At 38.3% G+C, this 72,089-nt stretch overlaps 1 protein-coding gene across 1 annotated transcript; it reads left to right on the top strand.

The window, feature by feature from the left end:
• The first annotated feature begins 29,882 nt into the window (after nucleotides 1–29,882).
• LOC149793765 (riboflavin kinase-like) lies at nucleotides 29,883–43,445 on the top strand. Its single transcript, XM_089967752.1, has 4 exons — nucleotides 29,883–30,086; nucleotides 33,365–33,516; nucleotides 37,246–37,348; nucleotides 40,839–43,445. Exons 1-4 carry the CDS (start codon nucleotides 30,002–30,004, stop codon nucleotides 40,958–40,960), a joined length of 462 nt encoding a protein of 153 aa, XP_089823878.1. The 5' UTR covers nucleotides 29,883–30,001; the 3' UTR covers nucleotides 40,961–43,445.
• Nucleotides 43,446–72,089: the final 28,644 nt, after the last annotated feature.

Here is a 72,089-nt window from a genome sequence, read left to right as displayed (position 1 = left end):
TCATGATGTTCTCTTTTGGTAGTCGTAGCAAAGTTCCCGTGATGTGATACTGAATCCCTAAGGTCACAGCGTTTGGCGTCCCTGCAATAGCAAGACACAGCATCGCACTATACTTGAATGATACATGTTTAAAAGTATTCATCTTTCTCTCTTGGTCTTTGTAGTTACAATGAACTATTGGTCTTTGACGTTGTCCCATTTTATATGTAAGGTGAACTGGGAAGCCGCACTCGCTTCTGGTACAAAATTTTACAGACTTTTTCTAACGGCCGACTGACAATTTGTCCAGACTGCAAAGCACGACAAAATTCACCACTTCATTGGTGCGATAATTCGGAGTCAATCCTTTCACTTTACACTCCGTGTGCGCATTTCTCTGTTTGCCTGGTATTCGTAGTCCTACTTTTTGGAACCACCACTAGCAAAACTTAGAATCTTGTCGTTGGGGTGATTGTCCGTCCAAGCTTCTAAACGGTCTCCTTCGATTTTAGGGTAACAGTGACCCAGGCGATCGATGTAAATAAAAATATCCGTGTCAAAATACATCACACGATCTCCTAACATGTCTAAAACTTCGTACAATTTTGAGCAGGCATGGGCTGTCAAGTAAGCCACAATGATGACATTTCCAAATTCATCGGTTTCTATAAAGTCCAGTTTTACTTAGTAACTGACTAAGATTAGGTTCTCACGAAAGACGCCTACGTGTTTCATGCATTTTGTTTTGTCGTGAATCATCTGGAAGTAGCGGGAAGGGTCTATCAAATTCTCCGCCTTCGGGAAACATGGTTTCTTTGGTTGTGCCATTTTGCACCGCAAACAATTTAACATCACTTTGCCAAACGATCGTCTTCCTTCGTTTCTCTCGGTAGGGTCCAAAGTGATGCCTTCCTGGTCCCAGTATTTCTCTTGAATTTATTTTGGTATTCGGGAGTGTGGCAATTTGCTGTGTGTCAGAAATAAAATAATTGTCCGTGTGTTCGCTGTATCCTTACTTGTGCAAATGTTGTCACTTTCGCACAGGGCACCCGCAATTTTTGTCGCAACACATCGACTTGGATAACATTCGACAATCCAAAGGATTTATTAAATTTAAAGTCTTGCCTCCCTTTGACCTACACCATCCTGATTTACCTCATCATTGCCACCAAAAGCTGGTGTTTCCCTTTTGCCGTACTTGTGCTGAAACGTGCAGTCAAATCTAGCCTTGTCAACACACCCAGGAAGAACTCACCTCGACGGGAACGGGGGCACCGTGGAATTGTTTAAAGCTCTGGACATGGGATACCAACTGTTAGAAGTTTACGAAATTTACCCTTTTCCCAAGACAAAAATACAATAAGGGCGACGAGACTCACAAAGGCATTTTCGCAGACTACGTGGATGCCTTTTTGAAACTGAAACAAGAAGCCAGTGGTTATCCTTCCTGGTGTCACACTTCCGAAGATGAAAAGACATTCAAAGAGAACTACTGGGAACAAGAAGGCATCACTTTAGACCACATCGAGAAAAACGAAGGCAGGAGATCGTTTGCCAAAGTGATGTTAAATTGTTTGTGGGGTAAATTGGTACAACGACTGTGTTTACCAAGACGAGGTATTTGACAGAACCTTCCCGCTACTTCCAGATGATTCACTACGAAACCAAATACACGAAACTCGTGGACGTCGTTCACAGGGATTTGATATTAGTCAATTACGAAGAAGATTTGAACTTTGTACAAGCCGTCGAATTTGGAAATGTTATCATTGCGGCTTACGAAGCCTTACGTGACAGCCCATGCACGCTTAAAATTGTACGAAACTTTAGAACTTTTAGGGGATCGCGTCCTGTACTTTGACACGGACAGTTGCATCTATCATCATCGCCCGGGTCAACATCACCCTGACATCGAAGGAGACCGTTTAGGAGCCTGGACAGACGAACACACCGACGAGAAAATTTTAAGCTTTGCTAGTAGCGGACCTAAACATTACGGCTACGAATACCGGGACAAACAAGGAGAAGTGCACGCCGAGTGTAAAGTGAAAGGATTGACTCTCAATTATCGCACCAATCAAGTGGTGAACTTTGCAGTATTGAAAGAAGCCTTGCAGTCTAAAGAGGATGGAAACTTTAAAGTGAATAGTTACCAACCGAACAAGATTGTACGTTTACCCACTCACCAAATCGTATGTCGACCCTTGAAAAAGCTGTATCAAATCGTGTACCAGAAGCAAGTGCTTCACTTTGCCGTATGGTCACGACGATATTGGTCAGCATATAAAAAGGACAACGTCCAAGACCAATAGTTTATTGTCACTACCAAGACCAATCGAGAAAAATGAATCCTTTCAGTCAGCATGTATAGAGCGTAAGACTCAAATCCGACGAGAAACTCGGGTGTGATTCTATGCCTCACGATCACATCACCAATGCCGTACCACATCTTAGTTGTGTATGTACTAACGCCATGACAAACTACGTGCAATGAGTGAAACTTCCAGACCACAAAACGTTACCTTATGGACATGCTGATGTCACCCATTATAAAAGGGACGACATCCAAGAACGACACTTCATTGCGAGGACAAGCGACGAGAAAGGTGAATGACTCTACGCAGATGCTTGAAGTGGAGGAACAAATATCATTGACCTCCTTCACCACCATACAGTCATAGCAAAGTGCGTCCAAGTAGGAAAAGGATTCAGTAGACCTAAAGGAGTATTTTACCATGTAAATGACTCAGACAGCGACCTCGAGAAAATTTAGAACGACAACGTACACCTTACACGGTGAAATTTAAAGACTTTGAGTCTGACGTTCTAGCCAAGGAAGTAACAGGGTTCGTTACGGACCTACTTGACTCACTGTTAGAGGAACTCAAATGGCATTGCCAAGTTAAAGATCGATGTCGTTTGAGCCTATCTATGTATCACGACAATTTGAACACTGTATGTCTTGTGTTTAGCACTCCTGCAGAACTAACTTCTTCCAAACTTTTGAGGGCTATAAAAGACGTGCAGACGATGAGAGAAAAATTTGACTTCACCGATGGAAAAGTGACCATTCATATGGCATACGTTGTACCTCCATGGGAAGAAGACGATGACTGCACTTGATCTGCTTACCGATAGGTGTACCTAGCACGATGGACATAACAGCATATTTACGAAAGAAAGGGAGTACGTGATGAGAAATATTTACGCTGGGACACAAATGGTAGCTGACCAGAATTTTAACGTGTGAGACAGATATAGAGAGAAATATGAACTTTGTCCTATTTGATTGATTGTTACTTGCTTTATTTTAGCTTTCTCTTATAAATGAACATTAAATGTAAACACGTTGCATATGAAGTGATTTTAGAAAGGAGTGAACTTTAATTTTAAACAGTAGTTTACTAGAGCCAAGAACTAAATAACTTGCAAATATGTTTGTTTAATGTCCAAATGTTTATGTATTAAATGGATATTACTTATACCAAAGCACATGACAGAGAACCCATGTATATACTTGAATAAATGTTTTGAACCTTAGCTTTTTCTTATAAATGAAAATTAAATGTAAATACGTTGCATATGAAGTGATTATAGAAAGGAGTGAACATTAATTTTAAACAGTAGTTTACTAGAGCCAAGAACTAAATAACTTGTAAATATGTTTGTTTAATGTCCAAATGTTTATGTATTAAATGGATAGTGCTTAGACCAAAGCAAAGCACAGGCCAGAGAGCCCATGTCTATACTTGAATAAATGTTTTGCTGTTGTTGTTGGGTTTAACGCAATTTTTCAGCACACGATCGGCTATGCATGGCGCCCAGTATTAATGGTGGAGGAAGAACCCAGGAAAACACCGGGAAGAACCACCGACCCACGAGAAACTCCTGGCAAGCTTTCTCACATAATAACATTGGCCGATTCCTGGACTCGAGCCCACGCAGACAGAGGTGAGATGGCAGTGATCCGTAACGGAGAGCGCTTTAGACCACTCGGCCACTCGTGGCCCCGTCCTCGGCCACTCTAATGTTTTGAACCGATACAAGAGACTTTTCTTTTTCGAGTCTCTATTCTATCTGTGAGTCTTTCTTTTGAACATTTCTGTCCTCTTTTATGTGTGTTCTGATGTGTATTTGTTTTTTCTGTGTGTCTATGTTTGTCCCTATCAACCATTTGTCGATACAAATACATAACAAGTGTTGACTCTATAAATAACATGACGTCACCAATGTTCCATTCCCACTGATCTCCAGGTGACATTCCCATGTTAAATTCCTATTGTCGCCAAAGTGCAAAGTCACATTCCCATGTTAAATTCCAATTGCCGACAATTTTGATATACCCATTTTTTTACCTTAAAGTCCAATTCTCGCTAAAGCGGCCCCATATACTACTCTCCTCGAATCTTTAAACTGCATGTCACGTTATAAGTAAGGAACAATAGCCAGATTGCAACATGCATATGCTAGACGCAGAGGCTAATTATTCGCTTCATAAATGTAGAGGACCTCAAAAAGATGGATAGGACGCCAGTTGTGAATAACATGGCCATAGGAACTTGTTACTGGCGCCTTATTCGGCGGCGTGCGATTCACAGGAAAGTGGCATAATTTGCCGGTTTGGGCTCAAAAGAACATTAAGTGAGGGTCGTAAATCCATCCTTGACAGACTGCCGGGGAGGGGACAATGTCTGCTAATTATGTAGACCACGGGTGAATCGACATCCACTCGGAATTGAACAAGGCGTGGCCACCATTGGAATCGAAAGTTGAAATCTGGTGTCTTTAGACTAAACGTCAGTAGTCGCTAAACCATCTTGCGGGAATTACATAAGGAATTTCTTAGCTACTCCGTCATTCGAAATTGGCGGGAAACATTGTTATTCTGGGAATTACAAAGGAGCTTCGGAAAGGAAGCTTTTAGGGACTTGAGGAACTCCAGGAATCGTGCTGCAGTAAGTGCTATGACTAAAGATAGGCTCTTTGATGCACTTCACGCACGCTAGATGAGCACCGCAGAAATTGGGAATGTGAATGTCGGTCACTTACATACTTTCGAAATCGAAAAATAATAAAATTGCCTTTCTTCTGGTTATAGCCTTCCTCTTGATGCTTGGTTTGGTATTTTTTAATGTAGTATTCGTGTACCCTGGTACAGTTGGTCCCAAGTCTCTGGGAGACGAGAAAAGGAGAGAACGGAAGTGGAGGAAGTGATGGGTGACGGACGTGGCTGTTGTACTGAAGGTGTACGGTGTACCAGTCAAGAAATTCTACAGATCATGACATGAGTAGAAACAAAGGACAGGAGGAAAATCTATTACACTAAGTCAGATGATGAAATGGGCCGTCACTTAGTCGGGTGAAAGACGAGTGATAGGGTTTTGAATATCGAATTTCATTTGAGGAACGATTAGCTGTAATTGAATGGCACTAAATTTGTTGTTTATTTGAATTTAACCTTCTGTGTATTCAGTAATTTAACTGTCGGCATCGCTGACTTGGGGCTCGGATCTTTGTATCTCTATCACTACTTCAATTTCTAACAAAAACGAGCCAGGGTGGGTCTTCTGTAATAATTATAGATAATCCTGGGAGCACCACGTCCCAACCTAAGGCAGTCAACGAGAGCCCCTTTACACTGCACTTGTCCCACTTGCATGGAACTGATTTTGGCTCCGTTCAATGTCACTTTCAGATGTTCGGTACTTTGTTCCGTATAATATGTGAGAAGAAATTGTCCGTCGTATCCAGAGAAGTTGTGAGCCATCGCCGTGGCATGAGGATGACAATCTCCGTAACTTTCGATGTCCTCTTGGCTCCACGTCTCGTCAATGGGATCTAAGAGCCATTGGGCGAAATCAGCCGACGTGTTAGGTCCTGGAAAGATATGTTCACGTCCTCCAGGAATCTTGCTGCATTAAGTGCTATGACTAAAGATAGGCTCTTTGATGCACTTCACGCACGCTAGATGAGCACCGCAGAAATTGGGAATGTGAATGTCGGTCACTTACATACTTTTGAAATCAAAAAATAATAAAATTGCCTTTCTTCTGGTCATCGCCTTCCTCTTGATGCTTGGTTTGGTATTTTTTAATGTAGTATTCGTGTTCCAAGTCCACGATTTGGCGACAAATATGACATCGTTTCTTTCCTCGACAAACGTGTAACTTGGCACTATTGGTACGTATGCCTTGTCCATAAGTAGGACACAATCAGAGGAGTTCTCAAGCACTTATTAGTATGTTTCCTGTTAAATAGCCCAGAGCTTTTGTGTTATTTAACCAGTGTCGTTTGTTTTGTGTTTGTTGTTGTTTTTTATAAGGGGGAGGGGCATTAGTAGGGGTAAATTTGTTTCAAACATATTTTTAGATACATACGGTAGCTAGAGACTAAGTGTCAATGGAAAGATTCTGGAATTCTCAAGATCTTCAACTATATCTGCTAACATCCAGATATTGACAAGTCCACAGTAGTTCTTCTCATAATCAGCAAGGATATTCTAGACAAAGTTGCCCTCAAAGGAAAAAATTAACATCGCTTCTTGTATTCCATCGTCAAAGGGAAGCAAATGCTTTAAAACTCTTAACATATGGCTGGAGTGGTCTTTTCTTTGAGACAAGAACGTTGAACCAAGCAGCAGAGAGACTGAGCCCACCAACTGTTTCGTCAAACAGAACCTTCTATAGAAAACACTCTTGATAGAAGATTTGTCTTCACAAAATAAACCCTTCTAGTCAGAAAAAACAGATAAATAGGCTTTCTCCGCTGACCAGAAGGGTTATCTCATGAAAAATATCTACCTATATAACTACTTCTCGATACAAGGGTCTACTAGACGAAACATTCGGTGTTGTTTCAGTCTCTCTGCTGCTCAAAATACAAAGTATTTCTAATCCTAAAGTATTTCTGTGAATTAAAAAATTCTAAAATCAGTAATAATGGCAAATATCGGAGAAGCATATAGTGTTAGATTAGCGCGAGAGCGATTAGAAGCAATTAAAAAATTTCTTCCTGTCCGCGATCGTTTTAGAGAAAAACTTCAACAACGACAGCAAGAACAAGTTGAATTTGCTGCGGGTACAGAACAGTTATTTAAACCTGTTACAACAGCTACTGAAAAGGCTGCGGCGGTCACTGAAAGAGTTTTACTGGGAGATATTACGGAAGAGGAATGAAAAAAAGGTATTCTTCCAACGCTAAAACAAACCGCTGAGCAAATTGAAAAAATTGCAAGGAGAACTAAACAAACAAAAAAGATTTTACAAAAACTTCCTACTGATATAGCTGCAGCTCATCCTCCTGTTGGTGAAGAAATACTTAAAGGGGTCAGTGAAATTCGTACTGAAGTAGCTGGAGTAAAAGAAAAACTTACACCTAAACCAATAAAAGAAAATGTTGAAATGATTAAAAAATTTAGAGAAGGGTTTGTCGAAGATATTAGAAATACTAAAAGTGAAAAACTACCTGAAAAAAACATTAATTAGTATATTTAATAAATCCAGTATCTTAAAGCCTGGCTTTGAAAAAATAAACGATGACAGTCTTATCAAATGGATATATCGTATATATAAAAATAAACAGCAAGCCAGAGATGATGATTTAGAATTCAAAGGGTTTTTTAAAGAAGTAGCTCTCTACTTTATAATGAGAAAGTGAAACAAGCAAAACAACAACTATCCACTCAGTCACCTCCGCCATCAGTAGAAAGACAGCTACCGCCTTCACTTCAACGTATTCCATCCCTGCGGCCTTTACATCAGCTTGATACACCTCTACCGTCTTCATATCAACTTACTACCCCTCGGCCACCATTAGAAAAACGACGGCGGGAGTTAGCTAAGGAATTTGAAGAAGGGGGACCTCCCGGTGCTACTGGTAGTGGTCTTGGTAGTCACATTACTTGTCCTGATAGTGTTCTCAATGATGTATCACGATTAGAAGTTCTCATCGGAGGCAGACGAGCTGGTAATAACTCACCAGAAATAATTAATGAAGCAGCTGGTATTTGTCAGCGATTATTTCAGGGTGGTATCATGGATGTTCACGCGTATCGAGAACTTATCGATGAAATCATTGACTGAAATCATCGAGTTAGATAAAAAAATAAATAATAATGATCATACATAACGCTCACCGTGGACCCGTCGTGGTCAAGGTAATAAATTCACGACTACCTGTTTATAGAGCAATTTACGGAGATGGACTAGGTGATGTTATTCAAGGTTTATTCAGAAGACTAGCACCCAAGGCAGCGCCGATTGCAAAACAACTATCAATGAAAGCTATTGATGTTATTAAAGATAAAGCTCCTGGTGCTATCGGTAATATTGCCAGCAAGGCATTTACTGCAATCAAAGAAAGATTAGCGCGATTACGCAGACCAGTCAAATTACCAGGCACCGCAGAGATGCCTGCAGATGTCAGTAAAATAATAAATCAAGCTGCAAATAAAAAACTAGCAGAGATATTGGATCAACCAATAAATACAAATATGATATCAGGAAGTGGTTTTCGTTTTAGATGACTATGATTTACTATAAAATGTTTAAACGCGTGTCTGATCCAGCTTTCGATATGGATGCACCAGTACTCAAGGATGAGTCTGTGCGCGATTATCAGTACTATTCTTATGAAGCACGAGAACCAAATCAGCGGGGCAGAATTAAATTACAAGTGCAGGATACAAGTAGATATTTCTTGCCCGCGGAAGCATTTATTGAAGTTACAGGTGAAATCGTAACAAATGTTATCGCTAATACACCATATGAAGCTGATGTCCAAGTTGGCTTTGTAAATAATGGCATCATGGCACTATTTTCCAGCGCCAGATATCTCATAGACGGCAAAGAAATTGAGACAATTCAAGATAATGCTGATGTTGCTACGACAATTATTGGGCTGGCAAGATATTCAGATGATTACACTAGATCAGCTGGCCCAACTATGATGTTCGCCAAAGACAATTCTAACTTTCCTGATGGAAGACCTAGCATCGTAAGGCGACCACAAAACAATGCCAAAAATGCTAAAGCCGATGTGGAAAATTTACCCTTTTCCAACACTGAATACAGCTTAGGGTTTGGAATACGAAAATCAATGTTGAAAGGTAATAATAGAGAATTTTCATGTGCGATTCCACTGTCTCACATCTTTGGATTTTGTAGAAATGTCAGAAAGGCCATTTTTGGAGCCAAACACACAGTTGTACTTGTGAGAAAAGGTGATGACAATGATGCTATCTGGCGAGCAGCTGGCGTTGCTGACGTAAAGGAAATATAAAAAGACTTGCTCTGTGGATGCCGGTGATGACTCCGTCACTCGCTGAAGAACAGCGGTTAATTTCTTTCATGGATCAAGGTGGTAAATCAATACTGTCGTGGCTAACAACAACCACTGACGTTAATCAAAATTATGTTGATGGGCTATTCACGTGGCATATATCATCACAGCAAGGTGTTGCGGCACCAAGATATGTCTTTGTTGCGTTTCGACTTAATTTACGATTAAGCAATCAAGAACGTTCTCATATGATATTTGATCAACTTGGTATCACTGCAGTATCCTTGCGAATAAACGGACATCAAGAACCATCCGAGGATATAATATTGAATTTTGGCACTAATAATGTAGCACGTGTATATCACCGTTTAATGACATTTATGGGACGTGATCAAAATATTGATACTGGTTTGCAATTATCACAGTTGGATTTTACGAGTATGTATCCCATTTATTACTTTTCGCTGGAGCATCTTGATTTAGCTAAACAATCTGTTGTTGATTTACACCTCAGAGCTAACGTAAACTCAGGTAACCCTTACAGAGCAATCGCGGTCATACTCTCTGATAAAACAATGCTACTTGAAGGTGCTGGTGGACGAATGAGAGTCCTTTATGCCCCAGTGGAAAATATGTAACATTGCTAAAAGCAATATGTAAACAATTAGATCAATCTCGTATTAAATAAAATGTCATACAGTCATGTTAATGTCACTCTGACTCCTGGTCAGGTGAAGAAATTACAATCGAAGAACGCGAGCACATGTGGGACAAAAATAACACTAAAATACGATCAGCTAATGGGCGGTCCAAACAAACTGTCATTAACTAAAACCCAACTAAAACATTTCAATAAAGCAAAGCAAGCAACGACTGGAACTCAACTTGATGTCTCTCCTGCAGCTGTCAAAGATATGGTTAAAACCGGCGGTATATTTCCTCTTCTCGCAGCCATACCAGCACTGATAGCTGCTGCTGCTCCCGCAGTCGCAAAAGCAGCCGCGTTAGGTGCTGTTGGAACCGCTGCTGGAATGGCTCTAAAGAAAGCAACAGGAAATGGATACAAAAAAAGGGACGCGGGTTAAGACTTCCAGGAACTCCACCCTCATGGTACCCAAAACGGTTCTGAAAACCGCTGGTTTTCTACCGATGTTGAAGCTTCCAGCTTCTAATTTTGACTTGCTTGATGTGGTTAAACAATTAAATATAAAGAACTTCAGAGGCGTCTTTATGCGAGATCAATTACCAGCACGACCGAATAATCCAGAAACCGGAATTATTAATCTTGATAACAGTGATGGTCCAGGAACTCACTGGGTTGCTTACGCGATCGATCCACGTGGAATTATCTATTTTGATTCGTACGGGCTAGCACCGCCAATTGAGTTTCTTCGATATACAAAAAACATCCCCCTGACAGGGAAAGTTTGGTATTCAACGTTACCAACACAAACACTGACCGATCCTCCGATATGTGGCCGTGAAGTATTAAATGTTCTTGATGCAATCTCGAAATCAAAGATTTCTCCTCACAAAGTCGTGCATGAATACACGTTGAAATCACAGATATGATTTCCAAATTTAAACAACCACATAACTAATAATGGTTGATATTTACGGAAGATCGAGCAGAACAAAGGAAGAAAAAAAAAATATCGATTTATCGAAGTATGCGACCAAAGATGAAATTGATTATCTTTTAAATCTGACCGGGATAGACCCAGATGAGATTGTAATTTTTCAAGATCGACATGGCAAGCTAAAAACCAGTAACATTAAGTGGAATGACATAATTCGCAGGGTCCTTGGAGCTACCACGGACAACATCGTTGTATTCACTGACAGCGGCAGAATCAGAGATTCATCGATATCAATCACGGTGCTTCGAGATAATGCAAGAAAAGTCGCAGGGGAACGTGTAGCGAAAACCGGTGATACAATGACAGGTGAACTCAATCTCGGCAACAACAAAATAACCGCGTTAGCGATTCCAACCTCGCCGGAAGATGCCGCAAACAAACAATATGTAGACACGAGTGTCCACACAAGCACTAGCGCCGTTGACAGTAAACTAACTACGTTGCGGGCAGAGTAAGATGTTCACGTGGGCGCGTTTACAAGACTTCGAAGAAACTTCGCAAAAACTGATGAGGCGGTGGATGAGTTCTTTGGGGCTCCTCCAGTCATCGACATGAAACTTTCTGAAATCATACCAAATCTTACTAATAACGCCAACGATATCAACAAGATTAATACCCGGTTAGGTGTAGTACGAACAGATAGAAGTTTTTCAGATCAAATCGCGTTGATACAAAATAGCATTGACACGATCAAACAAACACAGCAAGATATCGTATCGGGAATTCCTGAGATCGTTAGCAAAACCAGTCTGATTAAAGTCCCCACTGGAGTTACTTCTGGGCATATCACCAACATCGTATATACAGTATCATCGGGATTCGCAACATGGTCCCGACAAAATAATACTATCAAATATACAGCAACAGCCACTGGTGTGTATAGACTGTCTGTATTCAGTGCCGCTAAATTTGAGATCTTCACAACATATCCCTGGAGACATTCCACCGATAAATATTCCGGGGTTGTGACTATCATATTAAACAAGGAAACCGAAGAAACATTTATACTGGAAGCCGCAGACAAGAAATTAACCGCAACATCCTACTGGTGGTGTTTGGAATTTGTAGCTGAAACGCCTCAATTGGTTACCGCGTAAAATAATAAAATGGCATCAACGACAACACTAATGACAGAGTCATTAAGTGCGCAGCAATATAGATATGATCAAGTACGCGAATGGCAGTCAGAGTTAAAAAACACAATTGACAAATGCACAACAAGATTAAAAAATACAAACGGCGTGTAACTGTATTAGACACATTAGTATATTCGGTATCCGCGGTAGTTGCATCTACTGGGGTGTTATTATCAGCGCTGACACCAGTGACAACTGCAATTACAACTGCAGTTGTGATTACAATTACAGTTTCAACATCAACGACAATTGCAGGAGTTGCTAATATAATTGCGAAAAAAATATCCTCGTGTGCGCTAACAAAATTGCACGAGTATGAAAAGTTAAACAGCGCGGCCACGAGCACCTACTCGAAATTGTCCTCGTTGATATCATCCAGCCTTGACGATACAGTTATATCCGATTCCAAATTCATGTTAATGTCCAGCGCATACAACGATTACATTCAAAGTACAAAGAACTTTGATTTGAAAACGATGAAGATAAATAATGACGGAATTACTTCAGCAGATAGCCGCAAATACAGCTCCGGTAAAAACATCAATGATAACAATATCTTCGACGCAACCAGAGTTTAATATTAATTTTCCAACTGCAATTCCAGCAAAAGAAATCGCACTGGCACAATTACGAGTATATCACAGTTGGCCCAACATCAGGTCGACATCATTTCACGGACAGTTGCCAGATAATTCATTTGTATTTTCGTATAAGAATAACCCCGACGGTACTCCAGATTGGGACGTCATTCATTTACAAACAGGGTCTTATCAGATAGAAGAAATCAACAAAGAAATACAGCGTCAAATAAAGCGTATCACGGGAAAAGAAGCAAAAATATCAATAAGTGCACACGAGCCAACGTTCTCAACGATCATCGAAGTCGCTTCACCGGGTTACGCCGTAGACATTTATAACAGTTCAATCAGAACAGTATTAGGATGGCCTGAAAATCCACCACCGACACCACCGATACCACCTGAACCTAAAAAGTCTGATTATATCACCGATAAACAATCATATCACGGAATTACACCGTCATACAAAGAACGACTGGATAAAGTAAAAGGTACAACGTCGTTTAGCTGGATTTCCCCCCCCCCCCATAGATGATGGCAGCGATACTGAGTGGCGTTTTACTCTTATGATACTCAAGGAGGGGGAAAAAGTTGGAATTCGTGTTAGTCTAAGCGAAATTACTGAACATTTTAAAATTGTTAATGTGTCGCATAGAGCACAACTAGTGCATCTACGGCAACGCTTCCAAGAACATATTTCCGATGTAACAGGTTCACGTGAAGAAATTATTAAACGAATTGAGATATTAAATCAGATTGCCGCAGATATGGAATATTATAACCAGCGAATGATTCAGGTAGTAATTGACAGTAAACCCAGCGATAAACAGTTATTTTTGGATAAGTTCTCGCTGAAAGAAGCTGAACTACCGAATTATAAATTTCCAGGATACGTTTCCCCGGTCATCTTGAAAAAATTTGTTACTGATATCGTCGATGATTACTTCGATGACATACTTGACCAGCACAAAAAAATACTGCCACCGCCAAATACCCTCAGACATGACAATTCCACAGCCAGTGATGGCAGACATATTTCTCAGGGAATCGTAAATATCACTGAAGTGGTCGCGGTCAATCTTGTGTGTGACGCAATTGATGGCAGTTACAACATAGACACAACAGTATCAAATCAAGCCCAGCAAGGGTTTATACTATACTCATTTACTCCTGAAGAACCACCTGGGTTTTTGATTGTACAAGAGCCAATTAATCCAGTATTTCTACAGTGTTTAAATCCAACGCTGACAAGGATGAATTTTAAAGTCACTGACCAACAGGGTAGACTTTTGGACCTGAGAAATAAAACTATTAGTATTAATTTGCTGGTAAAATCGTGAAAAGATTTTCAATTAATAATGTCATATTATAATAATGTCCAAAAAATCTTCGATTTTCAAGTCAAAGACTTCCAATAAAAAAATATGATGATGATGAAAATGTCTGACATTTGCACCGACAGTGATCTCTCTGACAGTGATTTTATTGTTAGTGACAGTAATGAAAATGTCTCTGACATTTCCACTGACAGTGACGACACCGACAGTGATGTCGGCAACAATAACAGTGCCATCACCATTAAAATAAATTATATTAAATGATAAAAAAATATAGCATGTATCAGAACGTGAAATGTTTCATACATGACAAACAAGTACTTGAAGAATATATCAAAAAAGTATTCAGCAGAACGTCGTTGATAGGTGAAGTTAAAATAGTTATTCATAAATACGGTAATGATGATTTTTTAATGACAGAATCACGGTTGAAACAACTACAAGAGAATCATATCACAATGATCATGTGTTTTCCAGACCAAATCATGAATTATGCTCACTAGTGTATTTCACTGGATCATCTTAATAAGATATTGCAGTGAAAATCCTTTATTCTGGGGTATTTACTAGTAAATCGGACGGTAAAAAAAAGTAATATATTTTTTTACTTTCGATTTCACTTCCAAGTATTTGACGAAGTCAATGACGAAATCAAGGTGAGGTATTTACTTCCTCGTCAGTTTTTTTATTGGAAGTCTTTGACTTGAAAATCGAGTGTGTATACAGATGGATGTAAAAAAAAATACCGCACTGGATAAATGAGCTCCTAAACTGTCAAATAACAGTCTAGAAAGCCCAGAGGGTGTGTTTGCGAACGACGAGACATTCCCCATTTGTGAACCATTTGATATGCTAGCAAGGTTCATATAACTTATAACATATAACTTATCCTAGTACTTAATTCTAACTTATCCTAGTACTTAATTCTAACTTATCCTAGGGACGGTACAAACATATAGTATTTACAATATTTACAGCAGTTGTATTTACAATATTTACAATTGCATATATAACTTATCCTATAACATTAACATATAACTTAATTCTAACTTATCCTAGGACGGTACAAACATGTAGACAACACAGACAGATGCGGGGTTATATTCTACGTCCAACAAAGTTGCACCCCCATCCCCAAAATCAATCCCGATGGGTGGTAAAAGACCACCCCTGACGGGACGATAACGGAGAAAGTTGTGCAACTTCGTTGGGTTTCGAAACCCCGTATATTATTCGGACGATATTGTATATAAACCGACTGATACCTGGAAGTTCAGAAATAGCTCAGCGTGACTTGTTTAAAATGTTTTTTCTTAAATATGATCGTGTGGAAAATACAGATGAAACATAAACCCGAACAAGTGTAATAAAATAGTGATATTGTCTGTAAGAAAAAGATTAATACGCGTTTGTCCCTTGATTTCATCAAGGACTTTGTCATTCTTGACGCTGTCACCTTGATAAAATCAAGGGTGATAAAATGAAGGGAAGTTATTTGCTTCCTTGTACACAGAAAACCGTCTGCTTCTTATGTTACCTGTAAAATAATATACCTCTGTAGTGGTAACAGACAGTTAACAAATTCTGAATTGAATTTTAAACACTGAATTTAAGCTCTAATTTATGAAAATACTGACAAACGCGAGACTGTGACGCAGTGTGTATACAGTTGGATGTAAAAAAAAATACCGCACTGGATAAATTTACCTGTCAAGGAGTGTTGCGCAACACTTCCTGACAAGGGGAAATAATTGTATCATTGACTTTCACGCAGTCGCTGTAGAGTTATCTCCGTTTGGAAAATCCTCGGATTATAGTAAATTACCTAACAATAATGAAAAACAATTTTCTGCTTATTATATGTTTTTGACAACGCGGATTTATATATTTTTTCTGCGACTTTTCGTACTGAAGCAACACGAACATCAAAATGCTTACTGGTTGCATTCATCGAATGAAATATTGTTTCTTCATTTGTATCTAAATTTATGGATACAACTGCCATAGACTCTCTCTTCCCCCCCAGCATTCCCAGCCCTACAATTTTCGCTCTGCGTCACAGCTCTCAGATTTCATAAATTATTATTAAGTTTTTGACCATCAATGTGATCAATTACAAGACCGTCTTTGATCTTTCCAAAGAAACACTCGTACACGACCCTGTGATTATAATAGTTTTTACCTCCAGAAACCCCAAAATGGAGATAACCAGCATTATTAACAACACCAACTGTTTTTTTTCCGCCTACAGCGTCTCACTATTCCCTCGCGAGATGCTTCGTAATTCTTAATGGTTGGATGTCGAACAAATTCTTGATTCATTTATATAATAATATATTTGTCTAATTTATAATTTGTCTGAGAACTTAGTTATATAATCACTCTCGGATTTCAGCGCATCTCCATTATTTTTTTATTGAAGTATCGCTTGAGTTCACGGTATCACTTTCCTCCGCATCCCGCACATAACTGTCTTTTACTCCTGACCCCAATGCCACATCGAAGACACGGTATGGGTCCTGTGCTTCCTCGTTTGATGCTTTGTATGTGTTCACCGCAGAATTCCTTACTGCAGGGCTTATTACAGACTGTTACAGATCCAACTTTTAACCACTTGCAGCTATTCATTTGTATATATAATATTTCTTATTTAAATATTTGTCTTAAATATAATATGAAGGAGTTATTTGGCGCCGGGAGATTCGATCTTGACAGACTAAATAGAGACTCACGACGACGGAATCTAACTGATCTATTTAATATTATCAGGGATGCCAAAAAAGAATTCCGCGACGACGGTGCTTCTCATGTATGGTCGTCATTTAAAATTATCCGCGATATTCACGAAATCATCGATGACAGCATTGATGTTGACGAAGTCATCGATGCTACAATGACTGATGCCCGAGCAAAAACAATTATTGATTACCTCGCTGATGGATATCAAAGTGATGAACATCAACGCGGTAAGAAATATTTTTTCAGAATAAAATTTATTGTGCAAACAGATTCCGATATGTGGATTATCCGTGACAAACTCGACCCTGTTCCTGCTAACGGAAAGACCATTCTGTTAAGTAAAGATTCCAAACCAGGAATGCTGACCGGGATTGATAAACCATATTACGCTCGAGCGTATCCTGCGACCGCAGTCGTTTATGGAATCTATCTGGTAAAATAAAACAAAAATTGATAAACTCACCCCGATGAAAACGTCATCAATGTCGGCGTTAAATTGTGTAGCCGAGCGAGTAATGGAACATTTTAAAAACGCAAAACGAGGAAACGGTTTAACCGATCTGCGACGTGAAAAAATAGCAGCATGGGCTGAGCAAGTCAAGGATACTGGGGCATCAATAAATGATGTTGCTGTGCTATCAAGTAAATTAAAATTTTCAATAACAGTAAAAACACTAACCGGGGAAATATTATATAATTCGAAGCATTATAAAAAGTCAGGATCACAGATTGAAATTATTGATCATAACTCTCATGCCTGGACTGATGCGGTTACAATATTTCCACGAGATCGTGTTGTAAAATTTTCCTCGGAAAACATATTTGATGTTATTTACACGCTGAGTAAGACCGACCCTGTGTCATTGTGGTTATTTAAGAGTTCCGAAGATGGCGAATATGATCAATTTGTAAAACCCAACGGTGAATTATACCGGACGGAGTCGTTGCAACAAAAAATGAAAAAAACTCGCAGAGAAATATGTGAAAAAAAACCACTGAGCAATTATTGGTTAATTGTTTTACAGTTCCAAGTGTTGCCGCTCAAGCCGCAAGAGAAAGAAATTCGTGGAGACCAACCCGAAGTCAGTTTCTTTCGGATATACAATTAAGTTGTGTCGAGTATGGACATAGCGGGTTGTGGAATACCCGGTAAGACTGCCGGGATATGATTTCCGTGGATATGATTGCTTGCTACCCAGGAAGCTTTCTCGGGATGGGCGAGTGTCGCGAATACTTTAAGCGATTTGGACATCCCACGAACTCGATGACACGAGTTGCTATAAACGGTCCTTTACCCGACTTTGATTTGACAGGATTTGCTCGTGTGACTTCGTTTGAATTCGCCGCGAGGCTTCATCCGTGCTGTTATGTTTGGTTTGGCAGACACTTCAGTGAAAAGCGCTGGGTACCAATAGTGTTATTGCGATATATGCTTGACAGCCGAATACTGGTATCGTTGACTGTCAGTGAAGCAATCATATCATATCAACCGCAGACCTCAGTTTGGTTGCCAACACCGAAGCGTGTCAGTGTAGATGAAGTTATTAGCGAGTATGCACGAGAGAGTCCAAATGCCCCGATGGATGTCATTATTAAAAAAGCTCCTAAAGTTCTCAAGATCAAACATAGCAATAGTGAAAAAATAGCAAAAGATCTTGGACGAAGAATAATCGGTAAATTTACTCAAGGTGCTGCATATGATCACAAACTACATCACTCGCGACTGATTATCGATGATGCTGAATTGGATTTTATAATTGCTGACGCTGTTGCGAGAAATATATTTTGTAATCGGGAGGAAGTGTTCTTGTCCGACGGGAAAAAGTTTGGCACAATTGTAAGTTATATCGACGGATAATCGCCTCAAAACACACATCTAAGATCTTCAATGCTGGCTTATATTTCTATAAATTTGCTATCAATGATAAATCGATTTCCTGACACCGCAGTTAGAGTTGCAACGGATTCATTTTATATCAATAAAAAAATATTCAGAATCACTGGCTTTTACAATGAAATCCGCAGGATTTTCGGATGAATGGATTTCGTGGAGAATAAAAGCGGAGATGTTACACGAATATTGTGAATCCGCTGATGTTGCAATTAAGGATGATTATTGTAAATCAGAAATGTCAGAAATGTCGAACGCACCATCTGTGTATGATCCAATCACTAGACACAAAACCGTTTATTTCACTTCCCCCATAAGTGCCTCGTGATCCCATGAGATGACGCTGGTCACGTGGTTGGTCAGAGAACAACGGTTGCATGAAGAGTACAGTTTGGGAGCAAATTAAAGAAGAAAACACCAAAAATTAACAGCGTAATATACGACTGCGGGAGAAAATTTTGGCAGTCATCAGGTTTGTGCATTCCGAAGCACTAATTTCCGCAAACTGGGTTGCACCTTTGCAGAGGCAAAGTGTTGCAGATAGTTTCCCAACTTTTGCGAGTTTTCAGTGAACTTCACTGTCAAGAAAATGGAGGGTGCGGACCACCCAAGGCAGTTCCCAGAGGGGACAGGCTTAATGAGTGAAATACTCAAAAATTGTCGCAAACGCAAAGGAAACGTCACAGATGATGTGAGTACGGTTTCCGGTACGGGTCTGATGGGGAAACGAATGCATTCGCCATCAGCAACTGCCACCATAGGTATGAGGTCTAGTGGGGCACATGCTGGGCAGCTGGGGAAAGCTACATTAAGTCGACCATTCCGACAAGAAGACATGACGTCATTGTCTGATACTGGCGCAAGTCACGTGATTTCCGCCCAAACAATCAATATGGCTACCCTGGATAAAGAATTGGCCATGCAATGTCAGTTGTGGACACAAAATGCGGATGTTGTGTCCAAAATGCATGCGCGCATGACAAAAATGGAACAGATCTTGGCGAGTGTTTCTAATCAAACCCAAATGCCAAACACATCAACTGCGGTTTCTGCAGGATCGGCACACCTAGGGCAGTTTGGAAAGGATTTGGACACTGTGCACGATAAAGGGGACGTCGACTCGGATGTGGATGTTGCAGGTTTAATTATGCCAGATGCAGATTCAGAGGTCAGTGCAAATGATGATGATGATTTGTTTACGGACTTGGAAAGTTTTGTCCTGGAACATCAAAAAGCTGGTCCAAATGTGGATGACAAATTAGCGGAAGTCCTCAATAAAGGACTACGTTCTGTGTTAACCTCCGACAAGCTAAAACCCTTGCAGGAGAAGTATCCCAGACCAGGCAATTGTGACAATTTAAAGGTGCCAAGAGTCAATATTGAGGTCTGGAATGCAATGTCAAAACAGGCAAAGAGTGTGGATATACTACTGCAAAAGTTGCAAACTCAGGGCAAATTTTGGTCCCTACCTTAAGGGCATTGGAATTGTTCAAAAAGCATAGAAACAATCTTCGAGAATTGCCGTTAGATTCAGTTAGGGACCTTGTCATGGATACTTTTAAAATGTCATCGTTTTTGTTCAGCGACTTCAGTTTTAAGCGTCGTGACTTAATAAAACCTGAGCTAACCGACATGTATCAGCCCATCTGTGCTGCATCGAATCCCATCACAGACTGGCTTTTTGGAGATAACCTGAATGGGCAGGTAACTAAGCTAAATGAATCCCAGAAGGCTGGGACTCAGCTGCTGGGAAAATAGCAACAAGAAGCAGCAAAACGTCAGGTGGCATCAAATTTTAAAAGCAATGTACCTTTTTAAGGACGTTCTTATTCACGGACCGGACACCTCCGGCACCGAAATTATCAGGGGCAGCAAAATCATCGCTGGAGACAGGGTTTCAAAAAAGTCCAGAAACAAGGAACTGGATTTCTCAAACATCGGAAGGATCAGTAAGATCTTCCCAGGCTATTTGTATGCAGCCTCATGTAAGTACATATGTTTCTTGTATGATCAATACACCTGACAATTTTGTTGCTGGGAAAATTTCAGCATGGTTTGATGCATGGCAGAATATTACTTCAGATCCTTGGATTCTGAATACTGTGAAAGGCTATGAAATAGAGTTTGAACAGCAACCTGTGCAAACGTGTATACCTAACCAACTTAAAGTCTCAATAACTGAAGAGAAACTGATAAATGCTGAAATTAATAATTTTCTTGCAAAAGGTATTATTCGTAAAGTTTATTCAAAACCTGGACAGTATTTTTCAAACATTTTCATTAGACCTAAAAAAGATGGGTCTATGAGACTTATTTTGAATTTAAAACAATTCAATACAAATGTTGAGAAGATACATTTTAAAATGGAAACTTTGAAAACAGCTGTTAATGCCATGAGAAAAAATTGTTTCTTTGCATCTGTTGATTTGAAGGATGCCTACTATTCTGTTCCTGTGGCTCAGATACATAGGAAATATTTGCGTTTTCAGTGGTTTGGGAATATATATGAATTTACCTGTTTGCCAAATGGTTTGGCATCTGCACCACGCGTTTTCACCAAGCTACTGAAGCCAGTTTTTGCATCATTGAGACAAAAAGGGTTCACAAATGTGGCATACATTGACGATAGTTGTTTGTTAGGGGCATCTTATGATCAGTGTAGGCAAAATGTTAAGGAAACAGTTCGTACATTTGATGGCTTGGGCTTAACCGTTCACCCCAGAAAATCTGTGTTTGAACCCACCCAAAAAATAGTATTTGTTGGATTTTTGCTAGACTCTGTCACAATGACTGTCCGACTAACTCAAGATAAAGCAGACAGTATCGTTGCTCATTGGTCTGACATATTGCGGAAACGGAACATCACTATTCGTGAATTAGCTCAACTTGTGGGAATGCTTGTTGCTTGCGAACCAGGAGTAGAGTATGCACCTTTATATTATAAAGATCTAGAACATGAAAAAGATAAATACTTAAAGATACATAAAGGTAATTTCGATGCTTATTTGTCTCTTTCGGAAGAGAGCCGACAGTGTATATCTTGGTGAATATCTAATGTGTCCGCCAGTTATAAAGTGGTTTCACATGGTGAACCACAAGTTGTCTTGACCAGTGACAGCTCCCTTGTTGGTTGGGGGGGGAGTAAATCATACAACCAAAGCTGAAACAGGTGGTCATTGGGATCAAGAGGAACAACTGTATCATATTAATTTCTTGGAACTGAAAGCATGTTTTTTGACATTACAATCTTTTTGTTCCAAAGTGACGAACACACATGTGCGCATCTACATGGATAACTCTGTAGCAGTTTCATATGTGAAAAAAATGGGGGGCCGCATTTCTAAACTGCATAAATTATCACGTGATATCTGGCTGTGGTGTACAGTTAGGGGTATCTGGTTAAGTGTTTCTCATTTGCCGGGAACACTAAATTGTGATGCAGATAGATTGTCTAGAAACATAAATGATGATTCTGAATGGAAGTTAAGTGCTACAGTCTTCAATGCAATCATTAAAGTGTATGGGCACATAGATGTGGATTTATTTGCTTCCAGGCTAAATCACCAAGTTCCGAGTTATGTTTCATACCGACCTGACCCAAAAGCTATAGCAGTTGATGCTTTTTCTTTAAAATGGAATTACAATCGTCATTATTGTTTTCCACCTTTCAGTATGTTGGGAGCAGTGCTGCAAAAAATGGCCCAAGACGAAGCAGATGTTATTTTGGTGGCACCACTATGGACAACGCAACCCTGGTTTCCGAGTCTCCTGCATGCTGTAGTCGGTCCTTGTTTTCTACTGCCACGTCCACAAGACATTCTACACTTGGCACACAATCCACAACGACGACACCCCCTCCAAAAATTGAAGATGGGTGTTTTTCACTTATCAGGACAGCACTCAGAAGTCAAGGATTATCAGAGAGGGCTGCCTGCCTCATCATCAATTCATGGAGGACATCAACTAAAAAACAGTATTGGGGTCATCTCCAAAAGTGGATGCTATTTTCAAATCAGCGACAGATTAATCCATTTGACCCACCTGTGACTATTGTTATAGAGTTTTTAACAGAATTAGTAGATAGAGGTTTAGGTTATAGTTCTGTAAATACAGCTAGATCTGCAATTTCATCATTAGTTAGTCTTACTTCTAAATCCAGACTCGGCAAGAATGTTTTACTTAAGAGATTTATGAGAGGAGTGTTCATTGCAAAGCCTTCATTTCCAAAATACACTTTTGTGTGGGATGTGCGGCTTGTGTTTAACTATTTTCTCTCTTTACAAGGCAATGACCAATTGTCGTTACAGGAACTTACTATGAAGTTAGTCATGCTGCTTGCTTTGTTGACAGGACAGAGGTGTCAGACACTTCACCTTATGCAGACAAATGGCATTAAATTTGGTGTAAACAGTGTACAAATACACATTTCTTCATTGCTGAAACAATCCAAACCAGGTAAACACCTGGAACCTTTTGTTTTTGAATCGTATCCTTTTGACAAAAAATTGTGTGTTGTTTCTTGTTTACAGTGTTATTTGCAACGGACTAAGCTTTTGAGAAATTCTGAAACACAGTTATTTATCAGCACACAATCGCCACATAAAAAAGTTGCCAAAAGCACAATATCAAACTGGATAAAGACTGTTATGAGAAAGTCTGGTATTGATACCGCAGTTTTCCAGGCTCATAGCACAAGGTCTGCATCTGTTTCTGCAGCCTGTGCAAAAGGGGTACCATTGGGTACAATTTTGAAGGCAGATGGCTGGGCTGGTGCCTGTACTTTCAGGAAATTTTATAAGAAACCTGTTACAGACCAGACTGAATTCAGTACAAAGGTTTTGTCTGCATCCAGAATTGTATAATGGTAATGAAATGTACATCTTAATTTTGGGTTGTCTGGTTTGATATCAACATATAAAATTTCTTCTTTTTCGGGTTTTAGTTGTTGTTAATCAATTCCATAAATGGAAGCCTCGCTCTGAAATCTCATGGGATCACGAGGCACTTATGGGGGAAGTGAAATTGATAAATTAAACAAGACTTACCAAGTCGAAGTTTGATTGTAATTTCATGAACCCCATAAGTGCCTTAGTGATCACATGCCCACCCTTAATACTTCCCACCCAATAACACATTGAGGCTTCCATTTCTTTTGCTCTCAAGACTGACCAACCACGTGACCAGAGTCATCTCATGTGATCACTAAGGCACTTATGGGGTTCATGAAATTACAATCAAACTTCGACTTGGTAAGTCTTGTTTAATTTATCAATTTGAACGGGCCGGGTGGGTCTGGTAAGACAACTCGAGCGATTGAATTATTTGGAAAATCGGATATGATTGTGCTAACACCTACACACAGGCTTGCCAGGGAGACGAAACAACGAGGAGTCAATTCTTGTGCTTATCACAGCTTTTTCAAATACAGCGGCGGTGTGTGGACGTCAGATCGAATGGGAACAAAATATATTCCCGAGAAAATAATTTGGGATGAGATATGTACGGTGCCCTTGGAAACATTAAAAACATTTCTTGATTGGCTGCTAACGAAAAATACTGCAGTGATTATGTGCGGCGATCACGGTCAACCACCTCCGTTTGTCGGCGCATCTCCACATGATTGGTTAAAAGATTCTGTTGATTATTACGAAGAAGTGTCTGATGATCATAGAGCACTTGATGCAACGTTGAAAGAATTTCAAACATTAATCAGATTACAACCGAATAAAATTCAATGTGAAATTATGCGCGAGATGATTCCTGAAACTTCGATGAGCGACTTTTGGGGTGTGTGGAAACCAGACGATTTGATAGTGGCAAGTAGAAAGATAGTCAGAGACACACTTCAACAGCAGTTATTTCAATTACAACAGGAAAGGTTTCCAATGCTGCCATTGCCGTTATGTTATAGACCAGCTGATACGCGGTTACAGAATATAGATGTTGATATACCAGGGCGCCTGACTGCGTCAGGGACCTTGACAGAGTCAAGGAAACAGAATTTAGTAATGAATGATATTGTGTTAGTTGATATTAATGCTGTCAAAGATGCACTAAAAATGAATAAATCCCCGTGGACGCTAGGATACGCAATGACAATTCATTCATCTCAAGGACTAACTATCAGTGATACAACTGTCTGGATTGTTGATGATCGAATCGAATGGTCGAACTTAGTTTACTTAGCTGTATCCAGAGTCAGAAGAATATCTCAACTGCGAAGAATTGTCTTGGAAGATTCAATAGCTGATAAAATTAATAATGAAAACAACAGCATCACCGATGGTGATGTAATAAGAAAAAAAACTCACCGGTTACAAACAGAGTGACAAAAAAAATAATCGCGACTTTGATCTTGATGTTGAATTTATTATTGAGTTAAAACAACAGCAGAATAATCACTGCGCGAGCTGTAATTGTATAATGCTATGGCAGTATTCGAATAAAAATTCAAGACAATTTACCGTAGACAGAAAAGATAACAATCGCGGTCATACACGTGATAATATCATGTTGACCTGTCTTGAATGTAATCGACGTCGTGGTGCTAGTTAAGTGATTTGGGTGGTAATTGTGTGTCCTTAGGAATTACTTGTAATTGCTCACGTGTGAATCCACGTTGAGGAGCAGTTGAATCCAGCCTGTAGATTGCTGGTCTACCAGTGGATCTTGTTATGTCAGATATCTTGTGTGTGGTAACACTCCAAATGGGATCAGTCGCTCTTCGTTTACCACCTTCAAGTTCACCCGGTTCATATAAATATCTAAATGTAACATTACCCAGTATTGGCTGCGCTGAAGAATCACGTCGTACGGGTATATGTTTTTTTGTGATCGCGATGGCAGGTTTCGTGTTGGTTGTTCGTGTAATCTCATTATTTAGCGCAGCTATCACGCTTGGTAATCTTGCAACCCATTCGCGCGATCTCGTATCCTGAATGAATTCCTTCGCGTATTGATATCCAAATAACCGCTCAGCAAGTGTTCGATTAAATCGCTCAACAATTGCCTGATCGCGATGAATTTCAGTATGTCCTCGTCTGATGGTGACGTTATGTTGTTTCATCAGTGATGATACTGCACCTTGAAATTCTTTGCAAGGATCAACTTGTAATAGATTTGGCCAACGTAGACCACGTTGATAAATTCGTTCAAACGCAGAAGCAACCTCAGATGCTGTTTTAGTCGTTAACGGTTCCGCATCTTTGTATTTACTTGCAACATCAACTACAGTTAACGCGTACTTGCATGTACGTCTTCGAATAGTATCATGTGGCAGAAATAATATATCAGCCTGATGAACCTCATTTGGCACACTAACATCAAAATGTGCAAAGTGAATTTGTTTAGGGCGCGGTAGATAAATTTGCCATATTGCCTGTCGAGATAACCAATTTTTAGCAGTAACTTTTGCTGCTTCAGCGAGTTTACTAATTGCTGCGCTACCTCTCCAATATCCGCTTGGGGAATAATAAATCGACTCCATTATATACCAGTACCTAGCGCTAATTTACCTTTCATTGCGGATTTTATCAACCAGGATGCTAACTTTTCTTTGAAAGATTTATCAGTGATGGCATTTAACGCATGAATTAATTTCACGTCCGCGAGATGGCGCTGTTGCAAATCCTTACTTCGGTAAGCTACATCATGAGCATGACACGCCTTATCAATAGCATTTATCGGATACTCACCTGGATTTGGCTGATCCTGAGCATCAAGTCTGATATCAAGTCGGGTTCCAGGACCACAGTAATTATATCCTGGAAGATGTTTTTCTCCTGGGTATTTAGCCCACGGTGTTCCTGGTAACTTGGCTAACTTGGCTGCAATATCACCTCCTTTTTTTTAAAATAAATTTAAACTTTTTTGTGCCACATCGTTCACACTTGCCTGTAAGCGCTTGTCGATTATTTTTTGTTGTAATTGTTGTCATATCCGCAGTTGGGGTACGTGCTCGGCATTTCACACAATATAAATCCATATTATTTTTATGATATATCTAATGGAGATTACTGACTTTTCTGCTACAAAACGACGAGAGCCAATCAAACATAACTCAGTGCTACCAAATTCAATTCGAATGATTATTATAGGTCCATCTGGGTCGGGTAAGAAACAGTTGTTACTTAATTTAATAATGAAGTGGATGAAGTGGGATAAGTTGTATTTGATAGCACCATCTGTGGACGATCAGCGATGCTACAGCGTGTTAAAAGATTTTAACGAAAGTGCAAAATCGATAAGTGAAGATGTTGTTGATTTTATAACTGATATTGATGAAGCACCGAGTATCGATCATATTGATGGGAGTATTAACAATTTAGTCGTGTATGACGATATCATGTTGGACAAACAATCAAACCCTGCCAGGATATTTTCACGCGGCAGGCATAAAAACGTAGATGTGATTTATGTAACTCAACGGTATACACAAATACCAAATTTGATCAGAGATAACTGTAACATTCTCGCGGTATTTAACGGCGTTGACGCACACACGTTACGAAATATTCATCAGACTTGGTGCAGCGGTGACATGGACATAAATAAATTCAGAAATTTCTTTAGTCGTGCTCAGGCAAAACCACACGGATTTGTAACGATAAATTTACATGATCCTCGGACACGGTATCGAATTGGGTTAGATACAATTTTTAGTTAGAAATACTTTGTATTAAAAATGCAAGCATTTTGAGCAGCAGAGAGACTGAAACAACACCGAATGTTTCGTCTAGTAGACCCTTGTATCGAGAAGTAGTTATATAGGTAGATATTTTTCATGAGATAACCCTTCTGGTCAGCGTAGAAAGCCTATTTATCAGTGTTTTCTGACTAGAAGGGTTTATTTTGTGAAGACAAATCTTCTATCAAGAGTGTTTTCGATAGAAGGTTCTGTTTGACGAAATAGTTGGTGGGCTCAGTCTCTCTGCTGCTAACCAGATTATGCTCTGCCTTTCCCGTGAAAAAAAAAACAGACTTCATGGAAAAGGCTACGAGCTCTAACACTGATGTAAACTTCCTCAGTTCCAATGTTTTTCTAAACCGATCACTTCTAGTAAGGGTTTTTGGGATTGCCGTCTCCTAGTTAATATTGTACCCTTACCGTCTCCTATATGCTTCTCTTAATTGAATAAAGAAAAGCGTAGTTGGGACGGCCAGAATCATGATTTACTAACCTCCTAAATTGGAAAGCTTGAAGAAAGAAAGAAAGAAAGAAAGAAAGAAAGAAAGAAAGAAAGAAAGAAAAAACACGCACGCACCCCCGACGCATGGGATTTTTACTAAGAAAGTGCTGCAATGATCATGGGCGACTTCATGTTTTGCAAAATCATGTTTAACACATTTGTATGAATTCCTTATACAACTGGTGACTTTTATAATGAACCAACACTTCCACCAACCCCTCTTTTTACATTTACTTTTAACAGCAAAGAGCTATTTTAAATATTTTCCTCTGACAAGGAGGCGGGGCTCCGAGAGGCCGAGTGGTCTAAAGCGCTCTATGTTACGGATCACTGCCATCTCACCTCTTTCTGCGTGGGTTCGAGTCTCGAATTCGGCCAGTGTGGGTATGTGAGAAAGCTTGCCAGTAGCTTCTCGTGGATCGGTGGTTCTTTCTGGGGGTTTCCCAGGTTCTTCCTCCACCATTAATACTGGCTGCCATGTATAGCCTCTCGTGTGCTGAAAAATGGCGTTAAACCCCACAACAACAACTGACAATGCGGCCAAAAAGAATGAGTATGTATATTATGCATAAATAAAGTTCACTAGTACTATAACAAATTAGCATACTTTTCATCACCCCTCAACCATCTCGACTTCGAGATATTTACCCCTGTAGCAACACAGGGGCTCGTATCGTTGCTTACAATGGACGTGTCATGCATGTACTGTATAATAACTCCAATTACTACTATAACAGTTATTATATAGTACATGTATGACAGTTCCATTGTAAGCAACGATTCGAGTCCCTGTGTATAGCAGATACGTAAGCTAGGTTGGATGTTCATTTGCAGCCCAAGTTACGCATTTGATTTCCAAAGCTAGCCTGACTGTGACATGCAGTCAGAAAAAACAAACCTATCCATTTTCAAATCTGACTCAAAGTAAATCTAAACCATATTACAGATTTAGCTTCTGTGTAAATTTGCAAGTGGCAGGCTTATGATGAGTATGTGTCAAAATAGGAAAATATTCATTGAGACCTAATTTTTAAGGTAGAAGGCATGAACCTAATTATGATAAGCCTAGCACTTATAAATTCACACAAAAGCTAAATCTGTAATGTCGTTTTGATTTACTTTGAGTTAGGCTTGAAAATGGGCTGGCTTGTTTGGTGACTGCCAGTCAGTTAGACTAGCACTGGAGATCGAATGCGTAACTGTGGCTGCAAATGAACAGCCATCTTGGCTTACGTATCAACGAATGTCCTACAGAGGTAAATACATAAAAAGTCGAGATGGTTGAGGGGTGATGAAAAGTGTGCTAATTTGTTATATTACTAGTGAACTTTATTCATGCATAAGGCACATAATGATTCTTTTAGCTGCCTTGCCACAGGAAAATATTCAAAATATCTCTTTGCTGTCAAAAATGAATGTAAAAAAGAGGGGTTGGTGTCAGTGTTGGTTCGGTATAAAAGCCACCAGTTATATAAGGAATTAACCTGAATGCCGCAGTAAAAATCTCACATGCATACTTTCTACAAAAATCATTAGTTTGTTTCTATTTGTATCTTCAGTGTAAAATTATTCTCATTTCTCTGCAATAGGTCATTGTCGGATGAAAATTCACCAGTTAAATTGTTGGGGCCCGTGTGGCCGAGTGGTCTAAAGCACTCACCGTTACGGAGCACTGCCATCTCACCTCTGTCTGCGTGGGTTCGAGTCTCGGATTCGGCTAATGAGGTCATGTGAGAAAGCTTGCCAGTAGCTTATCGTGGCTCGGTGGTTCTTCCTCCACCATTAATACTGGCCGCCATGTATAGCCTATATTGTGCTGAAAAACTGCGTTAAACCCAACAACAACAACAACAGTTAAACTGTCTCAAGAATTGCGCCAACATAAATCCATAGATATTTGTGTCTCCCAGAAAAAAGCCGAAATTTTCCGAATGCTTCTTTACCTCTTAGTCTGGTTCATTGTTTGTCTCTTAACCATTAACTCGCCATTGTAACAAAGAGTAACAGAGAGAGAGATTGGTCTCTCAGGGAACATGACTATACACCCTTGTGTTTACTTATAGCAGTCTATGGAAAAGGCCGAAGATATTCCGATTGCTTCTGGTTTCACAGAAAAAGCCGAGGTTGCTCTAATTGAAGATATTGACCTAAACTTGACCGTTTCAACGCTACCATATATTTCATGCGGTCTAGAAGAAAACAGTGAAAAGAGTTAAACGTTTCGTAACATTGCCATGTATAATAAATTACCACATTTTGCTGAAGGAAGGGTTGTTAAAGGCTTCGGAAGAGGGAGTAAAGAGCTAGGAATTCCAACAGGTAATAAGAACTGTTTTAAACGGGGTTGCCAACAGAAAATTCGCAATGATAATCTTATTATTGCAGCATCATGGAATGTTCCCGATTTCGACCCGGAACTCGCTGTCATGTATTTTTGTGGTTGTAACTCAAAATGGAATGTATTATAGCTTTAAAAAAAAATATTTTAAAGAAACTGAGTTGATGATTGATCTCTGAAATTTAGTGTTAGTGATCTATAATGTATGTAGGGAGAATAGTCCTACAATGTAGCCTCGTAGGACTATAATAGGTGGAAAGACTGGTTTAACTTAATGCACGGTAATCGGATATAATAGAAGAACCCATCGGTCATTGACTCTTGTCAGTCAGTCAACTTAACGTGTGTTCTGCATAGATTTTAATCTTTAAACAATTTTCAAATGGTTCTGTATTCATTTCAGAGGTATTACCTTTTAGGCAGACCATTTACTGTCAGTGCTTAAAAGTACCGATAGCCCAACGCCCAGGGACCCGCTAATTTCAGACCAGGTCCCTCCTCAGCTCTGTCTTCTGAGTGAGGTGCCCGTCAGTCATGTCGAAAAAAAAACATTAAATTGCTCGGGAAATCTCGTTGATCTTGACCAGCCAGAACACGGCATGTCATGCTAAAATTTCAATTTTCACTCCCAAAACCGATTTTCAGTATTCTTTAAGAAGAGAATCGAAAACATAATTTCAGTACATGTACATTGCCTATAGTATGTATTCATGTTTGGAGCTTATGAAAACTAGCCTTTGGGCAGCTTAAAGAACGGCCAAGAGGTCAAGTATACACCAACATTTCATGTATTACTTAACTAGTTGACATAGCTATTGTGATATGTTTCAGTGGCATGTATAAATGGTAAACAGTCATGGTTGGAGCTGATGCAAAACTTTCATTTGGGCAGTTTAAACAGAGGCTAAGAGGTCAGGTATAAACCACCATTTTCACATATTACTTCACTGGCTGACAATACAATAGCTAGTGTGATGTGTTTGAAAACTGATTTTTGGACCCATTGTGCTAATTGTCCTAGTTTGTATAGGTTATGTAATCACAAGTGGAACAACCCAGTATCAGTAGTTAAATGAAAGAGATTCTAAATGTGTGTGGGAGAAAAAGTTTTTCTGTAGCATTGCCTTGAATAAGAATGTTTAAGCCATCTTCATTAAAGACTATTGACAAGTTGGTGAACAGCAGCAATGTTACTCTGAATATGGACTCTATTTCATATATAAAAGAGAAAGCATGATCATTTCAGCTGTCGGAATAATGTTCAGGTAATTAATTTTTTAAGGCTATATTGGAAACAAAACCCAGCAAAATTAAATTCAAAACTCTTGATTGATGGACTTTTACTTTGTGAAGCACACCAGCAAAAAGAAGTGGGGTGGTGCCATTTAACTCTTTGCACATACAGCAAGCCACATATTGACATACTTCATTCCTGTGTACCAAGCCTATAGAAATAGGAGCACCACCTGCATGTAAGACATTTGACATGCTGAATTGAACATTCTGATTAGTCTCATTATTATTTATTATCTTGTTAAAATGCTATTTAGCCATGAAACTAATTGTTAGACAATAATAAGCACATGCTTGTGTTTACACAGGTGATTTATGTTGATAAATCATTAGCACCCATACTGGACAAAAGCGTTTTTTTACTGCTGTATTACCAGTAAAGCCCTCCATTAAAGAACATATTATGATCCCCTCCCTCAATGAAATGGTCAGTCCCAGAAGTGTTGTATATTCATTTTTCAACAAAGACACGCATATCTCGTGATCAGACATCATGAGTTACAGTTTTGACAATGCTGAATTTAAGGTCATCTAGAACAACTCGGTGATCATGATTCATGCAGAGAATCCTGCAGAAAAGTTTAAATACCTCTACCATCCAGTCTGTAGCGAATGCAGTGATGAACACTAATGACAACTCATTACCTACTGAACCCTGTATATTTGAAGTGTAGCAAGCACAATTTTGTGTGACAAATATTTAAAAAGGGGACATTTTGAGAATATGGAAATTGTTGTCAAGTCTTCAGTGATTTGAGTCAGGGCTTGGATTTTTTAAAGTCACCTGCCCATAGCCTGTTTCCTAAATTTTTTATTCTTATAGCACTGATTTACTGCAGTGACAGATTTATCAACTTTAATTACAGTTTTACTTTAAAAAATAAACAAAAAATACTGACTATATTTAAAGCAAAACAAACCATCTCCACAGAAAACACATGTTTGGCCAACATTATTTTGCTAATTGACCCTTTTTAGGCCAATGTACAGGGGTCAGAAAATCTGATATCCTGGCACCCTTGGCCCCTCTAATTTCACCTGATCACAGTCTAGTATATTTCACATGCATATGTTTTCGTGCCTGCAGAATACATGTATTGCCAAAATATGTTAGACTGAAAATGTAGCTGCTGCACTGCTTGAATCTAGTTTTTCTTACTGAACTTATTTTGATGCATCATTTTTTACCAAAGTAAATCCTGTCAGTCAATCGGCTGACTGTCATTTCGTTTGGCTGAAGAACAACAATAATCAAATAATACTTGAGCCAGATAACCAAAGGTTTATTTCTTGTACTAAAAAAATCAGTCAAATCACACGATCATGCCTGCAGAATATTGCCAAAATATGTTAAACTGAATATGGACAACTTTACCATTAATAAAAAGAGAAATAAGTAAAGAATTAAGTATATTATGGCCAAGTATAAAAAAGTGTCATTCTGACCCTACTTTTTCCTGCTGAACCTAAGAAATAAGAAAACAATAAGGAGAAAAGATATTAACAAAGGGATGTAACTGCAATCATTCATTACATGTTTTGCGTTGTACACAAAATTTACAGCTTTTGATAGAAGTATGGTAAGTTGATGATCTTCATAAAGTTAGTTCACATGGAGATAAATATCAATAATTTACTTCTTTTAACAACATGAAATTAAAATTCTGCATTTGGTCACAGCTATCTGTTTTAATAGGCAAACAAGATTTTTTTTTACAAGCCATATGGGCACTCATCTTTGAATACAGGAGGGGGCTCAATCTGAAATTAGATGTCCCGTGAATCAGATCAATTAAGTACCATGTTATTATGTTCTTTGTAGCTTTGAAATGTTACATGTCACATAAATATGGAGGACAGGGGGACACACATCCCCTGCCCTTGGGGATCCTAGGTGTAACTCTGCCATAAGGGAAAGAACTCTGTTTTTTTTTATTTTTTATTATTCATTACCTTTTCTTTTCAGCAAACTTCCCACAGGATGTTGTAGACAAGTTACCAGAAGAAATAGGAGAAGGGGTATATTTTGGCTGGGCCAGAGTCGACAATAAACCAATCTATAAAATGGTTATGTCAATTGGTTGGAATCCATACTACAAGAACAAGAAAAAATCAATGGTAACATTGCATTGTTGATGATACAGATATGTTTCTGTGTTAGGTTTCAGAAAGATATACCATAAACAATACACATGGTGAGAGCTGGTTTAGCAAGAAAAATGTTATCATGTATGTTTGTATTCTTGGAAAAAATGAAACTTCTTTATAAATTTTCATGCCTTCTGGACTTTGTTCTGTAAGATATGTACAGTAGGTAAATTCCTAGTAAAAAGAATACTCTCTCTCTTTCTGCAGTTTTTCTGTCTCTAACTTCTTGTAAAAATACCAACATGTTTAATAATTACAGAACCTTTGATATGATGTTAATGTGGACCAAAGAACTGTGATAGCTGCAATCTCACACTGTTATCAAAAGAGTGAGATTGCAGTTAACAAAATTGTATTCCAATTTTACATATTCATGTGAAAGTTTGTCATTTACAATATAAATTAATGGGATTTTCAAGAGCCCTTTCTTTTATTTAGTTTTAAAGGGGAGATAATTGTGGTGTATTTGTTAAAATGGATTATTTCCCACTGTGTTTTAACAGTTAAATAAAACTTAATAAAATATATATATAAATCAGGATGATTCATGTTGATTGTCTTTCTTCTTTGTGAAATAATTCTCCATCTCTCTTTATACAGATGAGCTTTAAATAGGCCAACATCCTATAATGAACCACAGTGACAAATTCCCTTTTCGGCTGTATTTTATATCAGGGCTTTGAAAATCTGAAGGTCTTCTTCAACCCTTCAGTTCAGACTTTTATAAAATGGATACATGACCATCTTTTATATCTAATATGTTTTTAGTTGTCCAACATGTGATCTGCCCAGCTGACTTTATAACTTTAGACACACAGCCTGACAAGACAACAGAAGAGCAAATTGAACAAAGATCATTTTACTTTGAATATTTACTGCCATTGTACAATTATATAATGCCATGACAGTAATCAATTGAAAATAAATAACATAGTCCCTGATCTGCAATCACATTATGCGACAGCAGATTATGGTCTATGTTGTTAGCAGTTGGACTTATAAGCCAATATACATGGGTAATATGATAATTGCTTATGGAATGACTGTATGATTTTCTTATTTCTCATTTCCTGTTGTGAAATCTCATATATGAAAGTCTTTTTCTTCTTGTATTAAAATGGTGAAGTTGATTTTTTAGGTACTGACAAATTGAAATGTTTATAAAGAATAGTTGTTGTAGGGTTTAACACCATGTTTCAACACAAGATAGTATATACATGGCAGCTAGTATAACAGGTGGAGGAAGAACCCAGGAAAAGCATGGGAAGAACCACTGACCCATGAGAAGCTACTGACAGGCTTTCTCACATACCCACGTAAGCCGAGCCTGAGACTCAAAACCCAGACAGATAGAGGTGAGATGGCAGTGATCCGTAACAGTGAGTGCTTTAGACCACTCAGGGCCCATGCAGGGAATGAAAAATCAACTAATCTAGAGCCAGACATTATGCCCTTAAAACTAACAGGGATTTGTATTGGGTAAATGTGAATGGGACTTCCGTATGGGAGAAAATAAGACCTATTGTAGAGGAAAAAGTTTAAGCAGCAAATTACTGAAATGTGGTATTCTGCACAGGTTTTATTATTATATTGGAACCACAGTGGCTCATTTGGTAGGGCATCAGACTCATAATTCAGTGATCTCGGTTTTCATTCAGGCCCAACATGGTCAATTGCCTAATTGTGACTTTGGGAAAGACATTTAGCTTAATGTAGCCAATAATGTGTTAAATGTGCCATAAAATCCTTTTAAGAATGTATCAACACCCCCAGAGGACCCCAGGTTAGTTGTGATTGATAAACCATGAAAATAAATGGACTTTAAATTAGAAAATTACTTTTTTTATTATGTGCATGCTGTTTATCTGGGTATGTTTATGAGTATCTGCATTTGGTCATTTTCTTTCTGTACCTATATTTATTCTTAGTCACTGAAGTAAAAGCCAGACATGATTTTTCTCAGTTTCAAAGCACTCCTGACATGAGCCAGCTTTTTCTTTATATAGTCTGTTTTTTTAAATCATCTCCAATCCAGATTGTTTTTTAAATAGTCTGTCTGCACCCATTCCACAACAACCCTTGTAAATTAATCGTACCATATATTAGTTAGCACATGGCTCTCGTAAAGAGTATTCTGATTGGTCAAAAGTTTAAATTCACCCAATGAATCTTCTTGTAATAAATAATGATGGCAATGGAAAGAAGAAGCATGCTTGCAAAACATGGCATCCTGAGTTGTTGAGAGAGACCACGACACAGAAAGTTTAGATCAAGGTTTTAAAAAAACATATGGAATGAGAATGGCTGGAGCGAATTTTTGATGGAAATTTAGTCAGTTTATAAGAAAACTGAACACTAGAGGATTGTCATTTTGTGACCTAGGCTCTACGGTAATAGTGGTTGGAAGAGTTTGGAACAGCACCAACAGGAGAAGCTGCATATGGAAAAATTAAAGCTCAGAAGGCATCTGGGAAAAGTGCAATTACTATAAGAAGAATGATTTCTTGCATGAGGGAACAGATGTAGCCCTCTGTCAGAATATGCACACTACATGTTGCCAATACATGCACCAACTTGAAAGGAAAAAGGCTGTCATTGAGAAGGAAAAGAAACAATTGCACATTGAGCCAAAAGAAGTCAATGGTGACAAAAAGGAAGGCTGAATAAATCTTTGCCAAAGCCACAAAATGAGAATGACTGCAATATCAACAGGTTCTGTCCATTGGAGAAAAAGACAAGTGAATGTATGGGATTATTTGTATATAGTTTATGTACTTGGGTGTTTATTTTACAGATTTGTTATGAAAAGAGAGAAGTATAATATATTTTCTGCAAAAATTGAGACATTATTGTAACTTAATTATGATGTGAGCGCTGACATGCACATGAAATAACTTCAGCATCAATAGCATTGAGAACAAATTCATGTGACTATAAATATTGTGAAGTCAAGTTGAACATTTTTGGTAAGTTTATTAGTTTTTCAAATTATTTTTGTTTATTTTATGATCATAACTTGCACCAGGAGCAGGTTTTATGAGTGTAAAATGCGTTTTTGGCTGGGGGCCATCTGCCCCTTGGATCCCCAGATCAACGGCGCTGCCCCTCTAGACCAAGTTGGGGAAGGACTCCCAAATCCCCCTTTAAATTTTTTCAGCTTTCTTTATGAAATACCAAAATCATGTCTGAAAAGCCAATCTTACTCACACTCCCTGTTCCAAACTCCCACCTGCTAGGAAAAAATTCCTCAATTTTCCATGTATCTGATATTGGTGATGTTTGTCATTCCTTTGATTTTCTATGTTGCATTACAATTAGGAAATAACTTAGGATCTGTGATACAGTTGTTCTTAATTTCCAGAGTTCATTTTTTCTCAACTACTAATCAGGCCACAAGACGATTCCATTCAAATTTAATTTATTGGATCAAAATATATCAAAACTTCATATTATTTATTTTTTGTGCAATTTGTTGTTTTTTTTTGTAAATCTGTTTTCCAGTGGTGACTTCAGATTATACTTATTCTTGCCCAGGCAAGATTATATACAATTACCCATAATTATTGGGTTATTTAATTCATGTAATTGTTTATCCTATTTGTTCAAATACATTTTCATCTAATTTGTGCTGAATAATTATTCTGCACATGTTACTTCATGTTCACTTTTAACACACATCATATGCATTTAATTTTCCAGGAAACACACATAATTAATGAATTTAAAGAAGATTTTTATGGCTCCGAATTGAAAGTTGTGATGTTAGGATATATACGATCTATGAGAGATTTTAAATCCTTAGGTAAGTAGACTTGTAGGTATTTTTGCTTGTTATTTTTTTTGTTTGTTTGTTACTGCTTATTTTCTTTTTTTAAATCACCCCGCCATATGTCTCTATGAGTTTATGGTAAAGTCCTTTGTTGTGCATTGGTAGTTGTGCATCATTCAGTGCTGTTTGCAACTTCTCAATAACTGTGTGACCAGTTTGCACATTGCTTGGTTAGATATTTTACTAACAACATAAAACCTTTCAGTTACTTCTTACCAAAAATAATGTTGAACATTGCCAAGTTTGGCAGCATCCTGGTATAGATGGGTTTCAAGCTTGTACAAATGATGCCAGTCTGCCATCAAATAAAAACTGAAAACTTACTTCTCAAAAACTTCCTGACATGATTTGATAGCATCTTGGCATATAATGTCAATAAATTTTATGACATACAGTATATCCTGTCTTGTGAGACCACTGCTATGAAAGAACACCTGTCTTGAGAGACCAGGTTCTCCTTGCACAGATATACTGGTTATATAGAGTTATGACCTGTCATGAGAGACCATTATATTTGACAGAAATGGTGGATTTCAAGACAATTTCTACTGTACTTTTGATATACATCAAGCTGATATGCAGTACGCACAGATTGGTGTACCAGTAAAGTTGTAGTCAATCCCATGTTTAAGGTCCATTGTCAAAATGCCTGCTTGACAACTGAATAAGTATGTGAACATCAGAAGAAATTAAGCTCACCCTCCACCAGATGTAACAGTGATGTCAGTACCTTTCATGTTTTGTAAACAGCTAGATAATCTGTCACATCTTATAACATTGTATGATAATCTGTCACATCTTGTGACATTGTATCAGAGGACCATTCATTCCTCATGAGTTGACAGAATGCTAACTTGGCCAATTAGCAAGTAGAGTTATTGCAAATGCTGTTTTATCCTTTTGATTTCACAATGTTATGGTATTTAGACTTATGTCATTGTAAGCATTTGTGGGTGATTTGTTTGTATTTTTCAAAAATGCATTACCTAATGATACTACATTAGGAGTACAACCACATATCCAAACCTTACAATTCGATTTATGCAGCAAAAGTTCTTAAAGTCATCATTGATGGAAGTCAGATTAGAGGGATTGTCCCATAGAAGAATCAGTGCCAAATCTTGACCATACATGTGTACATCAGTTACTACTTCTACTTGAGTTAGGAAATATATTTTTTAAAGACCTCACACAATTTAATTTACTTGTGCCTCAACATTTGAGTGATTCTGTAGAGTTTTCTCACAACAGGTAAATATACTCCAGCTATATTTCTTCCCGTTCCTTTCTTTGCTTGTGTAATAGATGAAGGATTCTCACTTTATTTCTCTATCTTCATCTTCCAATATTCATGTCAGCTGCATTCCAATTACCTGGCCTGATGTCTAAGAGTCCTTCAGTTCATTTCAGTACTCAACCTGGTACATGGATTATGTCAGGTAGTTGTTTTTCATTCATCTTATCAGATTATTTATGTAATTAATTTAGGTCATTGTGTTTTTCATTAGCATCTCTACTTATCACAGTAAATTAGCATGATGCTTGACTGATTTCACCTGTTTGCTCTCTTTAATTACAAGTGAGCCGGACTTGGTACATGGAGTGCAAGTATATTAGTTTGTGGAATTTAGCAAGCAGACCTATCTTCATTTTAAGATATGCAATTCAAACTATGCTTGCAACAGTGCACTAGTAAAAAAAAATGTATTAGCTCAGTAAATTCATCTTGTAAGCAAAGATGGAGTGGACACCACAGCTGAATCAGTTAGCAGCTTCCTTCAGAACACTGACTGTGTAAACCATATTGGTCCAGAAGAAATTTAAATAGCCTGATCATCATGGGTTTTACTTGGAGTGCCACCACCATTCTTGTTATAACCAGAACATGATTTCAAAGCTGTACTACATTTTGTTTTGCATTACTATCATGGTAACTTATTTTTTGGCTAGTGCTGGACATGCCACAATACCTTAGTTATGGTGGTCTTTTCTAGGATAGCCAGTAGTGGACTTTGGCATCAGATATTAATTGGCTGCAGACAGCACCAGCTTCAGTGAAAAGCTAGCTTTGTTGGTTGATCTGATCTATATGTAGTTCCAGCATCATGGCTTGGTTTCACTTTTGACAGTTATGTTTTTGATTCTAAGAACAGGCTCCTGCTTTGAACTGGTTCAGAAAGCAAACTTTTGAAAAAGGAGATGGGGGGGTATAACACTGGAAGCAAATTTGATTTTACACTCAGCATATAGAGTACTAACCCCAAACCAAATGAGTAACATTATCAAATACATGAGAGGGCAGAGATGATTTTCTCAGGCTTTTGTTTCAGAGACCTTTCATCCCCAGGCTCAGTTTCATCAGTAGGGGCAAATAGCAGCAGTGCAACAGTCTACCTTCCTTAGTTACTCAGCAGCTCCTCGCTATTCCTCCAAGGATTTGCATGAGAGATATTTTTATACAAGTCATGTCCAGGCATCCAAGCTTGTATCTCTCATAAGATTTTAAGCTGCTTTATATAACCAATGATTGAACCTTCACCAGGGTAAGAGGATGTTACTCTGCCTTATGCCTATTCTCTTGATGTATTATGATCAGGTGATGTATTTGTAGAAGAAATCAATTTTTTCAGTACAGTATGTTTATTCAATAATACAGGATCACAGTATGGGCACAGCCTCCAATTCTCCCCATGGTTTATTAAACCCTGATATAGTGTGTATACCTGCTTCATTAGTAAATGATGTTTGGTTGGGGGATTTGGCACCAATCCCCATATCACAGGGAGGTAACTCTTGTCTGATTTCCAGCTAGGTAGCCAAATGACTTTAATCACTTTTGTATTTAAAACTTAAGGTTGTGAGGGTTGGATTTAGAAGGTAATGGCTGTCCTAATGTATTATGATAAAGTAAGAACTATAGAACAAAACCGTTTAGTAAACTCAAAAAATTGTTTTTATGTATGATCCATACTATCACAATTGTATGTTCAACCTTGAAAATGTTTGTATATTGGATGATTGTTATAATTGGTTTTCACAAACCAAGTCTGTATCAGTGTTCATTTCTGTGTTTTTGATACGTACTTTAACAGAAATTAAGATCTCTTGATCTTGTAATTATATAAGCAGGTTCACCAGATATATTTAGGGAAGTAATTATGGTGGAGTGGTGTAATTACTGTTGTCTAATATTAAGAAATGAAATCTTAATGCCATTAGCTATAAATTAAAATGCCAGGGATGGTAACTTAAATTTATGCTGGTCTATGAAGGTTGTTTTCCAGGTAACATTACAGGCTGCATAAATAGCATCAGTTTCCAAATGGTAATGTTCTGTGAAAGCTAATACAGAGAGGCTCTCAATCATTTTGATCATGGAAACTATTAACTGTTACGAGACCAGGTTTAGAAAAAACAGACTGAATGCATATAATATTGAATTATATTGAATTCTTTATTTCAGATGAATTAATCAAAGCCATTCAAGCAGACATCAAAGAAGCAGAGGAAAAACTAGAACTACCAGAATATAAGGAATTCAGGGACAACAACTTTTTCAGGGAGTCTTCACCACAAAATAGTTGATGACCCTTGTTTATTTAGATAATCATCCAGTCCTGTTTTTTTTTTTTTTTTTTTACTTGCACTGACCCTCAAAATGACAGTCCCCATGATATTGAATTATATTTGTCCATACAGTGTACCCCATTACAAGGCAATCTTGCTTATCATGGTACATTTCTATAGCTTCCCTGAACAGTGTTATAGTGAGGGATCTCTGTACTGTGTATATTGTACCCCAGTATAAGGTCACCTTGAATATACCATGGTACATTGTCATGGTTCCATTTAACAGCATTATAGTGAGAGATCTTTATACAATGTATAATGTACCCCAGTATAAGGTGACCATTTCTATATCATGGTACACTTTTCTTGGTTCCATTGTACAGCATTATAGTGAGGGATCCAATTACTGTGTATAATGTACCCCACTATAATGTGACTATGTCTATGTCAAGATACATTTTCTTGGCTCCATTAAATAGCATTATAGTAAGGGATCTCTGTACTATTTGTGATGTATCCAGTATAAGGTGACCATTTCTATATCATGGTACACTTTTCTTGGTTCCATTATACAGCATTATGTTGAGGGATTCCTGTAGTATGTATAATGTACCTCTGTATAAGGTGACCTTGTCTATATCACAGTACACTTTCATGGCTTCCCTGCACACCATTATAGTAAGGACCACAGATTTTACACAATATTTTGGTTTTATAAAATGTATTTATGTACTATTGAGTTTATTATTTGACAGTTCTGCATTATTTGTAACTTTAGTTGTGCATGACTTTTGGGGTCACCTTCAGAATTACAAAACTTCAGTGTGATTTTATCTGTATATGGCACAATGGATCACATATATATATGCCTATATGCCTAACTAGACTGCTCATTTTATTCCTTGGCCGGCATTATGATGCATTCACACATTTGTTACAGTAGTTTCAATTATACATTAAGTGGTTTATCACTGCATGATTTGTGTCTTTGCTGTCCACGTAAAGACGTTCTTGTGTAGCTTTTAGCACAGAACAATCAAAGGTACCAAGAAAACAGTTGTAAACACTAGAGACTCAATTGGCAAGTCTTGCAACACAAAAAAACCCACAAATGTTCAGTTTATGACAGAGTAAGACTCAAGATAACATCTTTCAGCCAAAATTAATTGCATATATATATATATATATATATATATATATATATATATATATATATATATAGCAAACTGACTGTATGTGTCATTTATAATAATCAAATATGACTATCATATGTCACCTGTGCTATCCATGGTACTGAAAATTATTAATGACCATGGCAGATTTATATGCCATATCAAACTAATTCTTATCACAAGCCTGGAACAAAACAAAAACAAAACAAAAAAAACTTTTTCATTGTATTATTTTTCAACAGTAAGCATAAGATTATAATATAATGCTAACTATAAAAGTTCAAGTACCATTGCTTATAAGTCAAGTACCATTGCTTCTAAGTCAAGTCCAACTGCAAACTGCACAGCAACAGGTCTGCTGTTGCGTTTGGATCTGCAGTTTGTTCGGAGTATTCAGTACAACAAACATATACCCTGGTCTGCATACACATTGTGCTATGGCAGAACACAATTATTGTTGTTTGCTGTATAACTCGACTTATAAAAGAGTATGTACAGTATTTAGCAAGGTCAAAATTTGAGGGACATGAGACAAAAGAATCTTGGAAACTACAATGCTCGAATTGCAACAGTGTGACCACAGTTCATATTTTTAGTGGACAATACTTGACGCATCATTCTTTAGTGAACATCAAAAATGAAACTGTTTTATATATTTCTCTACAGATTTTTTGAAACTGTTTCACAATTTAAGTTTGAAATACATACATATTGCAGAACAACATAAGATAATGTTTATTTAAACTAAGATGATGCCCACTTCATTAGGTGTAGATCCATTTGTGAAAGCAGCAGTGTCATATCATATTCTATTTTTTGTCAATCTTTTGTGTTATTTGCACATGCTAGCAATATACAAGTATTTATTTTTCAACTGTTCTGTATTCTTGTTAAGTCCTGCTATAATCTTTAATTTTTTTTTTGTTTCAGATAAAACTGGTACACAGTCCAGAAATTTTTTTATTACTTTGTTATGAAATAGTCGGGACAAGTTATATTTACAGTAATATATTCATCTGTCCATCATACAGAATGTTTTACAAAATTCCATTAACAGCAACTATATTTTTTTGTCAATACTTCTGGTACACATCTTTGTTTTAAAAGAGTGTTTTCAGATCAAATTTCTTTGTGAACATTAGTTTTAAGGTACTTTATATCCCAGAAAAAGAAATACATGTATTTGTTTAAGGTAGCAAATGCATGAAGGAAATATTTTTTTCTTTACAGTAATTTATAACCTGGTATTCATGTAATTTTGTATACATGAGTGATAGTATTTATTTTTGATGATGTGATTTTATGAATAAATAGATGATACAAGAAAAGCACGAGTTAGTCATTAATTTCCCTTAATCGGAACATGTGTCTGCGGATTGTTACACATACATACACTAAAATCACATAGGAATTTGCTTGTCAGGCTACACGAAAAAAAATGAGGTAGCTAAAGTTCAGTCATTGTCCCCAGAAACATTGTTAAACTGTAAGACCTTTCTATTTTCTGAGTAATTATGAATCATTCTATTGTTGAAGCAGTTTTATAGTTGCTTGGGGGGGGGGGGCGAGATGTAGAACATGTCATTATGCCATTTGTTAGTCTGGATTCAACTGCCTGTAGCCTATAGCAAACATTCTGGTAGTTCCAAGTATCAGGGTACAGAATTTTTCAAACACTGCTGTACCTGTAGGTTTCTTGTGTACATATGCTAATACCATGTCCATCGGGGGCCCTAGTGGTCTAAAGCACTCACCGTTCCGGATCACTGCCATCTCACCTCTGTCTTTGTCGGTTCGAATCCAAGGCTCAGCTATCATGGGTACATGGGGAAAGCCAGCCAGTAGCTTCTCATGGGTCGATGGTTCTTCCCTGGGTTTTCCAGGGTTCTTCATCCACCAGTTATACTGGCCACCATGTATAGCCTATCTTGTGCTGAAAAATGGCGTTAAACCCTAGAACAACAACAACCATGTCCATCCACCATGTTACATATGTATATAAATACACAGCAGCAGAATCATTAAGGGCAAGATCGACATTAAAAAAATATGTGTATGAGAATAACAGATTATTATAGAGCATACATTTCGTGTGTTCCAAAAACAGTAAAATAGTAAAGAACGGGTAGGTAACTGTGAACTACAGTTGTGATATTGTGCATACAAACTAATGGAAAATCAATACTCTTGGAGGAAGTAGAACCATGTGCACAAAACATGATTGGAAGTGTGTGTGTGTGTTATTTGGATTTTTAACGTAGCTTTAAAAATTTTCAGTCATATTGCTACGATGTCTGCAGTGTGACAGTTAGCAGCAGGGGGGGCGAATCCGACATTTTGTCCAATCGTCATTTGGCTTAATTGATACCTTCTGCACTCAGCGGATCCGGTGTCGTCAGCGCCCGGTAAAAAAAAAGACGACGTCGTCGTCGAGGGGATCGTCCGGACGTCATTTGGTTTAATTAATACCTTCTGCGCGTCGATCCCAGCGTCGTCAGCGTCCGGTAAACACAGCGACGACCGCGTCGATGTCATCGCCCCCCCCCCCCCCCCGCTGCTATGATCTTACAAACAGAGTGATCACTAACTCCTCCTCTTGTAGGTCAATTAGGTTATTTGACTGATCGGTAATTCTAAAATTAATTCTCGTTAAAAACCGATCATGGCATCGCATATAGACCGGATTAATTGGACTCTCAACGATTAAAAATCCCGGGGGGGCTGTTGGTGAAAATGAATAAAGGATATACCCCTGTTGAGCCTGATTTGATTGCTTGGTATCCACCTGGTAACTCCCTTCGATAACATCGCACACTAGATTAATCGCTATCACCGATGCGATATTTACGTTGTATGGAGCAATATGCCTACCACCATCTCCGTTATCGTGTCTGAGGATATAAGTTGATGGACCGAGAAAATCATTAAGAGACTTTCTTAGTTCTGTCGCGTTGTATCCTGGAAACTTGAAATCGGGTAAATCGGCTTCTGTGATATTATACTCGGTTAGGAATTTTTGTTTACTACCATCGCTGTTATCGGATATCATTTTAACGATTCGTTCATTGACATATTCCATGTCTGATATAAGTTGATTTAACACCTCAACGTGTTTTCGTTCTTTTGTTTCCCGTAGCTGTTCTAGTTGCAATTGGTAATAATGATTAATCTCGACAAAAGTATCAGTGATATCACTTAAAATAAATGTTAATATGGCGACCGATTCAGTAGTTTCCTTATGCTGAAAATACCACTGCATGATATTCCTGTCTTGAAATAAAAACCAACTGGGTGATAACGTGCTTTTTATAATAGATAATTTATCTAGATACCGGGGGGTAATTTCATGATACGATTGCGCATTCGTGTGCAAGTCCTCGGGGGGTTTCACGAGGTGGATTCTCGGGCCATCCTAGTATGGTTCTTATTGAACTGTTATAAATATCAACCATATACCCCGGTGTGCTTATTTCAATCGTCGACGATAACGTCGGTTCATGAACCGTAATAGCGATTTTTGATTCCTTTCCTGTGATCGATTTTATCCTGCGCTGAAATTCTTTATTGATTTGTTCTATTTGGTATGACCCAGTTGGTATTGTAACCTCCTCCCAGTCTGGGGTCCCATCGGGTTTATTTGTCCGTGCAAAAACCAGCGAGTTATTAGGCTGTTGTCCGTTAAATGCGTCCGCTCGAATATTAGGCCAACTGTGATATATTCGCAATTTTGCCAGCGCTATTTCCTTCACTGGAACCGGCGATGGGAAGTTCACACTGAATTCGGGTTTCGTTGACGTTATCGATATCATATTTGTTTGTACCGGAGCGGTGTTCTCCGCGATCCGTTGAAGCAACTGAAACCCCTCGGGGTTCAGCGACATTATTATTATTCGTTGTTTTTAGTGTCTAATTTCAACAACCAGGTGGTTCCGGCTTCCAGTTGAAAATCCTCGATTTTTGACATCGCGGAGCTATACAACTGGACCATCGTGGAGAATTCAACATCGGATATGAACAAATTATCAATCGATAACGAGATCAACCCGGATAATTTCGAGTACGCGTCGGATGCTATTTGATGTTTTACTGTATACTCGTCGAGTTTTTTCTGAAAACACGATGATATCTTTTTAGTGATTGCGTTGGCGACTCCAGCAATTGTTGTCATCGCGGAGATAGCGATTGGAACAGCGATCGGGGCTATCGTGGTCACCGTGGATAAAATAACACCGGTACCGGCTACTATACCCGACACCGAGTACACGACCGCGTCGATGGTGGTTATTTTTCTGCGGTATTTTTTTATTTTTGCACGGTATTGTTCGGAAAGAGTTTTCAAGTTCGCGGAGAACTCTTTTGCGGTATCGAATCGATATTGATGTGACGTCGGTGATACCTCTGATTCAATTACCCTGGTGGTCATTTTTATTTTAAAAGAGCTAGTGTTTTTAATTAATTAGATTCGCTACAAATTCCACATACCATGTGATGTTTGCCCCGGCTAAATTTCCATCAACGGCATAAATTGCAAACTGTTCAGTTGCGTTCCTGTCTATAATTGTTGATATTGTATTGTTAAACCCGGATGAACTCGACGATAATATATTAAACTGCATCATTGAAACCAGTGTCAATCGATAAATGCCCTTAACAGTTGCGGTAATATTTACTGTATTCTGTGTGGGAGTCCAATCGAATGATCCATGCCGAATTGTGTATACTGTGTTGATGATGTTTTCATGAGGGGTTTTTATTTTTTCGAATTGCTCTGCTACTCTCGGTAGGCCGTCTTTAATCGCTTCAACATCAGTTCTAATTATTTCCATTCTCAGCAAATTCGCGTCCATATTATTCTTGCTCGCTGCAACATTAGTTTTGATTGTTTCTATTTCCCGTGTATTCTCGGTTATACTTTTTTTGTTCGCTGCAACATCAAGTTTGATTGTTCCTATTTCATATGTATGCACGTCTATACCTTTTTTGTTCGCTGCAACATCAGTTTTGATTATTCCTATTCCCCGCCAATACGCGTCTATATTTTTTTTGTTCGCTTCAATATCAGTTTTGATTGTTCCTATTTCCTGTGTATGCGCGTCTACACCCTTTTTGTTCGCTTCAATATCAGTTTTGAATGTTCTTATTTCCTGTGTATGCGAGTCTACATTATTTATGATCGTTGTAACATCAGTTTTAATTGTTTCTATTTTCCGTCCATGCGAGTCTACATTATTTATGATCGTTGCAACATTAGCGCCGATTATTTCTATTTCCCGTTCATGCACGTCTACACCATTTCTGTTCGTTGCAACATCAAGTTTGATTGTTTCTATTTCCTGTCCATACGCAGTGATATCATTTATAGTTGTTGTGATTTCATCCAGCTTGGTATTTTTTTTTTACCAAAAAATTTATCAAAGTTGTCATCGATCCTGTTAACATTTTTTCGTAACGTGTAAAATTGGCCCGACAGCGTTGCAAAATCCAAAATAGTATTCCTTATTGTTGTAATATTCGGTTCGGTTACCGTCGGGGTCCCGAAAAAACTAGCGGTAGTGAGCTGTATATCGGTGATAGATTTTTTCACCTCGGTGGCAGATTTTTTCACCTGCGCGTCAAGTTCGGACACCGATCTATCCAACCTTATAAAACCGTCTTTGACTAATGTTATCGTCGATAGATGTTCACCCGGTTTGAGTCGTCCGTCGCTGGTATACAACGCGATAGCGTCCTCGGCGGCATCACGCTGTCGTATTAAAATGTCATCCAGCGACACATTACTGGATTTCAATTTACCCTGGCGGTCTTGAAATACAACTATTTCACCTGGGTCAACACTTGTTAAATTCAACGTATCAGCGATTTCATCCTCAATTAGTTTTTTTATGTCATCGGTGGCGAGCGTTTCCGTGGATTCTTTCAGCGCCGAAACCGGTCGTCCCCAAATATCAATCATCGTTATTGTAAAAAAAAACGGCGTTTCTAATTAACCCGCCGGGCCTCTACGACCCCACTAGTGTATTCGTTTACAACCACATGAGGTGGTTTTCGCGATGATGAAATCTCCGCGAGTACGTTCAATACCTCACGGCCACATATCGGTGGGTCGCTTAATCGCTGTGTTGGCAGCGTGGAATAAAAAACCCGGGCCGAACACGCCCGGATATACCGCATGAACTCGTTCGGCGGGGCTAACCCGTATGAATCAAAATAGACGATCGCACGCGGATCAATCGCGTACGCAACCCAATGAGTTCCCGCTCCGGAGGACCCATCGAGGTTAATTATACCGGTTTCAATATTCCTTGGTGCCGCCGGTAATTGATCCCTCATAAAAACACCTCTGAAGTTTTTTATCGCTAACGCGTTTGCGGCGTCTATTAAATCAAAATTAGACATTGGAGTCATAGACTCTTGAGTTAATAAACGGTTCCCGGTAGTCTTAGACCCTTTCCCGAGTACCATGAATACGGGGTTCCCGGTAGTCTTAGACCCCTTCCGGCTACGGGTCGTTTTTTTTTATAGCCTTTCCCGGTTGCCTTTTTCAATGCCATTCCCGCCGCGGTACCAACGGCCCCCAACGCCGCCGCCTTAGCCACTGCTGGGGCCGCCGCGGCAATCAACGCTGGAATCGCAGCTAACAGCGGAAATATCCCACCGGTCTTTTCCATGTTTTTAATCGCTGCGGCTGAAAAATCTATTTGAACACCCTTTTTATTCTTCATCGCATTATTGAAATGTTTTATTTGACGCGCCGTCAACGATATCTTATGATTACCACCCGCCATCTGCGACGGCTTCAGCGTTATTGTGGTCCCTCATTGTTTAGCCGACTTTGATCGTAATTTCCTGACTTGACCATCAATCAACTCTACACTGACGACACTATACGACATTTTATTGTAAACGTGTTTGTGCTTTCAATTACATGTTTTCCACTGGCGCATCAACGATTCTCATTCGTCCGCCAACACCTTCCAGCAGCATTGATTTATCGCTGAGAATGACAGCAACCGCTCTGTAATTAACACCACCCGGGGCTATACGAGCTCGGAAGTGTATATCAACGACGGATTGTCTCGTTAAATCAAGATGCTCCAACGAAAAATAATAAATCGGATACAGGTTTTTAAAATCAAGTTGCGATATTTGCAAACCAGTGTCGACGTTTTGATCACGGCCCATGTATGACAGCAATCGATGATACACACGTGCGATATGGTTGTCGCCGTAATTAAGCTGTATATCCTCGGATGGTTCCTGTTGTCCGTTTATTCTCAGCGAAACATCCCTGACTCCTAATTGATCAAATATCATATGGCTGCGTTCTTGACTGCCCAATCGTTCCCTATTCTGTAGCGCTATGAATATATGACGCGGGGCTGAAACACCCTGTTTTGATGCCAGGTGCCATGTAAACGTATCGGCGACGTTATCCTCTTTAGCATCAGTTGTTACCGCTAGCCAACTCAACAACGATTTCCCTCCCTGTTCCATAAATGATAACAATCGTGCTTCCGTGGTAACTGATGGAGTCAGCACCGGCATCCACAATGCCATTTTAGTTAAAATGACTTTACCGGCAGCGACGCCAGCAGCATGCCATATTGCATTGTTAGTGGTATCCTTTGCAAACATCATAGATGGGCCCGCCGATCTTGTATAATCATCCGAGTATCTCGCTAACCCAATTATCGTTGTTGCAACATCAACCTCGCGTTCTATTGATTCAATTTCTCGCCCGTCAATAAGATATCTGGCGCTCTCAAATAACGCCATGATACCGTTCTTAACGAAGCCAACTCGAACACGATCGTCATCTGCGTATGGTGCATTATCGGCAGCATTTGTCACGAGTTCTCCCTCAATTTCGATAAACGCTTCACACGGCAGAAAATATTTACTGGTATCCTGGACTTGAAGTTCAATTCGCGATCGTAGGTCAGGTTGTGCTGCATAATAAGAATAATATTGATAATCACGGACAGAATCATCCCTGCGCACTGGGGCGTCCATATCAAACGCGGGATCAGCGGTACGCGCAAACATTTCTATTATTATTCATGTCGGTGTTTTCAATTGCGATTTTTTCGTCGTAGACCACTTCCCGCTATCGCGTTCATGAGCGCGTTGGTTGCCGCATCGGTGGATGGCGAAGTCGCCATTGGCGGAGTCGTCGCCGCCAACGACTCTAGTTTTTCTTCCACGGCGTTATTTATTACTTTACTGACATTTGCAGGCATCACTGTCGTTGATGGCATCACCGGTGGTTTTTGTTTTTTTCTTCTCACCAACGACATTAGTTTGTACCGCGCGGCTGAAAGCGCCTTTCCGGCAACATCTCCAATAGCACTAATACCCTTATCACGAATAACATCAATAGCCTTCATTCCTAATTGTTTGGCTAACGGCGCTACTTTTGGAGCCATTCTTGTAAATAAACCCGCAATGGTGCTACCGAGACCATCTCCATAGTACGCGCGGTAAACAGGCAATCGCGAGTTTACCACGTAGACGAGTACTGGTTTATCGTGGTTGTAGTGTATGATCATCTTTATTATAAAAACACCGGTTTTTCAATTAGTGATTGTGATCACCAGTGATTGTGATCACCAGTGATTGTGATCACCAGTGATTGATCACCCCCCCCCCCCTTTCCCACCGCCGTGTGGAAAACCGGAATAAATTTTATCAAAATTTCCTGGGGTTTTTGCCCTCGATAAAAATCCGGTTTTTTTCCGGTTTTTTCTTGATTTTTGGTCATTTTTTGTTGCCTATAGTCGTTTTTTTTCGATTTTTCAGCAAAAACATCGATTTTCTCTAAATGATTTCCTGGGGTTTTTGCCCTCAAAAACCAACCAAAAACGACCAAAATTGACGCGGATTTACAATATTATATAATTTTGCAAACGGTTGACATGTGTGGCGGGTTAGTTTTGTAAAACATTTTTTACTCTGACCAGTTTCCATCGATGGGGGAACTGTCATAGTTCTTATGAATAATTATTCTGACATTTCCTCCTGTGGAAAACCGGAATAAATTTTATCAAAATTTCCTTGGGTTTTTGCCCTCGATAAAAATCCGGTTTTTTTCCGGTTTTTTCTTGATTTTTGGTCATTTTTGGTCATTTTTTGTTGCCTATAGTCGTTTTTTTTCGATTTTTCAGCAAAAACATCGATTTTCTCTAAATGATTTCCTGGGGTTTTTGCCCTCGAAAAACGGTCAAAAACGGTCAAAAAAACGACCAAAAACGGTCAGAATTAACAAAAACGATAATTTTTTTAATCATCCACGAGTTCGTCTATGAGCGTTCGATACGCACTAACGTCCATGATACCGCCCGTAAATAACCGCTTGCAAATATCAGCGGCCTCATTGATTATTTCCGGAGAGTTATTTCCGGCTCGTTTTCCTCCGATTAGTACCTCTAGCCGTGATATATCACTGAGAACACTGTTAGGACAGGTAACGCCGTAGGATTCTTTGCCAACAGAGTATCCTTTTCCTTTTTTTTTGTTTTACCCTTTTTTCAACTTCCTTGTGGAATGCGTCGTAATCGGGGCCATCACCACGTAGTAATGTATTCTTGTATTCACTCGCTAAATACACTATTCTTGTCCAATCCTTTAACGACTTTATATTTTTCTCGTAACCGCTATTGATATGCTCCTTATCTCGTATGCTCTTAGCAAAATTGTTGGCGGTAAAATCAATTAATTCTTCCCTGCTGCTGCTGAGGTCTCTAATTTGATCTATTGTGCTCTTCTTGAGTATATTACTGGGTATATTCCCCCTTTTCTCTTTTTCTTCCGGTGTTTCTTCCGGTGTTTCTTCCGGTATTTCTTCTTCTGGTTCTCTTGCGGTGGCGCCTGGTTCTTCCTCGTCGGCCATTGTAACATAAGGTTCTTGTGGTTCGGTTATAGCGAGTGGTGGTGGCCTCCGTGTTGTAGCAGCCGCTATTTTTGCAGGGAGTGTTTCTAAAGACCTTTTTGTTTGTTCGGTTTGAGCCGCTATCTTTTCAAGCGCATCGAGGACGGGCACAGTTGCCGCCGTAACATCCTTAGTCGCTTTAGTTACCGGGGCAAAGAGTTGTTCGCTTCCAACAGTAAAATCGGTTTGTAGTTGCTGCCGCGTTTGAAGTTGTTCTCGGACCCTGTCTCGTAACGGTATGAACTTTTTAAGCGCCGCTAGCCGCTCTCTGGCTAGCCGAGTAGTAAGTGATTCGCCTACCATTATTGCAATTGCGAAGCAATTTCTAATTTCTCGCCGGAGTTTTCGTCTATAATCCTTCTAATGTTTTTGATCTTACTAGAAATCTCCCGGCGTCGTTCATAAACACGTCCGAGTTTTTTTCGTATTATTTTAACGGCAGTGAATAGTCCAATGAATGCATTTGCGTCATTGTGGTACAAGTTTTCATTGATCGTATGTTGTAATCGTTTTATAAAAAAGTACTCGCGGGCCAGGGTAAAACGTCCCCGTTTTGATTGCTCGTTAATAATTTCATAATCGGATAATATTTTTTCACTGTCGAGACCATCAGATAATTCAATTCCTTGATTTTTTAATTTTGAAATCTCGGCTAATATATTATTGATGTCTTCGATATTCATTATTCTTATAAAACATCTTGTTTTTAAATAAAAAAAAATGAACCCCGTGTATCAATCCCGAGGTGTTCAACAATACTGAATACTTTGTTTTCTTCCGGAACAGACATGACCTCGTCAGCGCCATAGGCGCCGGTGACTTCGTCACTCGCTGATTTCTGTTACATATGAAAATCGAATTCTGTGGCCCGTCCTTTTTGAGATCGCTGTTTGATATACTCGTTCTGCTACTTTTCGTATTGAGGCTCTACAAATATCGAAATATTTTCCCGCCTCGTTCATCGACTGAAATATTTTTTCTTCGTGAGTTGTTGTATCAAACGATTTAACACCCCTTGCTTGCTTTGAAAACTTACCAGTTTGGCCTTTTTTATTGTTTTCACTCTGAGAGATGGCTTGCAGGTTTGCAAGAGAATTATTTAGACAATCAGAATCAATGTGATCAATAACGAAACCATCCTCGATTGGCCCCTTAAACGCTTCATATACCACCCTGTGAACAAGATACTTCTTCTTTCCGGCACCAAACATTAAATACCCGTGATTGTTTTTCCATCCAACCGGCTTCTTCAGTTTGCGGTTTCTAACAATGCCGTCGCGAGATGCCTCGTAATTGACGAGCAAGGGGTGAGGTCTGAACTCTTGGTCCATTTATATAATAATACTACTTGTCTAATTTATTATTTGGTTTAATTATGAATCTTTCAACGTAGTCTTGGGGGGTTTTGATGACGAAGTCAGCGGTGGGTTCAATGACGGCGTTTTTTATTCGTTTGTCATAATAGCGTTTTAGTTCCCTGTATCGCTTTCCGCCACAATTAATACACAACTGCGATTTTCCTCTTACACCGACGTGGCAAACCAAGCACGGGAGGGGGCCAAGAGAACCATTACGAACGCTTTGTAAATGGTACCCGCAGAATTCACCTCTACATGATTTATTGCACGGGGTTGTCGACCCAATCATCAACCATTTGCAGTGATTCATTATACTATATTCTTTCATTTAAATACTTGTTTTAATTATATGGATGAGTTCGAGAGATTAGCAGCAATTAAGCCCTGGAAAAATATTAAGTTCAATCTCGATAGAGTCCTCAAGGACGCACCAAAAGCGTTAATAAACGATAGAACCCTGTTGAGTAAAATACGCGATTGTATCGATGAATTCAAGCGTGATGGCGCATCTCATAGTTGGTCAACATTTCGAATTGATGGCGTTGTTGATGCTACCATGAACGACAACCGCGCAGCAACGATAATATCACAACTTGACGGTAAAAGGTATTTCTTCAGAGTAAAATTCATTGTCCGGGTGGAATCAGGTGATTGGATCATACGTGATAAATTTGAACCAGTTCTCAGCGACAAGAAAACAGTCATTGTTAGCCGCGACTCCAAGCCGGGGCTGTTAACCGGAATTGACAGACCATACTATGAACGAGCGTATCCTGAAACAGCAGTTGTTTATGGAATATACCCGTTAAATAAGAAACCTGATATCGGAAAACTGAAACCAATGAAACAGTCAACGGGGGTAAATTGTGTAGCAGAACGAGTAATAGAGCATTTTACAAATGCGTGTCGAGGAAACAAATTGACAGATTTACGACGTAGCAAAATCAACCAGTGGGAACTAACCGTAAAAGAGCGTGGAGCAACCATCAGCGACATAGCGAGATTAGAAACGTCGTTGAGATTTCCAATAACCGTTACAACGATAACCGGTGAAGTATTATACGAATCAAAGTACAAATCAAATGGGGCCCCAATCAAAATTATTGATCATAACGAACACGCATGGACGCCCGCGATCACAGTGTTTCCACGGGATAGAACGGTAAAGTATATCCCGGGGGAATTCCTGGAAGAGAACGGGCTTCTCGCGGAGAGGAAACTATTTGATGCTATTGCTTGTTTGTGTAAAAACGACCCTGTATCAGTGTGGTTACTTCGCAGCGCTGATACTTTTGATCAGTTTGTAAGACCAAACGGTGAATTATACCGCACTGAAGCATTTCACAACAGGATGAAAAAAACCGCCATAGAATTTGAAGAGCATGATGAACAACTGCTAACAAATTGTTTTACGATTCCATCGGTTGTAGCTCATGTTGCAGCAAGGAAAAATGCGTGGAGTCCAACGCGCAAGGAATTTCTACCGGATGTACAATCCAGTTGTTTGGAATACTATCACGGTGGACTATGGAACACTGAATACAACCGCGACGCTATGATTTCCGTTGATATGGTTGCCTGTTATCCAGCGAGTTTTCTCGGGTATGGATCCGCCGCTGAGTATTTCAAACGATTTGGACACCCCAGACATGAAATGACTCGTGTTGCTATTAATGGACCACTGCCTGATTTTGATTTAACCGGATTCGCTCGCATAGTATCATTTGAGTTCGCGGCAGGACTTCATCGCTGTTGCTATATTTGGATCGGTAGACACATGGCTGAAAAGAAGTGGCTGCCAATAGCGCTGCTACGGTATATGATTGATTGTAAAATGCTAATTTCGTTGATTGTCAGTGACGCGATTATATCATATCGGGCGCAGACTGAAGTCTGGTTACCAGAACCAGAGCGTCTAGATAGCATAATTGACGAATCCAGAAAACACATCGATGCCGACGAGGAATATATCGTCGAATGGTCCAGGAGGATATTCAACCAACGAAACCACGAGGCAAAAGATCTCGGTAGAAGAATAATCGGTAAGTTCACACAAGGTGGAAAAAACTGCGACTACAAACGATATTGCTCACGGCTGATTATAGATGACGCAGAATATGATTTCGTAATCAAGGACGCAGTGGCGAAAAATAGATACGTGAACTGCGAAACAGCTTTCTTGTCCAATGGAACAAGGTTGGGTACAGTTGTTACCTACAGCGATGGAGACAGCCCGGCGTATCCACATTTGAGGGCGTCTATGCTGGGTTACGCCGCTATCAATTTATTCTCGATGATAAATAGATTCCCCGACACCGCGGTTAGAGTAGCCGTTGATTCGTTTTATGTTGACGTAGCGTATAAGGAAAACGTAGCCGAGTTTACTAGTCCGGACGAGAGTTGGGGTACATGGAGAATTAAAAATGAAATACGACGCGATTATTCCCCGTCAGCAGATGTCACCGTTGAAAACAATTACCTACGCGGTGATAAATTATCAGAATGGTCTAATGCACCACCGTGTTCTGATCCAATTTGTAGACACAAGACGGTTTATTTAAGCGGCTGTGGCGGGTCAGGAAAGACGACTCGGGCAATTGAATTATTTCGAACGCGGGCAAGTATAATCGTGCTTACACCGACCCATAGACTAGCGCGAGAAATAAAACAACGAAATGTTGACGCCGTTACTTATCACAGCTTTTTTCGATACAGCGGCGGTGAGTGCACTCCTGATCGAATGGGTGAAAAATTTATTCCTGAGGTTATCATCTGGGATGAAATATGTACTGTTTCGTTAGATGTTTTACAAATGTTTCTTGATTGGTTGCCGCTCGCGAATACAGCGGTGATCATGTGTGGCGACCATGGTCAACCACCACCATTTGTCGGCGAGGGCCCGCATGATTGGTTAAAGGGTTTTGTGGACTATTATGAAGAAACCGATACTGATTACCGAGCACTTGATGAACAACTGCGCGAGGTTAAAAAATTAATCAGATTACAGCCGGATAGAATTCAGTGTGAAATAATCCGCGAGGTGATTCCGGAAACGCCGTTAAATGAATTCTGGGAAACATGGAGACCAAACGATTTGATTGTAGCGAGTAGAAAGATAGTCAGAGACACACTTCAGCGGAAGTTGTTTACGTTGCATAAGGAAAAGTTTCCAACGCGCCCAGTGCCGTTATGCTATAGACCCGCGGATACACGGCGGCAGAACATTGAAGTTGAGATTCCAGGCCGGACAGAAAAACAAATTCTCGTGCTGAATGATATTGTGCTCGTTGATATCAGCGTCGTCGAGGACGCGCTACGTGCTGATAAATCCCCGTGGACGCTAGGATACGCAACAACAATACATTCCTCGCAGGGACTAACCATCACGGACACAATTGTTTGGATAGTTGATAATCGCATCGAATGGTCGAATCTAGTCTATCTTGCAGTGTCCCGAGTACGGAGGATAAATCAGCTTCGAAGAATTGTTATTGACGGAGTCAGTGACGGAGTCACCAACGACAACGACATCATCGATGCAAGCGTCATTGATAGAAAACTCTCGGGTTACCGCCAACAGGATAAAAAAAACAGCGGCGTTTTGATATTGATGCCGAATTAATAATTGCGTTACGACAACAACAGAATAATCACTGCGCGAGTTGTAATTGTATAATGAGTTGGCGCTATTCGGATAAAGACGCTCGCCAATTTACCGTGGACAGGATCGATAACAGTTTCGGTCATGTCAAAAACAATGTGAGATTGACCTGTCTTGAGTGCAATAGACGCAACGGCGCTAGTTAAGACCACGCGGGGGCAATTGAGTATCGTCAGGTATCACTTGTAGTTGCTCGCGTGTAAACCCCCGCTGTGGGGCAGTTGGATCCAGTCTATAGATCGGTGGTCTACCAGTTGATCGTGTTATCGTTGATATGTTATGTGTGGTAACACTCCAGATAGGATCAGTAGCTCTTTTTTTACCGCCTTCAAGCTCTCCTGGTTCATACAGATATCTAACAGTGACATCGCCGAGAATCGGCTTGGAAACGCTATCTATTTTTGATCTTCCGGGTATATACTTTTCTTTAATCGCGTCGCTGGGCTTCATGTTGATTGCTCGGGTAATCTCGTTATTTAACGCTGCAATTACGCCTGGCAACCTTTTGACCCATTCACGAGATCGTTTTTCTTGGATAAATTCCTTCGCGTATTGATATCCAAATAACCGTTCAGCAAGAGTCCGATTGAATCGTTCAACAATTGCCTGATCACGATGTAGCGCAGTATGACCTCGTCGTATCGCGACGCTATGATGTTTCAGCGTTGATAAAACAGCGCCGCGAAATTCACTACCAGGATCAACTTGTAATAGATTTGGCCAGCGCAGAGGACCCCTTCGATAAATTCTTTCAAACGCAGCGGCTACTTCAGTTGCTGACTTTGTTTTTAACGGCTCCGCTTGTTTGTATCGACTCGCAACATCAACTACGGTTAGCGCGTATTTGTAACCGTTGTCATGCGGAAGAAATAGTATATCAGCCTGATGAACTTCATTAGGTACGCTGACATCAAAGCGCGAGAAGTTGATTTGTTTAGGCGGTGGTAGATAGATTTGCCATATAGCCTGTTTGGATAACCAATTAGCCGCAGTGGCCTTTGTTACCTTTGCAGCGCTTGCAAGCTTACCAATTGCGGCCTTCCCCTTCCAGTATCCTCTCGGAGAATAATAGATGGATTCCATGTTGTTGTTATAAACGCTAGCGTTTTCAATTACCAGCGCGAGAAGCTCCGCTTCCAGTCATTAATTTACCTTTCATAGCCGATTTTACCAACCATGAGGCTAATTTTTCTTTGAAGGATTTATCAGGAATGGTATTTAACGCGTGAATTAATTTTACATCCGCGATATGACGCTGTTGCAGATCGCTACTTTTGTTGTAAGCAACATCATGAGCATGACACGCCTTATCGATAGCGTTTATTGGATACTCACCGGGTTTGGGCTGATTTTGATCATCGAGTCTGATATCTAATCGTGTTCCGGGGCCACAGTAGCTATATCCTGGGAGGTGTTTTTCTCCTGGATACTTTGCCCACGGGGTTCCGGGGAGTTTTGATAACTTGGCTGCAATATCACCTCCTCGCTTTTTTTTAAAACATCTCCGGGTCTAATAGAAATAAATCTAAATTTCTTTGTACCGCATTGTGCACACTTGCCAGTAAGCGCCGATCTGTTATTTTTTGTTGTAGCGGTTGTCATATCATTTGTGCCAGTACGCACTCTACACTTTACACAATATAGATCCATAATTTATGTATAGAGACATGAATATAATTGACTTTTCAGCGACTAAAACAAGAGAACCAGTTAAGCATGTTGCAGCGTTACCAAACTCGATCCGGATGATTATCATCGGACCATCTGGATCCGGCAAGACGCAATTGTTACTCAATTTAATAATGAGATGGATGAAGTGGGATAAGTTGTATTTGGTTGCTCCTAGCGTAGATGATCAACGATGCTACGAGGTGTTAAAAGATTTCAACGAGAATGCATCAGCGATCGCTAAAAAAAATGTTATTGAGTTTATTACAGATATCAATGATGCACCAGGTATCGATGATATTGATGGCGACGTTAACAATTTAGTCGTGTACGATGATGTTATGTTAGACAATCAAAAAAACCCAGCTAGGATATTTTCCAGAGGCAGGCATAAAAACACTGACGTGATATATGTCACTCAACGATACACTCAGATTCCAAAAGTAATCAGAGACAACTGCAATATTCTTGCTGTATTCAACGGCGTTGATACACACACGCTACGAAATATTTGGCAGACATGGTGCGGCGGTGACATGGACTTTAATGTTTTTCGAAACTTTTTTAGTCATGCTCAGTCGACCCCACATGGATTTGTAACGATAAATTTACATGACCCTCGGACACGATATCGTATCGGACTTGACCAAATATTCGGTTAAATTGTAAGCAGCAGGGGGGGCGATGACATCGACGCGGTCGTCGCTGTGTTTACCGGACGCTGACGACGCTGGGATCGACGCGCAGAAGGTATTAATTAAACCAAATGACGTCCGGACGATCCCCTCGACGACGACGTCGTTTTTTTTTTACCGGGCGCTGACGACACCGGATCCGCTGAGTGCAGAAAGTACTAATTAAGCCAAATGACGATTGGACAAAATGTCGGATTCGCCCCCCCCCCCCCTGCAGTGACGTCTAGCACTGGGTCATCATGCCGCAGACATGTAGCATGATGTCTCACCCAGTCACATTATCCTGACATCAGGTTGACCAGTCCTAACACTAATCTCTTAATGCTGAGCGCCAAGCAAGGCAGCTGTTAGTACATTTTTTGTAAGTCTTTGGTATGACTTGGCCGGGGAATCGAACCCACGACCTATTGCGATCGAGGGGGATGCTCTAACCACTAGGCCACTGGACCGGTTATGAGCGTAAGTACCTTACCATCACTTCTTGCTTAAAGTGAGCTTAATTGATTCAAATTATTGCATCCATTATGTTCTAACTCTACGTGATATAGCATTAAAATAAAAATGCAGTCTCTGTTGGAGCAAAAATACTATCAGACAAACAAAATAAATTACCTAAGCAGCGAATGCAATTTTTTTTATTACTTTACAGTGTAAATACCTGCAAGGTAAACATTAGATTAGATCTATTACAATATAGCATTGGTGCAATGTATGCAAGATAAAGACGCAGCTAATGGTTCCAGTACCTGTCTGTAGCAATGCCTAGTAATTTTGTGGATACCCCATCTATGTACTGCATGGCTCCAGATTTTCACAAATATCGGCAAGTACTTAAGCGAATCTAGCCTAACGTCTATGATGGATAAGACCTCAAGGTCACAGGGAGTTGAAAATTCACGAGACTGCCTTTTAAGACTTTCACACTGATGATGCAGTACAAAACCAGTGTTTTGATTTGTGTATGCTCCTTTATTGCAGAGGAAATAAAACTTTATGGCTAGGGCCCATTTGCCATGCTTGACCCATGCTAAAATCGATGCCAAAAGTTGTTTATCAAGTTGTTTTTCATATATCAAGCAAAAATATTAGTTAAATATAAATATTTTTAGTGAAATAAATCAAAATGAACACTTTGATATTTAATTCAACAATACCAAAAACAATTGAGAAAAAAATAACAATCCTAGTTGATATGCATTACAGGTAGAAAAGAATAAACAGACAAGATATTACTCTTTCAAAATAAAGGTAAATAAGTACAGATCTGACACTGGCAAAAATCAAGACGTATGAATATTAAATTGGCATTCAACTAATTTTTAAGAATGCCATTAATAGAGACATCTTACCATTTGGTTATGTGAAAGCTGAAATAGACTTAATGATTAGAGTTATGGGATTACCAATGCAAGAAGCAGAAAAAGCTGAGTATGGAATGATTCCCATAGACCTATAATTGTAATGAACAGGAATTAAATAATAGATATTTATGTTTAATATGCCAAATTTGAGCAAGAAATAAGTGAAATGTCAGAATGGATGTTTAACATAATTGAATATTTAACATTACACATGATTTGGTAAGTTTAAGCTCATACACAGATTTGCTTGAATGGTTTGAGAACAAAAATGCATGTGTTGATATGAAAAATTGGTATATGTTCTTTTATGCTGTGAGATCTATGTTAAAAATGGCAGGTGATCATGATAATAAACAATGAAGAAATGCATGCCATACCATACAGATTTTATAGTCGACAGGTTTGCCAAGGAATGAAAAGAAACACTTTAAGGGAATCTGATTATGGAAGAAGGATCTGAGCGTTCTTTTGCAACAAACCCCCAAAATAGCGATTTATAATGTACCACTGATATTATAGACGCTTTGAATGTTGCAAATTCATTTATATAACCAACTGCCTAAATAATACTGTGTACTTGTCTGATATGTAAATATCTTAGAATAACCACTTACTTAAGAAAACAATGAAGTGCAAAATGTTTGAAGATTTAAAATTTAGCCCCAGTACCCTATGTTTGTATTTTTTAATAATCTGTCAGCAAGAATTAATTAACATAAATTTCAGAACAGCAATTATAACCTGAATGATTACTAAACGTTTTTACAAAAGATTTTGACAGGCAAGTACTGGCTCAAATTCTTGGTGTATTTTGATCACATTGTAATATTGTGCAAATTTATATATGCTTGAGTTTAAGTAATTGTATCTTGTTGATTTCTTTTAAAAAGAACCATTGTTCCTGTTGATAGCTTTAAATTTATGGAACAGTCTGTAGGACTGCTGGCAAATATACTGAGTGATGCCAGGTTCACAGAAACATTGAAATAGTTTACAAATGTGACACCTGTTATGCCTAAGCTTTGTAAAATTTATTTCCCTAAAATTTCAAGTGAAAATGATTTTAAAAAAGAACTAAATCCCAAAATAATCCAAGAATTACAGACACAAGTCCTAATAATTGAAAGTCCTGATCAAAGCTCAGAACAAGTCCCTAAAATATCCAAAACTTGAAGGCAATAAGGTGTATGTTATAGCTTACAGAGTGTTGATGTGTCAACAGTCTTTTGCTGAATCACACTAATATGTTACAGGTTTTAATACACTAAATTCCAGTAAATGTCTCTATCCAAGAATTTTATCAGAGCACCTTTGTGTTTCCATCGAAAATAATCACGTGAATTCAATAATTTGAAGAAAATACACTTTAGCCCTACATAATACAACATGAAAGTACTAGATGTTAAAGCACAAATGACCAAGACCTCACAATTACAAAATTATATAGTTCTCTGTTTGACCTCGAGTCAAAACTCGCATTTTCTAACAAAAACAAATGTTACCTAATGAAGAAAAAAAAACTTTCAGAATGATCCTGATGTTTACCAAATCAAAACCATAACCTGTAAAACTCATTTAAGAAGTTACAAAACCACGACCCAAATACACATATTTGCTTTTTCTATTAATAAAGATCCTGATAATAAGACCATATACATAATGAATATTTTAGCTATGTAATAGTTGTTTACATAAAATGAATAAAACAAAAGTCACTCAGGTCAAGCAGAAATTAACTCGATTTTGGACTAGTTCAAGTCCAGCTTACATTGTTACATTACAGTGTAATTGAATAAAATAAAATAAAACTAACAAACAAACAATGAAATTCACACACACACACACACACACACACACACACACACACACACACATATATATATATATATATATATATATATATATATATATATATATATATATATATATATATATATATATATATATATATATATATATATATATATATAATAAACCAAAGTCGGATAGGAGAACGAAGCTTAAGTCTACCTATTTGAGGAAAGACATTTATCAATATAAATACAAGTATAACATTAAAAAGGTTTAACAAAACAGATAAACCAACCAGGGACATGATTCACTCAGCGATTACAATTCGAACATAAACATGATTCACTCAGCGATTACAATTCGAACATATTGAATGACGATTTTCTGCATGTTCAGGTTGTCATGGAATGTCTCAATCTGAAAACACTTGGAGATCTACACGAATGTTATGTCATGCTGTATATGCTGAGGATATGTGATATTTGTAATTTTAAAAAATTGGAATTTATTTATTTTAAAAATGACTAAATTAATCCTGTTCATTTTAAGAATATTCGTTTATAACTTTAAACTTTAACAGACTATTCATGTTCATGATGATTGGCAGTGGTATAACAGGTGGAGTTAGTATGGTACAACACAAACAACCTCCAAAAATAAATATGAATGAATAAAAAAACAATTGAGTCAAGGTGGGAGTGATTTATTATGTACCAAGTAATCAACTACGTTTATGGTTTGGGGAGTTCTTAACATTACAACGGGAACTGACTAACAGGTTAAGTAGTTTGGAAAACATTTGTTCAAAATACTAGATGACGGGGGTTAAGCTGATGACGTTTTCAACTGTTGAGATTCCCATACACTGGTGTAAAAATTTGAAAGATAACCGTTTGCGACAGAGACATTCATTCCAGATATATATATATATATATATATATATATATATATATATATATATATATATATATATATATATATATATATATATATATATATATATATATAACATTTGTCATAGTTGCAGAAGAAACTGATAAATGAGTACAACGTTACAAAAGAAACTGACAGAAAGGCATCGTGCAGACTGAAGCATAAAGAGAGAAATGCCAGTCACTACAAAAATGTAAAGGATTACACAAAATTCGGTTTAAAATTGTTAAAAGTACGAGAGATTTCTTATTTGAACAGCAATCACGGTTAATATCTTACACTTAACTAAGCACAAATTTAAGGAAAAGCTAATGATGATTTCGCAACAATCTTTTAATAAAAAAATCAATTAGCAAAGCTGCATTTGGTAAACAAATCGAAAATCTCGGGAACTAAACAAGGGTTAAAATATATGCTGATGAAAATATTTTATAAGAAACTGCTAAACAAAACTATAATTTGCAAGAAGAACAATTATTTACTGTGACGTAAAGGTAAACATTTGAGAAATCAAATGAATCAAAACAAGTGTTCATTGGATCTACATTGTTAGAGTTATCTGAATGACTAATGTGTGAATTTTAGTATGATAAGCTAAATCAAAATGTGATACATTGAAATTATTCTTACCTGATACAGATTCACTGTGCATCTATTTTGAGACGAACACACTTTAAATGACATGAAGGATAACGTTAACTTTTATGATACTGGTTTCTATCCAAAGGAAAGACCGCTCTGGTGGCTTAGTGGTTAGAGCGTCCGCATCGGATGCGGAAGATCGCGGGATCTAACCAAAGACTTACCAAAATATTACTAACAGCTTTCTCGCTAGGCGCTCCGCGTTAAGAGGTTAGTGTTACGATTGGTCGGCCTGGTGTCAGGATAATGTGACTCGGTGGGACATCATGCTACGTGTCTGCAGCATGATGCCCCATTGCTAGACATCACTATAAACTGTCACACTGCAGACATCGTCGCTATATGGCTGAAAGATTGTTAAAGCTAAGTTAACAATCCAAATTAAACACACACACACACACATTCAAAAGAAAACATTTCGTATCCCACACATGAATAAAAGGATACCCAGTGTTTTCAACAACTAACTAGCATCAATTACTATTCTCGAGTTCGATCATATAAGATCCAGAGTTTGTTGATTCAAAACAGACAAAAATTGAAAGAATGTACTTTAAACTATTTAAAACATGTAATTAAAAGTACTTCAACGGTACAGCTGTATTGAATCAGGAACTTATATGACGCAATATTGATATTGTAGCAACAAACAGAATCAATATCCTTAGCATGTCTATAACGAAATCTATTTATCGTACCTTTCTTTATTAATACATTGTCGTATTCTATTTTTTCTTTCATATACTTGCGTCCGCGCATGTTTGTTTTTCAGGAAGATGCTGCAGTATTTTCAATTGAAAAATTCGTTAATTCTGATCTTTCTCAAGTATTCTAGCGAAATTATTTGACGCTGCATTTCTTTTCATCTACATATTAAATAACAAAAAGTAACTTATTGGTGCAATCAAAATGCATGTATTTGGATTTAGTTTTGTTATTGCTTTCTGTAAGGTTTGTTCAGATGTAGTTTTACTTTGGGTTTATATTATACAGTAATGTTATGGTAATTATCTCATTGTGGTATCTTTTCCGTCCATCTTTACTACTTTTTACCTAAAACAAAAACAAACAAAACTCTTTTACGCAACAAATACAATAATATCCTACATATATGTATTAAATACATACTTGTATTTGACGTGTTCGTCCAGTGGTTGGTAAAAGTTATCAAGTTTATGTTGCTTCTGTTTCTTTTGAGGTTGTTATTTTTAAAAACATTTTGACAATTTTACAGATGACATATGGCAATAAAATCTTTTAAATTTTATCTTGTCGAAACCAGTAAAAGCATTCAACAACAGAAGTTTGCTTTAACGGTTGTACAGTATAAACAATATTCTATTATGTAACAAGTTAAAATCGGATAAATAGTTTAACAACTTCTCCAGAACACAGCAAATGAAATGCTAAGGTGATTAAACTATTAAATTATATTACCTAACAAAACAATTACAAACATTAAGACAACGCACTCAATCAGACACAACTTTAATGTAAAAATATTTTGTATTCCATCAATTCACTTCTATCAAAGACGACTGAACAATAAAAATATTATTAAATATGACATTCATATGTGATTATTTTCAGAATACACAAATTTGATTTGTCTAATATACCATAGCATGGAAATTCAGGATAAACTAAAAATAGAATCAGCTATGCTGAAAAAACGCCAGTGCCACACCCTAAAGAAACATTTTAACCTGCAGTTACACAATGAAAACTGATACTAGTCATTAAAGCTATGGAAATGCCAATGAGGGATAAAATAAGCTGTTTACCTAATAATGTAAGAGTATTTGGAGATTTAAGAGATTAATGTAATTTAATTAATAATAGATTAATTAGTAATAGATTAATGTAATACAACATAAGATTTTAACATGAAGAGCTTCCACCTGCAGTGTAATAATAATTTACAGCATGAGAAGAAAGCGAATTGCGTTGTTTTATATTTGTAGCAGAAATTGTCTATTCAAAATTAAAAATTAAAGTGTATGAAAACAAAATGAAGAGTTAAAAAAAAGACTTACTAAAAGAAACACATCCAAAACATTTATGTCTATAAATTTATGACTTTTACCCTTGGTAAAAGGTTGTTGTGCTTTAGGAAACTGATTTATTTATTTATTATTTATTTATTTATTTATTGTATTTTCTATATGTTTTATATTTTTTAAATACGCATATGATTATCCATATCTTTTTTATGTCCTTCTTTGTTTGCTTCAACCTGATACATGCTTATACGTTTGTGATCAGTTTTGCAATATCAATCAATTAGCTTTGTTACTAAAAAAAGTCCAAGACAAAATTTAGGGCTGTTTTTAACATTTCTATTATATTGTATTGTGTATCTACGTAACATGAGAAGTATTTAGTGTTTTCTTTTCCTGCTTAACCTATTTTTTATGTAAAACTATTTTCTTTCATCAGATGCAATTTTTAGGCCCCTCTGTATGGCAATTGTCTGCTTGTGTGGTGTGCAGGTAAACTGATGCATTGCACAAAAAAAAAACAAAAAAAAAAACAATCTTTCAATTCTGTGAAAATTATGTTCTTTTAGTAATGCATAATTTGTTTTCACAGTTGGTTGATCTTGTTGACTTTCGATAATGTAGCAAATCTTTCGTTCTTACGAGGTATTTTGTTTCAGTCTTTTAACAAAAATAAAAACATCAAAAACTACTAGGGTAGTAAATGTTTTGAAAAACAACTCTTGACCACAGCGAACTTAAATATAAACAATCTTTTAATATTCCATGCCATTGGAAGCATAGAAATATAATGAATCGGTGTCAACCATGAACATTTCACTTTACTGCGGTATTTCGTTTTTGAACTCTCTGTAGCAATTTATTTTATTCTGTATTAGGGTACTAGTTTTGTTCTGTCTCTTTGGAGTTTCACATGGTTGTTTTTTTAATTAAAACAATTTTATTAATTAGTTTAAATAAATCTGTATCGAAATCATTTTGTTGCTTTTTGTCTCAATGTCGGATTTAAGCTTATGGTTTTGTTCAGATTAGACATCTCTGTGTATCTTTTCCATTTCTATTTCTACCTGTATATATCACTCCTAAGTTTACAAGTGAATGACATATTTCTCATCATTGTATTAAATATTAATTTGGTAATTTTGGATATGTACCCTTAGTATCATATACACTAATCAACTTCTTTTGCAAGGTAGATAAATCATTTTCACCTATGATTAATTTTTCCATGGAGATAACTGGTTAGAATAGTTATGCAAGTGAAATGGAATCTCCGTTTCTAATTCTGAAAAATAAATTAGTATCGTAGTTACCTGCTACTACAAACAATTTTATTCCACCATCTAATTTTCTCCCCAGTTGCTTTCTAATGTTGTCTACCAGCATGTATTGATTTGTGGTCCACGCACATATGTTGTTAAAACATAGGGTAGATCATAGCTGACCTTGATCTTGATACATTTTTACTCACCGAGCAGCAGAGAGACTGAGCCCACCAACTATTTCGTCCAACAGAACCTTCTATCGAAAACACTCTTGATAGAAGTATTGTCTTCACAAAATAAACCCTTCTAGTAAGAAAACACTGATAAATAGGCTTTCTCCGCTGACCAGAAGGGTTATCTCATGAAAAATATCTACCTATATAACTACTTCTCGATACAAGGGTCTACTAGACGAAACAATCGGTGGCTCAGTCTCTCTGCTGCTAGAAATACAAAGTATTTCTAAAAATACAAAGTATTCTAAAAATCCTAGGATTTCTAACTAAAAATTGTATCTAACCCAACTCGATACCGTGTCCGAGGATCATGTAAATTTATCGTTACAAATCCGTGTGGTTTTGCCTGAGCACGACTAAAGAAATTTCTGAATTTATTTATGTCCATGTCACCGCTGCACCAAGTCTGATGAATATTTCGTAACGTGTGTGCGTCAACGCCGTTAAATACCGCGAGAACGTTACAGTTATCTCTGATCACTTTCGGAATTCGTGTATACCGTTGAGTTACATAAATCACATCAGTGTTTTTGTGTCGTCCATGTGAAAATATCCTGGCAGGGTTTGATTGTTTGTCCAACATGATATCATCGTACACGACTAAATTATCAATACTCCCATCAATATCATCGATACTCGGTGCTTCATCAATATCAGTTATAAAATCAACAACATCTTCTTCACTTATCGATTTTGCACTTTCGTTAAAATCTTTTAACACGCTGTAGCATCGCTGATCGTCCACAGATGGGGCTATCAAATATAATGTATCTCACTTCATCCACTTCATTATTAAATTAAGTAACAACTGTGTCTTACCCGACCCAGATGGACCTATAATAATCATTCGAACAGAATTTGGTAGCACTGAGTTATGTTTAATTGGCTCTCGTCGCTTTGACGCAGAAAAGTCAGTAATCTCCATTTGAAATGTCTTTGACATTTTTATATATCATAAAAATAATATGAATTTATATTGTGTGAAATGCCGAGCACGTACCCCAACTGCGGATATGACAACAATTACAACAAAAATTAATCGACAAGCGCTTACAGGCAAGTGTGAACGATGCTGCAAAAAAAAGTTTAAATTTATTGAAAAAAAAGGGAGGTGATATCGCAGCCAATTTAGCCAAGTTACCAGGAACACCGTGGGCTAAATACCCAGGAGAAAAACATCTTCCAGGATATAATTACTGTGGTCCTGGAACCCGACTTGATATCAGACTTGATGCTCAGGATCAGCCAAATCCAGGTGTGTATCCGATAAATGCTATTGATAAGGCGTGTCATGCACATGATGTAGCTTACCGAAGCAAGGATTTGCAACAGCGCCATCTCGCGGACGTGAAATTAATTCATGCGTTAAATGCCATCACTGATAAATCTTTCAAAGAAAAGTTAGCTAGTTGGCTAATAAAATCTGCGATGAAATCTAAGCTTGTATTAGGCGCTGGTAATTAATTATAATGGAGTCGATTTATTATTCCCCAAGAGGATACTGGAGAGGTAGCGCAGCAATTAGTAAACTCGCTGAAGCAGCAAAAGTTACAAAAGTTACTGCTAAAAATTGGTTATCCCGACAGGCAATATGGCACATTTATCTGCCGCGTCCTAAACAAATTCACTTTGCACATTTTAATGTTAGTGTGCCAAATGAGGTTCATCAGGCTGATATATTATTTCTGCCACACGACACCGTTCGTCGCCGAACATACAAGTACGCGTTAACTGTAGTTGATGTTGCAAGTAGATACAAAGATGCGGAACCGTTAACGACTAAAACAACATCCGAGGTTGCTTCTGCGTTTGAACGAATTTATCAACGTGGTCTACGTTGGCCAAATTTATTACAAGTTGATCCTGGCAAAGAATTTCAGGGTGCAGTATCATCACTGATGAAGCAACATAACGTCACCATCAGACGAGGACATACTGAAATTCATCGCGATCAGGCAGTTGTTGAGCGATTCAATCGAACACTTGCTGAGCGGCTATTTGGATATCAATACTCGAAGGAATTCATTCAGGACAAGAGATCGCGTGAATGGGTTGCAAGATTACCAAGCGTGATAGCTGCGCTACATAATGAGATTACACGAACAACCAACATGAAACCTGCCATCGCAATCACGAAAACACAAGGTGTTTTTTCAAAAAAATATACCACGAAAGAAAAAAAAAAAAAAAAAATACTGGGTGATGTTACAGTTAGATATTTATATGAACCGGGTGAACTTGAAGGTGGTAAACGAAGAGCGACTGATCCTATTTGGAGTGTTACCACACACAAGATATCCACTGTGACAAGATCTACTGGTAGACCAGCAATCTACAGGTTGGATTCAACTGCTCCTCAACGCGGATTCACACGTGAGCAATTACAGGTGATTCCTGAGGATACGCATTTACCACCGCGATCACTTAACTAGCGCTAACGCCTCTACGTCGATTGCACTCAAGACAGGTCAACATGATATTATCACGTGTATGACCGCGATTGTTATCTTTTCTGTCTACGGTAAATTGTCTTGAATTTGTATTCGAATACTGCCATAGCATTATACAATTACAGTTCGCGCAGTGATTATTCTGCTGTTGTTTTAACTCAGTAATAAATTCAACATCAAGATCAAAGTCGCGATTATTTTTTTTTTGTCACTATGTTTGTAACCGGCGAGTTTTCTTTTTATTACATCACCATCGGTGATGCTGTTGTTTTCATTATTAATTTTATCAGTTATTGACTCAAAATCCGAAGGATTTTTCAAGACAATTCTTCGCAGTTGAGATATTCTTCTGACTCTGGACACCGCTAGGTAAACTAGGTTTGACCATTCGATTCGATCATCAACAATCCAGACAGTTGTATCACTGATAGTTAGTCCTTGAGATGAATGGTCATTGCGTATCCTAACGTCCACGGGGATTTATTCATTTTTAGTGCGTCTTTGACAGCATTAATATCAACTAACACAATATCATTCAATACTAAATTCTGTTTCCCTGACTCTGACGCAGTCAGGCGCCCTGGTATATCAACATCTATATTCTGTAACCGCGTATCAGCTGGTCTATAACATAACGGCACTGGCAGCATTGGAAACTTTTCTTGTTGTAATTGAAATAGCTGCCGTTGAAGTGTGTTTCTGACTATCTTTCTACTTGCCACTATCAAATCGTCTGGTTTCCACACACCCCAAAAGTCGCTCATCGAAGTTTCAGGAATCATCTCGCGCATAATTTCACATTGAATTTTATTCGGCTGTAATCTGATTAATGTTTTAAATTCTTTCAACGCTGCATCAAGTGCTCTATGATCATCAGACACTTCTTCGTAATAATCAACAAAATCTTTTAACCAAGCATGAGGAGATGCGCCGACAAACGGAGCTGGTTGACCGTGATCGCCGCACATAATCACTGCAGTATTTTTCGTTAGCAGCCAATCAAGAAATGTTTTTAATTTTCCAAGGGCACCGTACATATCTCATCCCAAATTATTTTCTCGGGAATATATTTTGTTCCCATTTGATCTGGCGTCCACACACCGCCGCTGTATTTGAAAAAGCTGTGATAAGTACAAGAATTGACTCCTCGTTGTTTCGTCTCCCTGGCAAGCCTGTGTGTAGGTGTTAGCACAATCATATCCGATTTTCCAAATAATTCAATCGCTCGAGTTGTCTTACCAGACCCACCCGGCCCGTTTAAATAAACGGTTTTATGTCTAGTGATTGGATCATGCACAGATGGCAACATTGACTTTGTCGTCGACATTTCTGATAATTTACAATAATCATCCTTAATTGCAACATCAGCGGATTCACAATATTCATGTAACATCTCCGCTTTATTCTCCACGAACTCCATTCATCGTTGCTTGTAAAAGCCAGTGATTCTAAGTATCTTTTATTGATATAAAATGAATCCGTTGCAACTCTAACTGCGGTGTCAGGAAATCGATTTATCCTTGATAGCAAATTTATAGAAACATAAGCCAGCATTGAAAATCTTAGATGTGTGTACTGAGGCGATTCTCCGTCGATATAACTTACAATTGTGCCCAACTTTTTCCCGTCGGACAAGTAAGCGTCCTCCCGATTACAAAATATATTTCTCGCAACAGCGTCAGCAATTATAAAATCCAATTCAGCATCATCGATAATCAGTCGCGAGTGATGTAGTTTGTGATCATATGCAGCACCTTGAGTAAATTTACTGATTATTCTTCGTCCGAGATCTTTTGCTATTTTTTCACTATTGCTAAGTTTGATCTTGAGAACTTTAGGAGCTTCTTTAATAATGACATCCATCGGAGTAGTTGGACTCTCTCGTGCATACTCGCTAATAACTTCATCGAGACTGATACGCTCCGGTGTTGCAACGAAACCGAGGTCTGTGGTTGATATGATATGATTGCTTCACTGACAGTCA

Source organism: Sinohyriopsis cumingii, chromosome 8, assembly GCF_028554795.1.
Source record: "Sinohyriopsis cumingii isolate HCF-2022 chromosome 8, ASM2855479v2, whole genome shotgun sequence".
NCBI lineage: Eukaryota > Metazoa > Mollusca > Bivalvia > Unionida > Unionidae > Sinohyriopsis > Sinohyriopsis cumingii.
Note: the sequence above shows the minus strand (reverse complement) of the source record. Positions and strands in the feature narration are given on the sequence as shown.

Coding starts and splice junctions, on each gene's coding strand:
- LOC149793765 (XM_089967752.1), top strand. CDS start 30,002: ATGTATAATAAATTACCACATTTTGCTGAAGGAAGGGTTGTTAAAGGC. Junction 30,087..33,364: donor AGAGCTAGGAATTCCAACAG/GTAATAAGAACT, acceptor TTTTCTTTTCAG/CAAACTTCCCACAGGATGTT. Junction 33,517..37,245: donor AGAACAAGAAAAAATCAATG/GTAACATTGCAT, acceptor TTAATTTTCCAG/GAAACACACATAATTAATGA.